General features: G+C 32.3%; 2 protein-coding genes across 3 annotated transcripts in view; one reads left to right on the top strand and one right to left on the bottom strand.

Annotated features, from left to right (window-relative positions):
* LOC105336698 (uncharacterized) overlaps positions 1–19722 on the top strand; it is a 21038-nt gene extending 1316 nt beyond the window's left edge. The window contains exons 2-4 of the mRNA XM_066084917.1: positions 9532–10143; positions 10434–10481; positions 15410–19722. Of these exons, the coding sequence (XP_065940989.1) occupies positions 9561–10143; positions 10434–10481; positions 15410–19722 (4944 nt within the window). The 5' untranslated portion in view covers positions 9532–9560. The remainder of the gene's footprint in view (positions 1–9531; positions 10144–10433; positions 10482–15409) is intronic.
* Positions 19723–37609: 17887 nt separating this feature from the next.
* Positions 37610–44657, bottom strand: LOC117688237 (uncharacterized). Of its 2 annotated transcripts, none has more exons than XM_066077137.1 (7): positions 44419–44657; positions 43862–43911; positions 42614–42679; positions 39308–39370; positions 38859–38921; positions 38016–38081; positions 37610–37884 (listed from the first exon to the last, which is right to left on the bottom strand). In XM_066077137.1, exons 1-7 carry the CDS (start codon positions 44483–44485, stop codon positions 37837–37839), a joined length of 423 nt encoding a protein of 140 aa, XP_065933209.1. In that variant the 5' UTR covers positions 44486–44657; the 3' UTR covers positions 37610–37836. The 2 variants fall into 2 exon arrangements, with proteins under 2 accessions (XP_065933209.1, XP_065933207.1); XM_066077135.1 differs by lacking the exons at positions 42614–42679; positions 43862–43911; positions 44419–44657 and adding exons at positions 39715–39780; positions 40232–40294; positions 42276–42496.
* Positions 44658–72089: the final 27432 nt, after the last annotated feature.

Raw genomic sequence — 72089 nt, 5'->3', positions numbered from 1 at the left:
AAGTATTAATGTGTGGGGAGGTTGGGAGGAACATTTTTTTTACCCCCACCGCCCATTTTTTTTCTATTTTTCCTGTCGCAAATATTTCCAAAATACTACATTCTTAAAGAACTTGACCAAAGTATTAGTGGTATAAACATTTGGAATAAATTTAATGAAAATCAGTCAAAATTTGTAGGCATGAGAGCGCTTACAAAAAAGTGTGACGGACGGACGCACGGATGCACGGACCCAGGGACACACGGACGGACTCCCGGTATTCTATGTCCCCTCTCCGCGTGGCGGCGGGGGACAAAAAACATAAACAGAATTATGTTTAATTTTTTCTAACATGTGTTAAAACGAATCGATTTTAAACATGTCTTTGATTGTTTCGAATTAAAACATCTAATCATGTATTATTTACATTATAATTTAGCTCTGACGCACAAAGACATAACCCTCACCTTATCCCCTATATCATACGTTTATACTGGGTATTTTTTTTATGAATCTTTTCAATATAATTAATAATACATTTTGTCTGCGGAACTAAATTTAAAAAGCAAAAACTTAAAAATGCATTTTTTTTTGTTTGACCTTGACTTTTGAACCTTATGTCATATTGACTGGTAAAGGTCAACATTTCAATTTAAAGTGGTTTGATGGCCCTACGAAATAAAGTTCAAAAGTTGTAGGTGTTTTCAACAAACTTAAGATACTTTCAGGTGCGATAACTGCTAGAAGGCCGCCCCATATGAGCAGAAGTATAAATCATTTTATCTGGTTAGGGTTTATGCACATAAATGCATGTTATTGTGAATCTCATGTACGGGCTATAGTGAATTTAATGTACGAGGCTTGCATACATCATTACAGGGACTGTCATGCAGTGATGAGGAAATACAGCGCGTATTCCGAATCTGAACTGTTATATACATATATCTGTTATCTGCTGGATTAACGCTTTAAAGTACTATCAGTACTTTAATTTGTGTGAGGTATATCTATGGTAAGAGGAATCTAAATTGTGAAATTCGTTGCTCTACCACTAAAAATATGCAAAAAAGGCCACATTTTCAGAAATCTTCTCTACCCCCACACATGTAAGGAAAAAACTGGTTGCATGGTCATGATGTCAATGAAGCCTTCTACTAAAATTGTTAAATTCATGGCCCCTGTGTCAGGGGTTCTAATTCGAGTGCTGGGCCAATATGGGCATATAGTAAAAATGTATTAAATCTTAGGAAATCTTCTTCTCCACTCCCAAACATATTTGTTAAAAACTAAATGCATGATTATAATGTCCATGAAGCCTTCTACCAACATTATAATATACATAGCCCCTTGGTCAAGGGTTCAGGACAAGGGGGGGGGGGGGATATGACAATATAGTGTTAATGCATATAATGTTTTGAAATCTAAAAATTTTAAATTTCATGTCCCCTAGAGTATGGGTTTTACCCTAGGGCAAGGCCAAAATGGACGTATAGGTGTTAATGTATATAATGTTTCAAAATGATCTTCTTTACTCCCACACACCTAAAAGAAAAACTGAATTCATGATTTTGTAGACCAGATCTTTAAGATTTTCGCAAAATTATAGGTTTCGTAGATTTCAGAGAGGGATGTGGTCGTCATTACAAATTTATAATTTTTCTACTCCTGAATGAAACCCAATTTAATGAATATATGAGATTCCTCGACAAGTTTGTGTATGGGTTATCACCATCACCACATAAGTGTGTATACATAGGATTAGTTTCCGTATACGATATGTGCTCTTTATTTCAGTCACGTAGTCACACAATTAATCTTCTAGCTAGCATATTTGTGTGTCCTCGCAGGATAAAACAATCAAAAGCTGATGACAAAGAATTTAATGAGGAGAAAACATAAAATATGGAAAAAATGATAGATGCATTGTTTGATTGGACGTATCCAAACCAAATGGAACTTAAACTTAAGTTCACCCTTCCAGTCTTTAAAACATACAACAAATAACATAAGGTCAAGATGAATCTTGATTTTAAGACTATCTGTCTGAACAGTTCTGTACAAAGTTTCAAAAATCAACTTTCTTACATATTGTAAATCTCCTCTCTCTCTCTCTCCACAATGTTCTCTACGCTTCTGCCATTCTCATGATACTTGGTTATGGTAACCTCCTTTACTCGCTTCCGGTATCCAGCTGTGTGGGTACTCTTGTCTGCCATACCAATTACAACAGTATCTGTCTGTGTCTCAACGGTCACGCCACCTGGAACAGGATACACTACCGTCCTGCAGATGGATTTTCTGGGAGCCTGTACAGGGCTGGGCATAGTGCGTTTCCTGTAGATACGTCCAGCAATCAGGTCATTGGTTTCAGTTTGAGGTTCCTCTTCTCTTGGAGTCTCCTCCAACCGTACCTCTGGATCTTCACCCCAGTAACTTTCACTGTCAGTATCATTCTCGGTGAACTGCTAGGATCTGGAATGTCTTTCTCAGACTCCTTGGACAGATCGTTCTCTGCATGTTTCAATCTCAATGTTTTGCCAAATATTCCTTCTTCTTAAAGGACACACGACATTTTTCACAAACGACACTTTATAACATGAGCTGTCCAGGCATTTTTCCCTTCAACTTCTTTAAAGCACACTGGACATACATGTATCTCTTTAAGCTTCTTGGGGGTCACCTTAGTATTTACCATTGTAAATCTGAAAAATATGTAAAATGAACTAACCTTATACAAATGGTCTCAAATTTTTTTGTTAATTTTTTTTATGCAACAAGTAAAAACAAAACAATAGCAGGACTACTGGTCTTATGATGGATATATATGCTCTGTGATCAAGAATTTATGACATATATAATTCTGAAATTCAGGTTCTAGTCCTGCACATAATCTTGTAACCAAGTTGGAGTACACCAACTCGTCTGTAACTTCAACATTTTTCGCGGGGGTGTTAAGGAAGCATATGGAATCTGAGTTACATGCAATTCCGTGAAATGACAAATCTTAGTTATTATGTACATATTCAAATATCTAAGCCACGAAACGTAGATCAAAAACAAATAAAAAATACTGAAGACAATTTTTTTCCAGAAATTAGTTTATATTACGTAGATTTACACATTGATGACGTCATGGCTAAAAGTTGAATGTCGGGTGAATTTGATCGGAAAACATTGTAAACATATTTAAAATATAACTAATCTAAGAAATAAAATAAAGTATTGTGGTGTGATTTATTGAGAATTGAACATAAGAATACTGGGGGAGATGTTAGTTTTATCAATCATTCGCTAAAAGGTATGTACATTTGCTTTCATTTCTCGGCCAGGCTTTCCTCTGTCGTTGTTTACGATATAAAAATCTGACAAGAACAACACTTCCCCGTATATATTGAACTTGAAAGTTTATACGTATCATTAGTTTGATCAATGCTTAAATTGAAAAGTGCTGCTAGAATCCCATGTTGTGTGTTTTTTTGATGCAATTTGCCGTTTTCCGTGCAAACTATACAAAAGTTGGGAAGGTCTTACGAGAACCGGATAAAAAACTTTTTAATAAAGAAAATCATAGGATTCTAGCAGCGGTTTTGATTAAACTGAGATGTTTTGCTCTCAATTGGTATGTTTATTTTATTTTTGAAACCGCGGGGTAGTGTTGTTCTATCTCATTTTATGTTAAGGAATATACGTAAGCTATTTATAGTTGTCACGTGATAATGCACCAATGTGGCAGTTATGTACTACCCGGTTTAATTGCACTGACATCTATTTTAAAGGATAATACTAAATTTTTTATCTTATTCAAAATACTTATTTAATTTCACGATTTTGAATATAACAGTCAAAATAAGACGCTAAATTTCCAATATGCTTCCTTAACACCCCCGCGTGTAGGATGAACCAAAGTCATCATCCTGCTCTTCCAAATTTAGTTTAACATTTGGAGAGTCACTTGACTCTGGCTCGATATCCTCGCCTCTGAGTACTTGAGCTTTACAGGCTTTCATCCTGTCGCAATGAACCATTTGTTCCTTTCCATTGCGTCCACAGTTGACCTTGTAAAGGACTTCGGATATCTTTGCCAGGACCTGGAATGGTCCTCGCTAATACGATGTTAACTTTGGTGAACAACCAGTTTTCCTTTGGGGAAAGTACACATAAACTGAGTCTCCACTTTTGAATTGTTCATAGGACATCTTCATGTCGTGATAGTGTTTTTGTCGTAGAATTGCTCCCTCTGAATGTCGCCTCACTAAGTGATGAGCCCGTTCCATCTAATCAAGCAGAACCCAGACCCAGTCATGCTTTGGTACCTGCTTCCAAGATGAGGGAATATCATACAGGATATCTAACGGGGTGGTAGACTCCCTACCCAGCATAAGCAAGTTTGGTGTGAATCCTGTTGATTGATGTTGGGACGCTCTATATGCCATCATTACAAAAGGTATGCATCCATCCCAGTCCCGATGATTATCGTCCACATAGTTACTAAGCATGGTAGCTAAGGTTTTGATGAACCTTTCTACCATACCATCAGACTGTGGATGGTATGGTGTGGTTCTTGTTTTTCGGATTTGCAAATGGTGGCTCACCTCCCTGAATAAGAGACTTTCATACTGGAGTGTATTAAGACAGGGACTCCAAACTTACAGATTACTTCTTCTACAATTACTTCTTCTACAATTACTCCTGCTACAGTTTGAGCCTCCATGTTCGGCATTGGGAAGGCCTCTGTCCATTTAGTGAAGTAATCTGACACCAGCAGTACGTAGCGATTCCCTTTATCTGTGACTGGGAACTCCCCAAGGATATCTGTTGCTACCCTCTCCATTGGGTAACCAACTTGCAAAGGCTGCATTGGACCTCTTTTTGTCTTGAGTGAAGCTTTTCTCCGTGCACATAGGTCACATCCAGCAACATATCTCCGGACATCGCTTTGCAACCCTGGCGAGTAATAAGCTTGCCTAATCTTGTTCAATGTCTCGGTCACCCCAATATGACCAGAGGTCTTGGAATCGTGCATATGCTGCAAGATAAAACTTCGCGGTGAGAGCGGCATAACAATTTGGTATGTCGTATTGTTGCTTTCTTCAACTCCCCATATACGACAAAGCAATTCATTCTTCAGGACCAATCTATTCCATTGAGCCGACAATGACCTGACCATGTAACTTTCAGCAGTGACTTCGCTGTAGTCTGGACGCTTACCGTCCTCCATCCAATCCTTCACAAGTCTTATATCCCGACTCTCATCTTGCATTTCTACAAGTGTTTTCGATTCAACAGTGCTGGTGTTTTGACCTCATGCTTTTATGTCCTGGCATAGTCCTCAGGCACATCTGCTTTCTCCCAATCATCAAAATATCCGCATTGGGTACAAGAAACTCTACTTAGCCCATCTGCATGTCCATGTAATCGCCCCGCTCGATGCTCGATTTCCATATCATATGGCGAAATCACCTCTAGCGCTCGAGCCAATTGCCCTTCCGGATCCTTAAACCTAAGCAACCACAGGAGGGAACAGTGATCCGTCACAACAAGAAATTTGCGTCCATACACGAAATGCCTGAAATGTTTTATAAACGTCACTTCTGCAAAGAGTTCCTTCCTAGCCACACGGTACCTTCTCTCCGTCTTGCCGAGATACCTTACTGGTATAAGCTACTACCCTCTCTTGTCCATTTTGGATCTGTGACAAGGCTGCACCGATCGCATTTTGGCTGGCATCGGTATAAAGGATGAAGGGTTTACTGAAATCGGGATGTGTGAGGATAGATGCTGAGGTAAGCTTTGCCTTCAATGCATCAAATGTTACCTGGCATTCATTAGTCTATTTGAAAGCAACTGATGCGTTTGTCAGTCGATGCAGAGGGCGAGCTATTTCAGCAAAGTTTGCAATGAAATTTCTATAATAGCTGCAAAGGCCAATAAAGGACCTTACTTGCGTCTTGTTAACTGGCTCTGGCCACTTTCTAACGGCTTCAACCTTTTCTGCATCCGCCTCAACCCCTTTTTCAGATATAACATGCTCCAGGTATTTGACTTGTTTCGAAAACAGCGTACATTTCCTGGCCTTTAGCTTCAAACCAGCTGCTCTTAGCTTCTCAAAGACCAGTTCTAGGTTGTGTAACATTTCTTCAAATGTTTTCCCATACACAATGGCATCATCCAAATAGATGAGGCATATTTGCCATTGTAAGCCTGACAACACCGTCTCCATCAGACGTTCGAATGTTGCCGGGGCATTGCAGAGCCCAAAGGGCATCACATTGAACTAAAACAAACCTTGCCGCGTCACGAAGGCTGTCTTAGGCTTATCATTTGGGTTCAGCTCAACTTGCCAGTACCCTGCGTTTAAATCGAGAGTACTGAACCACTTGGCACCATTCAACTGATTGAGTGACTCATCGATGCGGGGTAAGGGATAGGCGTCTTTCATCGCACGCGTCACACTATTTAACCGCCTTAGTCTACACAGAATCTTTTAGATCCGTCCTTCTTTTGTACCAAGACGATTGCTGACGACCAAGCGCTCTATGAAGGCTCAATGATATCCCTTTTTAGCATGTCAGAAACGTGTTCGTCGACTTCTTTCTGCATATGAAATAACAGACGTCTTGGTGCCTGTTTGATAGCTGGGTGGTTTCTGGTATCGATCTTGTGCTGAACCACTGAGGTTCGACCGACATCCTCATCAGTCTCAGAGAAGAAATATGAGTACCGGATAAGCAAGTCTCTGGCTTTGCCCTTATCGTGGTTTCCAAGAACTTTGGTGCTGCTATAAAACAGCTCTTTTAAATGAAGTATAAATGTACATTTTTTATGTAGATAAATATATAGGAATTCATAACCAGGAGGTTTAGCCTTCTCGTTAAGAATACTGATAAAGTTACAGAACTTGCTTAATAAGCTTACATAGCTTGAGGAAAACTGAATGTTAAATTTAACAATATTTGGTTTAAAAAGATAAAATGTTGGTATACACTTTTCTCTTTCGTTGTTCAACACGGTGTAACACAAAATACAGTGAAATTCATCTTCGATGTCTCTTTAACATAAATTACATAACCTGCTACTTCATTCTATATCATTCCATCTACCAGTTTTAATCGTAAATGTATGGTTAAATCCAGCTAAAACTTGTTTCATATAATTACTTATTATAAGCTAGCGAGTCAAGACATATGACTTGTGTGTGACAAGGCAACCAGCGAGTCCAGCGGTATACCGACATATTGTCGGTGACTATAGATCATGTTATTACTACAAGAAAAATACATAATTATCAATAATATTATTTTTACATATATGACATCTCTATATTAAATCAGTATATTTGATGATGATACATGTGATGATTTATTGAAATATTATAATAAACCAACACAAGCTATAATGTTTCTTAAAGTTGTGTAATGTATATTGATATTTATATAGTCAGCATCGTAGGATGTTTATTAGATTTTTTATATCCCCGCTCCGAAGGAGAGGGGGTATACTGTTTTACCCTTGTGTGTCTGTCAGTCTGTCCGTCTGTCTGTCTGTCTGTCCGTCTGTCTGTCTGTCCGTAACAAAATATTCTGTCGCATTTATCTCGGCAACTGTTTATCGCAGATGCTTGAAATTTTAACACAGTGTTTGTTAAGGCATGCCATATCGTGGGATATATTTTTGTACCAATCAGACGTCAATTTCCTGTTAAATGACGACTTTGTTTATTTTTAGCAAAACTTTTCAAACAAATTTCCGTCAAATAATTCTCAGCAACTATTTATTGCAGATGCTTGAAATTTTAACACACTATTTGTTTTGGCATGCCATATTGTGGGATATATTTTTGTATCAATCGGATGTCAACTTCCTGTTAAATGACGACTTTGCTTATTTTTTAACCAAAATTTTCAAACAAATTTTCGTCAAAGATTTCACAGCAACTATTTATCACAGATGCTTGAAAGTTTAACACAATATTTGTATAGGCATTCCATATCGTGGTAATGCCTATATAATACTTGAAATTTTAACACACTATTTGTTTTGGCATGCCATATTGTGGGATATATTTTTGTATCAATCGGATGTCAACTTCCTGTTAAATGACGACTTTGCTTATTTTTTAACCAAAATTTTCAAACAAATTTTCGTCAAAGATTTCACAGCAACTATTTATCACAGATGCTTGAAAGTTTAACACAATATTTGTATAGGCATTCCATATCGTGGGATATATTCGGGTGTCAACTTCCTGTTAAATGACGACTCTGTTTATTTTTAGCCAAAATTTTCCAACAAATTTTCGTCAAAGATTTCTCAGCAGCTATTTATCGCATATGCTTGATATTTTAACACACTATTTGTTTAGGCATGCCATATTGTGGGATATATTTTTGTATTAATCAGACGTCAATTTCCTGTTAAATAATGACTGTTTATTTTTTGCCAAAATTTTCAAACAAATTTTCGTCAAAGATTTCTCAGCAGCTATTTATCGGGGATGCTTGAAATTTTTACACAGAGTTTGTTAGGGCATGCCATATCGTGGGATATATTTTTGTACCAATCGGACGTCAACTTCCTGTTAAATGAGTACTTTGTTTATTTTAGCCAAAATTTTCAAACAAATTTTCGTCAAAGATTTCTCAGCAGCTATTTATTGCAGATGCTTGAAATTTTAACACACTATTTGTTTAGACATGCCATATCGTGGGATATATTTCTGTACCAATCGGATGCCAGCTTTCTGTTAAATGTCGACTTTGCTTATTTTGCATATTCACTTCAGAGCGGGGGTATCACTAGTGAGCATTGGCTCACAGATATCTTGTTTTTTTTAAAAAATCATTGTCATCTTTTTACCTTATACCAAAATAAAACAGAATAAAAACAACTTACATTGAACCGCATCTTTTGATATACTGCAAGTTTTAGAGACGAATGAGTATTACAGTCATTTCATGCATATCTTTTACAATTTTATGCTATGCTATGGTATGCGATTTTAATGATATGCTATGAGATTTGTATGGTATGCTATGAGATTTGTATGCTTTGCTATGAGAAATTGATATGAAGGGCTTAATGATATGGTATGCTATGCTATGGTATGGTATGCTATGAGATTTGAACAAAAACGCCTCCATACACAGAAGAACTCCACACATTTCGAAGTGAAATAATAAGAAGCCAAAGTTTACCACAAATATATCATATGAACATTTATTTTTTTCGAATAAAAACATTTAAAACCGAGTTAAAATAATGTTGTATGCTATGCTATGGTATGCTATGGTATGCTATGATGAATGCGATTCTATGAGATTGTATGCTATGGTATGAGATTCCAATGCTATGCTATGAGATTCCAATGCTATGCTAAGAGATCACAATGCTATGCTATGCTATGGTGTATGTTGTAAAAGATATGCTTGAACTGACTGTAGACGCCGTCTATGATTTCAAATGTAAACACATACGCTTTAAAAATAATTAAAAATTTAGGAAACATGTTAAATATCTTTGAACAAGTTTTCAAGTTTTATTATCTTCTTGCAGAAAAAGGTTATTTACTGACAACAATTAGGATGGCTCTATCAAAATACGACTCAACCCGGGAGACTACCAACCTAGCTCGTGTAGCCCGGATAATCCTTGGCCCTTGCACTGACGCACTACGCGCTGTTCTGAAAAAAGAGATGACTCCAGCCGCATTGTCACACAATGTTAAAGTTTTTATGGCCAATCTTCCAAAATACACGAAGCCTCCAATCAGTAAAACTCAATTACAACAAATTAATAGCGGAGACTACTCAAATTTTGACATCCCGCTGCTCTACGTCATATTACGCAACATTTGTTCAATCCCTGAACATAGACTAAAATGGGGAAATAAACCTAGCCGAACAGATAGGAGTGTGTCAGCAAATATTGAGAGAATTCGTTTGGTTAGAAACGAGTATTACGGACACGCGACCCACTTTGCTATCCAGGATACGGAGTTTATAAACCAATGGAAGGAGCTCTTTTTAATTGTAATTGAGTTGGAGGCGTACATTGGAAGCTCTACTGATTTCCAAGACGCTGTGACAGAGATCAAGTCGTGTCCCATGGACAGAGAAGTAGAACAGAAATTCATAGACAAATTGCTCCTTATTGAAGAACTGCAAGGTCAGTTAAATGGTTAAATGTCACGGACGTGATTACTAGTTATTAATTGTTGTTCTTAAATGTTTCATACACACTATTACTATAGTGTATTTATAAAAGAAACGCACTACATACTAAAAAAAAGAAAAAAAGATTAAACATTTTTTGTTTACTGAATTTTATTTCCTATAACTTGTACTTCTTATGTTTAATTTTCAATATGAACATTTTTAAGGTACATCTTAGTTTTAACCCATTTTAGGTATGAGAAAATAATAAGTTTTGTTTTTATTTATAATTTTTATTTTCAGACAGAATAGCAAGTCTAGAAAATACAAAGGTTCCTTTTCTTCTGAAAGGTATGGCTATTTAAACAATGAAATGTACAAAAATGTCATAACGTCATACATCTGAATAGATGTAAAGTTTGAGGGCTTTCCATTTTCATAGTCCGGTTTAAATAATTCATTATAACAACTTACTGAAAGCAGAAAATTAGAAGAAAAAAAGTAAATACTCCTTACGTGCTCCTTTTATCTGTATATGTTCTTGTGTTTTAGAAAATAACAGATACACTAGACACACTCAAAATATATGAGATATATTATTCCGGCAAATACCTTACCGTGATGTTGTGGGAATTGCATAACCTCATGTCAATGACATTGGCATATATAATCATGCTTCTAGGATATGCTCTCTCTCTCTCTCTCTCTCTCTCTCTCTCATTTTTAGCCGGGCTCTGTTGAAAGCAGAGTCCAGGCTGTAGGCAGGCAAATCGCCAAAGTTACTATAAATAGCACAGCTTTAAAAGTAAACAAAAACCCAAACAGTGTCACAGTAAAAGCTTCCGCTTTACCAAATAGATACACAAAAAGTCTCGTTTTGTCAAAATTGCTGGCATTTTGTTTTTGTTTTTTAATTTCGAGAAAATTGTGTTTTCTGATTAATAACCTGTTTTAAAAACAAGACTATGCATTTTGGACACATACAATGCGCATGAATTTACGTGAACTATTTTGCTGCGCGTCGAAGAAACGGGGATTGAATATATAACGCTTGTTGCAAAATTTAAGGCAGCAACTGTTGATCTTTTTTCTACTTGACAGACATATTTTTGTTTATAGCCGCTTATAGAATTTGGTCGCTCTTTGACGCTTTGCTGACATTAAAAGCATGAGAGAGAGAGAGGAGAAAGAGAGAGATTCATTTCATTTTTTATTACACAATATGCATAACGACACACCAAAAGAGCCCGGTTTTCAATACTTCAGTACTTTGATTATGTAAGCATATATAATTCTTTGACTATATATTCTAGTATTTAGTGTACAGCAATTCTAGCATTTAGTATGCATCAAATTGTTACAATACCCTAGGTTATAAACATTGGTAAGAAGATAGTTGTTGTAATGTGACAAATATGATAATTATCACAAATCAAGCATCTAAGAAATACAACCATCAGCTGAATAATTCATTGTATAAATAAAGCGTCTCACGGAAAAACAAAACATCATAATAACAAGTTGCTGTCCTTTAAAAAAGGAGGACAATACGTGGACCATTTGTATGTGTTTCCAACGAAAACGTGAAAGCCTTAAGATTATCAGAGATTCCACCGACTCAAGCCTTCTGCTTTTAACCATTACATGTGTATGTTGTATTACGTATACATGTATATATAGCCCTGAACTTTTATCTCAGAATTTAAAGGATTCATACTTTTAGAATAAATATGATATATCTATGAATGAAGTTTGGATGTATAGTATCAGGCATTCGGTAAATTCTAATATTTTGGCACACATTACGATTCGCACTACTTTTAAAAAATAATAATCGGGAAGTACTCTAGCCTCGCCTACTAAAAAAGTAAAGTTTAGTTACTTGTGCATTCGGAAAACAATAAAACATTGCAAATTGTTGTTTCGGAATAACATTAACTTATTTCATAATACTGATAATTCATATCACATGCCAATCATTTTTTAAAAGGAAGACTTTGTGTCTGTGCTGTTTACCGACAACTTTACAATTACAGCGCCTTTGAACCCGATCCTGATTCAGATAAACGTGTGCTAGCCTGGTTTCCTGAGCTACCCATTACGCACAGGAACCAGGCTAGCTCATGCACAGGCTGGATTTTCCCCATAACATCCGGTTTAACCTCGCTTATATATTTTCTGCGTGGACCTCAGGGTCCACGCAACAATTGTGATACTTTACTCTGGGTAGGATTTAAATAGGAAAGAAAGTCAAACACATATTTAAATAAATTAATAAAGTAGTTTAAATTAGCACATGTAGTCATGATGTTTTGAAATTAAACTCCATAGTTAAGCGTTAATACACATTTAAAGTTAGAGAAACAGTATTTACCGAAGGATGACATGATGTAGAACTCTTTTGTATTAAAAACCAATATATATATATATATATATATATATATATATATATATATATATATATATATATATATATATATATATATATATATATATATATATATATATATTGACGTCACAACATCTATTCCGGTTTGGTTTACATATACAATGTACACAGTGCTCTGAGTAAAACGCTAACGTATGCCTTTCTGTCACTCAAGTAATCGACTAGACAAAATTGATAATGTTAAGGTGAACACGTCAATCTTAAGAATAAATAGATGTATGCATTAATATAAGCATTTTTATTAAATAAATAACTATCATCCAAGTAGGAAATAACCTTGAGTTAATTTTTATTCCAAATCAAATTCTTCCCAAACAAAATAAGTATGATATAATTGTAATCAGAATGTTTAAATACTTTCTTTAAAGTCGGTGTTAACATGTTGAAATAACGACAGCAGACATTTTCTACGATCTAGGGATCTACGCAGAGATTCCTCCGTCTCCGAACTAACTTCCGCTTTAAGCATGTTTAGATTTCAACGAATATGCTCTTTTTGAGGTTTGTTTGTAATTGAGTGGAGCGTTTAAGGTAAAAGAACGATTTCAAATCGATATTGTTTTAAGTTTTCCAAAATTTGTCATTTAGACCGAATATCAAAATTTTCTAATAAACTAATGCTATGTTGATAAAACAAAACGGAAAAGATTGAATTACGCACTTTTGAATACGAAAATTAAACGACATAATAAAGGTAATTCATATCCATTCACATATTCCAGTTTTTAATATTCAATCACCGTTAATACATCACCATCCGACTTTTTTACCATAATCAGTTTACATGTGCTGCGTATCAGTCATTTGGCTGACAATTATTACTATGCTTTTAACAAGTCCATTTCTTTAAGTTCAAAAAATGTTTTGTTTTGAATAATTTACACACTTGTATGACTTTTTAAATCAAATAATTTCTGAATTACAATATTTTTAATGATTGATTACTACACATTGACAAGTATAGGTAGATTACTCCATTATGAACAAGCAACGGAAGATAACTCCATTAACTATTACAACCTCTCCCTTTCATTCCTACGCTTTCACAATATCTTAACTTTCATTTACATCCTTATTCTTTTCTAAATATATGGATTAACTTGTTCCGCTTATTGAAATTTCAAAGCAGAATAAAATAGTAAGACAAATATAATTAATGATGACAGCATATTCATTAATTTTTTTACTTATGCAGTAAGTTTGTATTTTATGTCAACATTTTATAAATATTATATACATTAACACTATATGATCAATAAGGCCACACCCTGCACCATACCCAATACACTATATGAATGTTCTGGTCCTGCCCTAGATTCGAAATGTATGAAAGTAGAGAAGAAGACTTTTTAACAATATATTCATCAGTAGGGGTTTTGGATTTTGAAAGTTGAGGTTAAAGACTTCATTGATATTATATTCATGCATGTTGATTTAAATTTATATATAATGGATTAGAGAAGATAATTTTAAGAGATTTCACACATTTTTGAGAGTTAATTCAATCAACTCTCCTATGCAGTAAATCTGGCAAACCGAAAGTGAGACAGTGTTTAGACCTAAGCACGAATAATCACCGCTGATAAGACTTAGTTATTGAAAGTAATAGAGAAATTCGATGTAATGTAGGCTGGAGCATTGTTTATGAGGAAAACTTATCTATGAACAGTTTGAAAATAATCAGATTTTAAATAATACGAACAATTAAGATATTCCTGTAGTATCATGTATTCCTACGCCAGAGTGTAATATAGTCTCTTTCAACCAGACACTTTGCTGTCTCCGTAAATCTCCGACAAGCAGAGAGGCTCTCTTGCTTGTCGGAGATTAACGGAGACAGCCGAGCGTCTGGTTGAACAAGACTAGAGCTCGATATCAATAGTGCTTGGATCCATACAATGTTTAAAATTGTCTTGATTACTAATATATAGTTTAAAATTCATCTTTAAATATTACACAACATGATTTATGTAGGGTTTTCTCGAAATTTTTGTCGCGAAAGTCTAAAAATTCATATTATAAAAAAATGCGTAACTCAAATACAAATTGGAAACTAATTGCTATGCAAGATAAACTGATTTTAAAATAAATGATAGTCAAAAAAATTAACTCCCGTCAGAGTTTCAGTACCTTGATTCTATATTGCCATTATGCCCAAACCATAGAGCCTGAATTACCGACTTAGGCAACATGAATTTCACAATTATGGTAGAGAGCTTTATGGACATCATAACCATGTATTCGTTTTTTTCCCTTACATGTGTGAGATTAAAGAAGACAATTTTTGACAATCTGGCTTGTAAAAAACATATTTGGCCATGCCTATGACTCCCTGGGAGTGGTAGAGCCATGATTTTTACAATGTAGATTCCTCTTACCATAGAAATATTTCACAAGAATTGTTATTTCCATACTTACGTCGACTCGATATATGGACATTGATGGTAACCTAAGAACAAAACTTTATGATACACTTGATGACGTCATTTTTTCTGTAGTAGACTTTCCTTACTTATGTAGCAATATACCTTCGTCACCTGTAGATGGTGTTTTTGTCTCTCAGTTAATCGATACGCAATGGCATGCTTTTCGTAGGAGCAGTTTCTAAGGCGAGGCAAGCTCATTGCAATGATATTGTGAATTAAGTTGAAGCTTTTAACGCGTTATAAACAGTAACACGTTATTTCACAAACATATTGTCCAGAGCTTTCTATATAGGTTCGGATTTTGACTAGACTTGTTAACGTTATATAAATAGTGTAATAATCGTATTCAATTAAAAGCGTCAAAAATATTTTGGTGATATAAAAAATTCTATTAAACTTTTCAGATATTTCGAAATGGAAAGAAGATGACAAAGTGTTTTTTGAAACTCACAGCTTTTCATCGATGCTTGAAAAAGTAAGAAGCCATCCATACGTGATGTTTGTTGGTGTTCCAGGCTCAGGAAAAACGGCAACAGCACGTCACATTGCCCTCGTATTGCAGGGAGAAGGGTACGACATATTGTCAATTAAAAATATAAACGACATTGAAACTTACTGTGATCCACAGAATCCGCAAGTGTTTGTTATTGATGATGTATTGGGAAAGTTTGGCTTAGACGTGACTATGTATAATATATTTAAAAAGTATGAAGATATTTTGACAACACCAAAAATGTCAAAAACCAAGGTTCTTATGACATGTCGCGAGCTTGTGTATAGAAATGAAAAATTATCAACACATTTTTTGAGTCAAGAACGGAATGTAGTCATGTTAAATAGTAAGGATAATGTGCTTAATGATAATGACAAACTTACAATATTAGCACGATATCAATTAGGATCAGATGTGTTGTCCTCAGCTGAAATCAAATCATCATCAAATATGTTTCCACTTTTATGCAAGTTGTTTTCATCAAAGCCAAACTTTAAAGATTATGGTTCAAAATTTTTCATATCACCAGTTCCATGCGTTTTGGGCGAACTAGACTACATGAGTACAGAATCCAAAAAGTTTTATGCTTCCTTAGTTTTATTAGTGGTCAATCAAAACAAGTTATCTAAAGATATTTTAGACAACATTACAAATGCCAATGGTGAAAACAACGTTAATGAGAAGAAAAATAACATTTTAAAAGCCTGTAAAGTGAGAAAAGATTTGGAAAGCTTCAACATTATCGATGCTTTGTCAGAAATGGAAAAAACGTACACAAGGAGGTTCGGTAGTGAGTTTACCTTTGTTCACGACTCGATGTTTGAAATTGTTGCGTTTCATTTTGGTCGTCGGTTTCAAAGGTTAATACTACAATACATGAGCAGTGATTATATTGCCCATTACATCAAATTGGAGACATTTGATAGTGAGAACATAGAAAGTGGAGAAAAGACATGTAAAGACAATAAGCAGATTAAAAAAAATACTGTAGAAAATAGTGTAATTGATCTGTGTATAAAGTTACAAGGATCACATCATAAACCCCTTGCTGAACGTTTGTATATAGACGTAGAGAATGGGGAGTGGTATAACGTTTTTGGTAATGAAGCTCTGAAACACCCGTCAGTGGTTCAAGCTTTTATTGAAGTGATGGCGGAAAAACCTTATCCAAAACTCAAATCCTTATTTTTTTCGGAGCTGAAACACACAACAAACTTACGTCACTATGTAAACCAAGTAGATTGCTTTCATGTAAGTGGTGGCACTGAAAGGATGATCAATGGAATGTTGATCAACGAGAGATTTAGCAGATATTATGAGACCAGTATAAGGGCCATTAGCTGGGTCATTTATCAGGGACATAATCAACTTTTACAGTATATAATAGCTAAAACTATACGCGAGCACAGCAACAGCTATGATCTTTTTCGAAATTCATACAATGAATGCAAAGAAAATTATTCAGACGTGATCAAACGTGGTACCAACAACGAGTCAGAATTTATTCCAGATAATGCCCTGCCAGACGAACAAGAAAATGATACTGCCAATGTGTCAAAAGGTTCTGGAGACAATTGCATGTCAGGCAAACAAGATAATGATACTTTGGGTATGTTAAATTGTTGTTTGCTCTGCTTTGGCTATTGTGTAACATCGGATTCACATTTTAACAACACCAGTAAGTACCCTTTCACACCATGTGCAATGGAGATCGATGAAGATTATAGAAAAACAGACGAATCAGAAAAACACCCAAACAGTATTGATGATGACATGGGAGTTGTTGACACAAACATGGAATCGGAAATTGACTCATACATTGAACCTGTCATTGTAGAACAAAATCGGCTGCTCTGCCTTGGTTGTTATAGTGGTGATATTACCACCGTAACAACACTACTAAAACACGTCAATAAACAGGCAATTGACATAACAGAAAGCTGTCACAGACGATCTTATTGGGTAATGAATCCACTATCTATTGCATGTTCTCTGGGATATTTAGAAATCACAAAAACATTGATAAATATTGAAGCTAATATCAATCATAAAACTGATATATTCACACCACTCATTGGTGCTTGTGAAAATGGGCACATTAGTGTAGTTGAAGTGTTGATAGATACAGGAGCTGATGTCAATGCTATGTGTACAAATAAAACACCACTGACAGTCGCATGTCGACAAGGATATTCAGATATAGTTTCAACACTGATTAAAGGAAATGCTAGTGTAAACCTTCCTGACGGTATGGATACACCACTTACCGCAGCTTGTTCTTATAGGCATTTGCATATTGTTAAAACACTGATTGAGGCCGGTGCTGCATTAAATCTTAATACCGGTAACTGTACACCATTAACAAAAGCATGTCTTTATAGACATCTTGATGTAGTTCAGTTATTAATTGAAGCAGGTGCTGATGTAAATCTCAATGACGGGGAGTGGACACCGCTTACAAGTGCATGTAATAACGGACTTTTAGATGTAGTTCAACATTTAATTGAAGCAGGTGCTGATGTTAACCTTAATGGAGGGGATTGGACACCACTTACAATTGCATGTAATAATGGACATTTAGATGTAGTTCAGAAATTGATTGAGGCAGGTGCTGATATGAATCTCAATGAGAGTGAGCCTACACAACTTACAAGAGCATGTTATAATGGACATTTAGATGTAGTTCAGAAATTAACTGAGGCAGGTGCTGATGTGAATCTCAATGAGAGTAAGGATACACCACATACAGTTGCATATTGTAATGGACATTTAGATGTAGTTCAGAAATTGATTGAGGCAGGTGCTGATGTGAATTTCAATGCAAGTGAGTGGACACCGCTAACAAGTGCATGTTATAACGGACATTTAGATGTAGTTCAACAATTAATTGAAGCAGGTGCTGATGTTAACCTTAATGACGGGGAGTGGACACCACTTACGAGAGCATGCCATAAAGGACATTTAGATGTAGTTCAACAATTAATTAAAGCAGGTGTTGATGTTAACCTTATTGGCGGGAAGCGTACACCACTTATATGCGCATGTTATAATGGACATTTTGATGTAGTTACGAAATTGATCGAGGAAGGTGCTGATGTTAACTTCAAAGATGGGAAGCGTACACCACTATCAGTTGCATGTTATAATGGACATGTAGATGTAGTTCAAATATTGATTATGGCTTGTGCTGATGTAAATCTCTATGACGGGGAGAGTATACCACTCATAATAGCATGTGATAATGGACATTTAGATGTAGTTCAACAATTAATTAAAGCAGGTGCTGATGTGAATCTCAAAGACGGAAAGAGTACACCACTTACAATAGCATGTCAAAATGGACATTTAGATTTAGTTCAACAATTAATTAAAGCAGGTGCTTATGTAAATCTCTATGACGGGAAGAGTACACCACTAATATTTGCATGTCATAAAGGACATTATGATGTAGTTCAAAAATTAATGAAAGCAGGTGCTGATGTTAACCTTAATGGAGGGGATTGGACACCACTTACAATTGCATGTTATAATGGACATTTAGATGTAGTTCAACAATTAAATGAATCAGGTGCTGATGTGAATCTCATTGACGGGAAGGGTACACCACTAATATCTGCATGTTGTAATGGACATTTAGATGTAGTTCAACAATTAATTGAATCAGGTGCAGATGTGAATCTCATTGACGGGAAGACTACACCACTTACAATAGCATGTCAAAATGGACATTTAGATGTAGTTCAACAATTAATTGAATCAGGTGCTGATGTGAATCTCTATGACGGGAAGAGTACACCACTAATATTTGCATGTTATGAAGGACATTATGATGTAGTTCAGTATTTAATTGAAGCAGGTGCTGATGTGAATCTCTATGACGGGAACGGTACACCACAAATATTTGCATGTAATAATGGCCATTTAGATGTAGTTCAGCATTTAATTGAAGCAGGTGCTGATGTTAACTTAAATGGCGGGGATTGGACACCACTTACAATAGCATGTTATAATGGACATTTAGATGTGGTTCAACAATTGATTAAAGCAGGTGCTGATGTAAATCTCAATGACGGGGAGTATACACCACTTACAATAGCATGTCAAAATGGACATATAGATGTAGTTCAACAATTAAATGAATCAGGTGCTGATGTGAATCTCAATTACGGGAAGGGTACACCACTAACATGTGCATGTTATAATGGACATATAGATGTAGTTTAAAAATTGATCGATGAAGGTGCTGATGTGAATCACACCACTGACAATAGCATGTCAAAATGGACATAAAGATATTGTTCAGAAATTGATTATAGCAGGTGCTGATGTTAATATGTGTGCAGAAAAACATTCGCCGTTTACAGCGGCATGCATTTTTAAATATGATGATTGTGTTTAAAAATGTTTTTAAGCAAAAGGATATGTCAACCTTGTTAAACATGAATTTAAACCATTACCTGCAGCATGTAATAAAGGGTATTTAGATAAAGTTAAAACTAATTGAAGCAGGGGCATATATTTACGTGAATGACAAGAATCATATACCAAAAATAGGATCATGCCGATATGGACATTTGGATAAAGTTTAAAAATTAATTGAAGCAAAACGAGATGAAGATGACGATATAAAGAGTTGACAAAATTTACAGTCTCCGGTTTGTGCACTTCCTCTCCTTTGTGATTGGTAGACAATGCATGATGTGAACATTTGCATTTATTTCATTCGTTGAAATACTGTTCGGCGCAAAGGAGATAATTTTCTGAAGATCGTTTCTCTCACGACTTAACATGTTTCGTAGATTTCAAATCTTAAAAAGTGAGTAAACAGAAAAACAGTACAAATTGCTATGAACGAAATTCAGCCTTTGGTTTTCAGGTCAAATTAGTTAAAAATGATATTCTATAATATGTATTGAAATGATTTGTTTTTCTTATGGTATTGTTTATTTACATATTGATATAAAAATGTAAAAAAACAAAATGATGCGGTGTGGCTTATATCGGTTATATATAAGTTATTTGCACTTTGGATAGGTAAAAACTAATATAAGTAAAAACAGATGCTAAATGCAGTGGCGTAACTTTAATCATAATAATACGATTCTACGACTATTCCTAAAATATCTTTTACCCTGCTAGAGTCGATCTTACAAGCTCGGGTACGCATTTCTCAGTTTTAGACACGTAGGCTTAAAAGATTCATATTGACATAAAATGTTCCACTCGCCAAGCTATGTAGAGGAAGGTGGCATTTATATAAAAAAACCCATTAAACTGTCTTTGATAACTAATTGCTGTTTATGGTTTGCTCTTGAGACAGTAAGTTTTTTTTAAATAGCTAAACTTGTTTTTTGATTTAAGGTTGTAAACTGTACAACGGGTTCGCCCATTCTTTCTTTTTTTGTTCCAACTTTATCTGGATCCGGCTTTGCCATATGGACAATGGACAGTTAATTTCTTTGAATTCACTCAGTCTGAAATTTGTCAACAAAACGAAAGGGGGTCATAATAGCAATGGAGCAAACGTTTCCCTGTTTGCAGCATTAATATACCTGTGGTTATGATTGTATTTGTATGGTAGTATTCATTTCTATTTTATTGGTTTTTTTCTTTAGTTAATTTTGTTCTTTGGTATTTGATTTAAATTCGCATTTTATAATTAGAATGATTTGTCTTGAATGCATTGATTTGTTTTTTTGATATATATAAACAATACTTATTGATTAATGTCTCTTGTCGTCAAGCGTTTAGAACTCGTTTTGGTAAATATACTTAAACATATTTGGTTAAGTGGATTTATTTTTACGCAGAACAAGTTGGATGTTCTTTTCAGCATTCTTTGACTACGTTGCTAACTTCTGAAATTGGATATTTGGAATTTAATGTAGGATGTATTCTTCAGCATCAACAAAATAAATATTGGTTCTAATTTCGGTTTGTTCTGTGTAATGTCGATATGGCTTTAAAATTAAATAAAATTATTTAAATGATTGAGGGTTTGTTTTTTCATTGGTTTTGTTTTATTATATCTAAAACTATAACTTTGATTTTCCTTTCAGCTTAACAAAAACAGTATTGGATATAATAACTATTATGTTACCTTTGAAATTATAGAAATAAAAAAAAATTCTTTAAATAAGCGTAGATAAATATTCCATTAGCCTTAACAATAATTAAACTAGATGCTGTCATTAGACAGTAATATCTGCACCAAGTGTTTGCCCCTAAATAACACTGTACCATTTTAATCAAAAATGAAGGCCACATGCAAGCTCCGGTAATACATTTAAAACTTATGATTTTTATAACTGAAGGATGAGATCCCTTCCCATATGATAATACACATGAGCAGCACTTTATGTGCAATTTGGGGTTGAACTGTTTGCAGTGAATTTTCAGTTAATCAATAATCTTAATACTTCATGTCACAGAAAGTATAATGGTCTATATAATGATCACAAACAAAATTGAAAATTAAATTATGCCCCCTCCCTGTGGCGGTTGCCAGTTTTAATCATCGTGTGCACAGATTTAGAGAAGGGGTGGGAATGAGGGGTCCAGACCCCCCCCCCCCCTGAAAATTCATTTTTATCAATTGTAAAATTACCAAAAATACACCTTGGACCCCAATGCTCTTAGAGACATGTAAACGCTCTAAGCCATTGCGCTTCAATGTTAGGTAACATTACTTGGGGGGTAAATATTTAATTAATATTTAATATACTTTATTGTTTATCTCAATCATAATATGCAGGTGTCCTACACCACCTTAAAGCTGTTTTTTACCTAATAAAATGGTGCAAGTGGATTTGAAGAATAGGTCATAAAAATATATGCATGTTACAAATAAGTGATCGTTGTCTGAGGTTACGTACACAACACAGGTCTGCAGGTATCATTAGCGGGTACTAGTTTTACCCAGCTCTTCGATTGTATACATACATGTCTGTGTTTTGCAGAAAAGGATTAGTAAAGATCAGCTAAAGGAATTCATTATTGTGTTTTAATTGGATTATCATTATGATGTTGACCAATATAGGTAAGCATAATACATGTAGTAGCAGTAGCACAATATAATGAGATGCCAGCATACATAAGTTCTACTTTCACTTTCTAAATGTGATCTGCCTTTGACAGCATACTGTATCATCATCTTTTAATATTGAAATAAGCTTATCATCGTTACCTATCCTATCGCATTTGTAAAGTTTCTGTCATTTTAGTTGCAAAAGTTATTTTTTTCATTTGTCAGACTTGCACTATACCTATTGAGTTGACCCCATATTGACCCTGTATAAACAACTTCTTATTAAATTGTAAGTAAGTGTAGACACTTATCATCTGTATATGAGTTATAATATGAAGGAAGGAGTATTTCTTTCTTAATGTATTATAATGCATCAAATACAATGTAGGTCATGACCTTAAGGGACTGTTTTTTTTAATTAAGCAATTTCCAAAATGTTAATGTTCATCAGGAGAGAAAAAGCAATCAACCAATGGTTTGAAATTTTCTACTGTACACATGTAAGAATGTATTATGAAGACTGAATCTTTAGAACCAGGTTTGATTGGGGGGGGGGGGGGGGGTGAATGTGGAGTATAAACATTTACAATTTGAATCATTTATATAGAACTGTTTATATTTGAGTTTGTTTGAGGTGGGGGTTCCAAGTAATATATTTGAGAATTTTTAAATGTAATTTAAAATAAGACTAAGCCATACTAAAGTCATAAACATGAATAGTATAGAACAAAACACAAACTAATACATGTATATATACAAAGAAAGTATTACAAAACAGATGATTCATCTATATCTGGGTTCTTAAATTGAATAATATATCATGTAAATATTATATTATTGTTTCTTTGTTCAAGGCATTTTAGATGGTATGTAGGTCATGATCCCAAGTGCTCTTCCTGAAATTATCAAATATCATAAAAACCATTGAGGTCCCCACCTTAATCCAAAGATATTATTCCTCCTTAGGTCATGGCGGATCAGATCATTAAGGCATGTAAGTCATGACCCTAAGGGGTCATCCTGACCCCCTTAGAATCAGAAATTGTCAATTATCTTTAAATTATTGATGTTTGATGATCCTATCTCTATTTAATCGTTATTATTAAGTCTCCCGAATGAAATTTGGAGACTTTTTGTTTTTGTACAGTTCTTAATACATGTATTAATATTCTTCGTCTTTTTTTTTCTTTCCCGCTCTAAACTTGTTTCTCAGAGATGGCTGAACAGAATACTACAAAACTCTAGGATATAATAGGCCTGCATATCTAGTTGTGCACCCTGGGTTGATTTTTCTCATTTTGGGTTAGACAACCACTTTTCGGGGGGGTCAAAGGGTGTGGGGTCTAACATTGAACCTTGTAGGAAGATTCGTAGACTCTATTGTAAATGGTAACTTGAAAACAGAGATAATAATATAGGGTTTTCATAATCATATATTGACTGTTACTGGCAATATATAGGGTTTATTAGATCTGACCCCTGGGGTCATCCCCACCCCCAAGGAATTTGAAATTACCATATATCCCAGGAACTTTTATAATCATGACCCCTAAACTCTATATATTCATGTTTCTGATGTCAGGGGCATCAAATGTTATGTAGGTCATGGGCCCTGTGGGTGGTCCTGACCCCCCTCAAACAGCAAGTCCCTTAATATCTTCAAAAGAGTTGAGATCTCCACCCTTAAACTATATATATTCTTGTTCCTTGTGTCAAGGGGCATCAAACGGTATGTAGGTCATGGGCCCCGGGAGTGGTCATGACCCCCCTCATACAGGAAGTGCACGAATATCTCAAAAACGGTTGAGATCCCCACCCCTTAACCATATATATTCTTGACCCTTAAAGGGCATCAAAAGGTATGTAGGTAATGGGCCTCAGGGTTAAATTTATTTTTTCAAAACCGTAATGCACATCTACATTGATCTATGGAACAGTTCCTATCATATCCCAAGATATGATGTGTCTATCCATTAAATCATAAAAGGAGTTCTAGGATCGTCGTTTTTTGAAGTGATAAACGTCAATTTTCTGCTGCTTTTTGACTCCCTGGATGAAATTTTAATTTTTAAAACCTAACTGCACATCTATAGAACAGTTCCTATCATTTCCCAAGATATGATGTGTCTATCCATTAAATCAGAAGAGGAGGTCTTGGATCTATGGGTTTTTTTAAGTGATAAACGTAAATTTTCTGCTACTATTTGACTCCCTGGATGAAATTTAAATTTTTAAAACCTTACTGCACATCTATAGAACAGTCCCTATCATATCCCAAGATATGATGTGTCTATCCATTAAATCATAAAAGTAGCTCTTGGATCTATGTTTTTATTTGAAGTGATAAACATTAATTTTCCGCTACTATTTGACTCCCTGGATGAAATTTAAATTTTTAAAACCTTATTGTACATCTATAGGACAGTCCCAATTATATCCCAAGAGATGACGTAGCTGCTCCAAAAGTTGTAAGAGGAGTTCTGGGAACCATACTTTTTTTTGCCAAAAAACGTCATTTTTTGTTGCCCACTGATCCCCTTAATCAATATGACACCCCCATTCATATTCTAGATGATCATTTGGCTACTGCCAAAACAAAATGACGTTTTTGAAACCATTTTTTTTGTAAAAAAAAAAAAAACAAAACACGTCATTTTTCAGCCATTAAATGACCCCCAGGACAAAATTGAAAATTCCGAAACCTTATTGCGCAACTATAGGATACCCTAAAACTTAATCCAAAAGATGATTTGTCTACTATTGAAATGTAGGAGGAGTTCGAGGAAGAAGGTTTTTTTGTGAAGAAACGTCATGTTTTGCCAATTATTTGACCCCCCCAGGACTATCAGAGAATTTTTAAACCTTTTTACAAAACAACATGATACCCCAAATCAAACTCCAAGAGTTCAGTTTGCTGGTTTATAAGATGTAAGAGCAGTTTGAGAAAGTAAAACGTGACAGACGGACGGACGGAACAGAGAAACAACAATATACCCGAACTTTCTTTAGAAAGTGCGGGTATAATAAAAAGAGAACGCGATTTAACGTTATATTTTGTAAACGTACGCCATACATTTTCGCTTACAAAATAATGCACTTTAATTAAGTTACAGTGATATGCAGAGATGTGAAAGTTCTTCACAACCGTTTAAAACACAGACAAGACATAAAAAGCAACGTCAATTGATTTTAAGATTTGTCAAACAATACATACCGGTGAAATGTTAATGAAAGATGCGAAGATTATAAAATATTTATCAGATTCGTACGTTCAATCTGCATGGAATTCAACACGTATCAGTTTTATACTTCTTTGCCCCCAAAATGCCGTTATCTTTCGTATTCCAGGTAGGTTCTAATGTTAACCTTCAAGTAATTTAATCAAATTTTTTTCAGTTCTTAAAAGAACTTCTATTTATTTCCAAATGTGAAACGTATATGTATAAAATGCAACTACACAATACAAAAAATAAGATTCAAAATGCTTTGTAAAGACAAAACACACCAAATAAATTAAGTTTTATTCCCAATGATTTCTTTCAAAATCAATCATGTTTGTAAATACAGACCCTGAAACGTACTAGTACACAACACACTAGTACACAACACACTAGCTACACGCTTGGTTAACGGTTCACACAAAACGTTAAACGGTTCATACGAATTCTAAATGGTTTGCACGAAAAACAGAATGGTGCACAAGAAACGGTTCTCGAACGAAACGATCAGTCTGCTTTTCACATAATTTGAACGCGATTTTAACTTGATCTATTATTGTTTTAATCGGGTCCTCTCAATTTTAGCTCACCTGAGCTGAAAGCTTAAGTGAACTTTTCTGATCATTTGTTGTCCGGCGTCCGTCTGTCTGTCTGTCTGTTAACTTTTTACATTGTTGATTTCTTCTCCTGAACCACTTGACCAATTTCAACCAAACTTGGCACAAAGCATCATTTGGTAAAGGAGACTCAAGTTTGTTAAAATTAAGGGACACGCCCTATTAAGGGGAAATAATTAGGATTTATTGAAAATATGGTGATATTTAAAAAAAAAAATTCTTCTCAAAAACCATGAGGCCAGAAAAGCTGAAACTTTTGTGGAAGCATCCTCAGATAATGTAGATTTAAGTTTGTTCAAGTCATGGTCCCTGGGGGTAAAGTGGGGCCACATTGGGGGGTCAGAGTCAAGGACTCCTGTTTAACAATATATTCATATAGGACAGTGAACAGTTCACTTTTTAAAATTTATTGATAATTAATCTGTACTACTTTCGAATAGAATACGTTTCCCTCATAATGTTCAGACTGAAGATACCAAGTGCGCATTATACTTATTATATATTTTTTTCATATCATTAAACTTTACGTCTGTCACAATTTGTGTTAAAAGGCCTGAAAATTCCCTCGTTTATGAACTGAACTTTGAAAAGATAAAGAGGCAGAACCGTGAAAATAACTTTATTTACAGTGTAAAGAAAACATATAAAGCTAATGCATACAACCCTCTCTAAACACACACACACTCATACACTCAATTCACACACGCAAATAGCTGAAAATTCACACAACGCATTCGCACAAACAATATTAACAAAAAAAACTAACCCCCTAAATACCCCCCAACATATATAAACAGAATAAATAACCCGACTTTGGCTGATGTCACTTATGAATACTAAGTCCGGACAATGCTTTTGAGAAGTTGTATTTTAATAAATAGTTTCACCCGCAGCAGGTACGTGCATAGTTGAGACCACAATTCATGTTCATCATTGGTGATAAGGATACATCACACGTTCATGTATATCGCATATACTGGTACACGTGCGTAGACACACTGTCATGTAAACCAAATCCTTCGTCACGGATGTTACTGGACCGTATCACCAGCTCATATAGTGCCCGTGCGTCCGCGTGTGTCACATGTCCCACGTTGACTATGGGTCCACTGTGGTTAGCTTGTCGTTGTCCTGCACCCACGGATGATACTGTCATGTATATAACCAACCACACCCACTCAGCTAGTCACCTAAAATTCAATTCATTGTCGGGTCCTCAGTGAAAATTACACTACACTGTTCAAAACACACATTAGATTCAACCGTCGGGCTACCATATTTTAAATTCTTATACAAACAAACAAAAATGTCATAAAACACCTAGCAAAGGACAATATATATATATAAAGACAATATAGATACTTAAGTATGCGCATTCTAAATTGAAATGATAATGAAAAATACTTCTCACTTACTGCTGTTCTCTCTCAACACGGTTTAACGTACTTTCAGCACACAGGAATTCTATTCAAACACTCCACACAGGATTAGACATAGGGCACACAGGTCCTAAGACATATTTTCAAACTCCACGAAGGTTCATACAGAAGGACACACCTTCTCTCATCAACGACCTGGCCGGAACTAACTCATGCACGAAAACCGGTCTAACAAACAATGACTAGCTGACCGTGGCCCTTTATGGAGCGCCGTTACTCACAAAAATTAATAGACTAATAAAACTTTAATTGAACATATATACAAAATTGTGACAACGTCACGTAAATGAAAAAATAATTAAAAGCATGATTGTAAATATATTACTAATCACCTTTTATAAAGCCAGGATTAAATTTTATATGATGAACAAATCGATTATCGGTGAAAATAAAAAACATCGTGAAAGGTACTATCATAGGGAATCATGACATTTTAGACCCATGGAATTGAAAACGTCTCCAGTATAGAGATGCGAGGTTAATATTTATCATTATTTGGTATTATTAGTTACATAGCCATGTAGTAACCGGGTACGGGATGTTACCTGGTTAGTAAAGTTCATATTTGGTCAGGTGAAGCCGAGCCGGGTATGAAATTTGAACCAGGCATCATCACGTACCCGGTCACTACATGACTTTATAATGATCATATATTACTGACTGCCTTTGCGTAAATGACATACATAAAGATAATAAAAATGAAGCATTTTATAACAAAATAAAGATAATAAAAATGAAGCATTTTATAACAAAGTTATAAATTTCAGTTACTGGAAAAAACCTGGCGTAAAAATAATGTAAGAATTATGTCATAATGCTCAAAGGGGGTAATGTTTTGTACTGACTGTGTATAGAATATACATGAACATGGTCTTCATGTGACAGCTGTTAGTCAATAATTTCCATACAAATGAGCAGGGGGTAATAATATATATTTTTGGACTGGTCGATAGTTTGTTAAATAATATATATTGTAAACACATACAGGTAGCTCAGAAAAAAAGATCATGTTTTGATGGAAGGTCTTGCCAAATGTCAGTTCACCAAGCAACAGAAATATTCTGCTATTTGCAGGAATCACTTTATTCATAGGAAAACTCAGATGGAAAAAGAACAATATTGTAGGTTTGATAATGTATCATTGAGTGTAGAATAAATGACAGTTCATTTCTGTGTATTTATCTCAGCATCGGAGAAATACTGTTTACCGGGTTATTTTCACCCCGTCAAATTTTCGCCCGTCTACACTTGCAAAATTTTTCGCCACGTCTTAAATTCGCTCTGACAAGTTATTTTTAAATAGATAAAGTTTGAGACATTCAAATTCGCCTAGTCTTTAATTCACCCGCTGACATCTAGGGCGAAAAAGGGCAAAACAAAGCGGAGCGTTATTTCCCGTTACATAGTATACATCAGATACAACAGACGGACTATTAAAACATAATATGTGGACCAAACAGGACGACGGACACTTCTTAGTCGATGACAATGGGTTTACTAAATAGGCTTAAGGAAATTTAGTATTATAATACATTCCCGTAGTGGAAAACTACAAGCATTTTGATAGTTTTCAAAATGTGTAGCATTTGAACTGAAATTGTATGAATTGAACACACAAAAAGACAAAGTTTTCTATTATCAAATAATATGATTTAATGAATAAGAATAAAGCTGTACTGATTATCATTGCACAATATGCCATTGTAATCAAGTAAATCAAAAAAAAATTAAAACGTCTCAAAAATATTTGACGGACCATATATGTTAAAATAATTTTAATACTTGAAATCTTGACTTTTTAAGATATATGTTTCATTAAGTAGAGTTTACAATGAAAGATGCCCATTTACCATTAGGTTTCTCTCCCAAACATATGATATTACATGTACCCGCTATTCCTATCAAACAATAAGTTTAAATTTTTTTCACTTTCAAACTTTATTGTACATTTGGTGAACATTTATTTTTGTCATCGGTTAGATTAATTACCGACTGGCCGATCGAAAACATTGACCAAGATAATACATTTACCTCGTCTAATTTATTTAGTTTCTTAGTACCTAAGGATGATTCTCCGGCGTATCCTCTCTTTACCTGTTGAATAATACATAATATTATAATATAATTCTGGATACACTTAAATTTACATTTCAATAACAGTTTAAATAAAATGAAGTAGAAACTAAAGCGATAGATATGTAGCTGATATTTTGATTGTAATGATAGCGGTGGTGAAAGGGAACTATCATTGACAATGTCGACTGCGAATTTGAAGAGGACATTATTCAGGTTTCTAGTTCCCAATGGTGATTCCCCCGCCTGGCCCCTCTCTACCTGTGTAATAAAACCGATATGCTTCATACTTCAACTACACTTTATAACTCTCATGTTTGTAGACAATTCATATACTGTGGTTTGATTAATATTAAAGGGCATCAGTTTTCAACGATAAAGTGAACATCACAGTTTCAAGGATACGAAAATACGTGGCCAATGATCCTATCAATTCAAAATGTTAAAAGAATTTGCACTTCAATGAACATTTAATTTCGTGGATCAAAACTTAAAAACAAAATCAACAAAAATTGGTATTCAACGAATATTGATGAATCCACAGTATATCGCTTCCGTTTTTAAAACGTCTGATGAATCATATCTTTATCTGTCAAAGAACCAAATGTACAATTATACATTATTTATACCTCAACATCTCATATTCAATCTTAGACAAAGTACTATTTTGGCTGAATAATAATTGAATGAAAAACAACATTAAGAACCTGACATAAAAAGGATATTAATTAGGATAAAAGGTGATATATTTACCTCATTTAATTTATCAAGATAGATGGTGTTCTGTGGTGAGGGTCCAGCAACTCTTCTCTTAACCTGTTTCTCATTAAAATTTACATTTAAGTATCCACTCAAAGGAGGCCCTATTAATTGCATCATTTCATATGGATACATGTTGTATCAATACATCAACAAAGCATTTGCATTGGGGTTCTTTTAATTTGAGAAGATATATTCCAAGTGAAATTGTAAATTTCATTTTCTCTCACGAAGAATAAAAGTAGATTGTTTACCATTTGATACGATTCGCATCTCTTAAAACTTTGGTGTGTTGTAGGTTCATACACATCTCATAGATTTTAAAATCCTGTGAAGTAAATTCTGTGTTTGCAGTTTTTTTCCCTGTGATATGAATTGAAACTTTGAGAAAATACCATTCTAAATGTAAACTATTTAATTTTGTTACAAACTTTTGCACATTTGCAACTCTTTGAGGACGACTATTTTATTTTCGTATTCTTACATTTTGTTTTGTGTACGTTTTTTGTTTGTAAATAATGTGTTAACATGTTTATTTCAAGTTAAAAAATGTAGTATGTTTCTGCCTTCAAAGTTGTAAAACTGTGCGTAATGCTTAGACATTTTATCGCCACCGAGTAACATGTCCATGTAGATGTAGGTACATGTGAAATCTCTACAGCGATAACTTTGAACTGTTAATAGGTCGACGGAGTATAGGATAGAATTTGTAAGGAAAGCGGCGATTAAAGGGAAATATGGCCTATTTACGAAAAGCTGAAGCTGCAGTTAATCAATATCGTGTGAGGTGAACTGTTGTATAATTAAGACGTATGTTCAAAAGGAGTGAAATGCAGTAAAATGTCCAAAGCGAGTAAGATACGGCAACTCTCGGCGATCAATTAAGTAAAAATTTCTTTGAGCAATTTTACGTCACAACAAGCAGCATGACGTCGTATTTTACTGAAGAAATTTGTCATTGCTCTTGTCCAAATTATAAAAACCGCTGGCCTATAATGTCAAATAAAAGCTCTTTTAAATGCATGTATATACATTTTTTCTATATTTATTGATGACGTCACAAGTAAGTTTAATAGATGAATTCAATGCAAGGGTAAACTTATTTTAAAAGCAGTGTAAACAATGCCGAAATAAGACTTATTTATACAGATATCCCAGATTTAAGTAAATATCAGCTAGAATTTTATCAGGATTAATCAGGCATGTGTATTTCGTTTTATTAGCAAATGTTATATTTATGTAAGCAGATATAACAACATAACTGAGAAAAGGAATATGAAAATACATTTTTTTTTTTTATATGTTTAGGTGATAGATCCAAAATAAATAGCACATAATCCGTCATCCGTCTCGATATTTCATCATATTTTCAACAACAATGGCATTGTATTTTAGGTTATTAAACTTCATGTATAAAATATCGTGAAATGATAGATAAAGCAATTCAAATGAAGTAGTACCACATAACTATTTTGACCTCAAATCAGTTTGGCTACAATAGTTTTCAAACGCTTGACTTTTGATTAAAATGTAACATTTGAACTCAACATATTTGAATAAACTAAACCCTGTCCTAAGTTTCTGCTGTCCCCACTTGTTGTTTTAGCGTTTGACAAACATATATACCTTAGTGCCAAAGACTTCGTTTATCTACCAGACTGAAAAAGTCCAGACAATTCGTTTTGAACCACGCCCATCCACTCCTACCGCTTCATGCTTCGATACACAGCCAAAGACGAAAAGTATACGGGGGTTTCGCATTGCAGCTGAATTTACTGTTCATGTTAATTTTTGCGGGTAAAAATAGATGAAGTGTTAATATATAAATTACCCCCTTTTTCTTATATTACATATGGTATAACAAACATTGTTCGAACCAAGAAAAACCGCAAACAAAAGCAACGCGAACACGAACCTTTTCCAAAAGAAAAAAAAAACAGAGGCAGGATCAGGTGCCATGAAAGAGAGAGCACCCTACGCCAACCAGTCACACCTGCCGTGTTCATGTTGTCGTAATCTGAAAAACGGAACACACATCCAGGCCATTAGTAACAATTATTATGAAAAACGTCATTCAGTATGAGATCGACTTAACTGTATTTGTTGACAGGTACATGTATGTGTATTGTAGCTAAAATTCATCAACAAGTATTGGATTTTTGGGGGCATATTTTAAATATCAATAAGGATGAAGCACGTACGGGATAAGAACAAAACAAAAGGGAAAAAAATACAAACAGATTTTAGTGAGTTCTGCACTTGTCCCGTTTATACTTGAAGTCTTCATGATATGTAATATTTTGATAATTAACAAACATATGATCAAATTAATTCAATCAATTGTCCCATTTTAACACGTTCGTACCGCATCGTTTTTGTTGGTCTGTGTGCTTTCATACCAAACTGATATTAATTTACAATGGCCATTTGCATTGAAAAGCTGATTGATTATGATAGTGTAAATAGTTCTTTTTTTAAGATACGTAGTTTTTTTTAAGGGATATTATTTTTATTTAAGGTGGTTTGAAACATCTGGCGACATTAATGTATGTGGATTTAAGTGCATTACAATTTAAATACTTTTATTGGAAAGTTGAACATCCGTTGAACTTAGTCATTTTTGGCTCATTATTGCATTTAGGGTTATATTGTACAGATAACTCCTCCTGCAGTTTATTTTCAAGATATAAAATTGTTCGTCGTTCTTTGGACGTATATTAGAGGTATGCATATTGCTAAGATTTCGATTACTGATGGTTTATTTTTAAAATACCAGCTGAAGAAGTATTGCATATAGAGTAGCCCATTTCTCGTGATAGGTAGTGGTCATCAATTGAAGAGTTAACAAATTGATTAAAGATACTGTAAACACAAACGAAACCCCGGTTTGCTGTCACATTGACGACGTTTCTCTTGTTCAAACGTAAATATAGCAATAAACAGCAATGTAAAACAGTTCACGGGGATATGAAGTCGGTTGGTACGTTATCAAATCTACTGATAAGCCCTTCTGGTTTTACGGAGTTTGTTGATCATGTAACCAACCAAGTTAATATCTAGGTGAATATTTTAAATTGCTGTTTATTTCGTCAATGAAGTTTGACAATATGTGCAATGACAAGAATGTAATCGCTGAAAATCTGTCATCTGTTAAGGTCAAGATAGAGTAAATGATTCTAGAGTGTCTTGTTGGTGCTAGATCCATTATGACGTCATATTTGATTTGATGAATCTGTTCTCGTATTTTACGACTTTAAGGGAATTATGCAGAAAATCAAACAATATTTTGACATTCTAAATTTAATCAAGGGAAAAGTAATCCCGGTACCAATGTTCAATTTGACATCATTTTTAAAAAAATGAGCCCCGATACACCCTATAAAACAGAGATATTGTTTCGAAGCATCATAAAAGGAATTTATATCTTGATTTTCATAAACCTGTAGGCACCTTACATTTACTAGATCTTGGCCTTAAGAAGAAACCCTAATGAAAATGATATTATATAAATAGTGCCTGTTTGGGAGGGTATCAGTTGAAATTGACACCCCGAGAAAACCATTGTCAACCGACGCGAAGCGGGGGTTGACAATGGTTTTCTAGGGGTGTCAATTTCAACTGTTATCCTCCCAAACAGGCACTATTTATTTTGTTATACTGAATGTCTTTTTTTAAATTTTTAAGAAAATTTTACTGCTTTTATATAGGAATAACATGAATTCTACAGCGAACCGTACGCGCATAATTTTCGCGCATGTAACATTTTTTAATGTTACCCGTTGCCAAGTGCGTTGCTAACGCTGAGGGTAATAGTAAATATTATTAACTGCGTCTTAACCAATCAGATTTCAGTATTTAACATGAAAGTATAACAATATTCAATAACACACTTAATAACACAAGTTATTAACAATATCAATGGTATATCGAACAAACATCAAACTTTAGACCATTCAAAGAATAGCAAAACAATTCGTCAGTGATTAGTGCTATTTACGACACTAATCGCTCGATTAATTTAATTTTTTTTTTAATGGCGACGCATTGAAGCTGCATTATCCTAATTGGAGAATATTTTTAAGGTGGTATGGGACAACTCCATATTGTAACGTTTTATTTTTCTAAATAAACAATAAATCAAGTGTAAATTTATATAATGCCCCAAAAACTGTCACTAAACAGCGTTGCGAAGTGATGTAGAGGTTTTACTACTAATATGTACGTCATTTGTTCAAATCCCGTTGGGGATTTAAAACAAAAATAACTTTTAAAATATTGTCAATTATTTAATTAAAAATTGTAAAATCTAAAAATTCTGAAAGGATAAAAATATTTTAATTATTGTGTACTTAAATAACCATTTATACCGACAGTTATCCCATACAATCTTAAATATAAAATAATTTTCCATGAAAAAACTACGTATCTTAAAAAGTATTGCACGTTCACCTATTCACACTATCATAACTGATCGCCTTTCAATGATTTAAATTTTTAATGTAAAAAAAATCGATTAAGCATAAGAACACACAAACCACCAAAAATTTGTTACGAGCGTGTAAAAAAGGACCACCGTTTGGAATGTCTACAGTTATGATGTTTCATTCATAATCTGCATTTTATTTGCAGCAATCATAAACACAATACAGTCCAGGAATACGAAAAACAAATATGTAGTCATGCCTCTCTTTCATTAGCTAACACAATTTATAAAGCCATTAACTTAATTTTTTGGTGATTTTCTTATTAGAATAATTTATATATTAGAAGTAGAGTATTTATAAGTTGATAGTGCAATTCCAGAATAAGGTTAGAGTTGATTTTATGGACTGCGAATTTAAACTTCTATTTAAGGTGGCAAACTAGTCCTGGAACAAATTACCAGAAAACTACTTGATTGTGTTCGATAGCAGGATGTATAAGATGCATGAAAAAAATGACAATAACAAACCGTCAACCATCTCAAAAACCCATAAAACGAAATACGAATTCAAAGCAGAGCAACACGGACCTCCAAAAAGATAGAGGTAGGATCAGGTGCCTAGGAGGAGTGAGCATTCTCAGTTAGATAATTAATTATGTAAAAAAAATTGTATTTGTTGACAAGGCCGTTTTATCGACCCTAGAACTTATGAAAAGATTACTTCAAACAAGACTTTTGATATTTCAATTTTATCGACTTGTTTGTCAGTAGCTTGCTTTCCCTAAAAAACTGTTCATACGAAGAACAAGTCTCTGTGTATCGAATTAACTGAGAAACAGAAACACAATATGCATGTGATGAAAGCATATTGCTACGTTAGTAAGGAAAGTTAACTATCAACATTGAAGTCATCGCATTTATCGTATGACTTAGCATAAATGTTAATGTAGTAAGGTACCTCAAATTCATTTATTATCAACATTCAAATTGTGAGATTGTTCTTAAATGTGTATATAAAAAAATAACAATCAAGCATGTTTTGTAATTGATAATATAATTATTTAAACAGCGGTAAAGTAATTTTCAAAATAAACAATACCCATAATATAAAGTTAAACTTGTGGTGAGGGTCATGACAAGTAGTAATGTTACTGTATTTGTGACAAGCGACCTAACCATCAATAATGATTCAATTTCAAAGTTATATCTAAATGGTCAATATGCACATCCAATAATAGTCGTCCACAAGCTCGTACATGTAAAACAAGAACATCGCGGGTGTGTTAAGGAAGCTAATGGGCAGTTAAGCGTCTTATTTTAACAGTTCTCTTCAAAATTGTGAGATTGAATAACTGAGGTGAATCAGATCAAATAGCATTATCCTTTGAAATAGATGTAAACACAATAAAATCGGGTAGTACATCACTGCCACATCGGTGCATTCTCACGTGACAGCTATTAATAGCTTATGTATATTCCTTAACATAAAATGTGATGGAACAACACTACCCTGTTGTTACCACAATATGATAAACATATCAACGTTTATCAAAACACCTCTCCAATTTGTATTGAGTTTGCACGTAAAATGGTGTGTTGCATCAAATTAACACAAAGCACGAGATCTTATTAGCACTTTTCAAGTTAAGCTCTGATTACACTGCTTTCCGATTAAATTTACACGATATTCAACTTTTAGTCATTACGTCATTTTTATTTTGGCCTAAGGTTCGTTGCTTTTATATTTGAATATGCACAAAATAACTATTTCATGCAACTGAAGTTCCATATGCTTCATTTACATCCCCGCGATCGTTTACCCTCATGATATGCAGGTAAGACTTCAACAAGTAATAATACAGTTGTACATGTATATATAGAAAAGTGCTGTTCTGAAATCATGCTCGCTAGTTTATTGAAATATGGTCAATCAAGATTCTACGTTTTGAACTAAATAACTATACCAAAGACATCAGTAGTTTATATAACCGGCGTTTTTAGATAAAATATAATAAAAACCATTTACACATTTTATAATAGTCTTGCACTGACTGTCATCTCTAATAATAGAAAACCTGGCACGTGCGAATGATTTGTGAAATATAATAATAATTATAACAAAAGAATCTTGTTTATTTATATCATGAACTTTAATGTAAACAACATAATATTGTTTATCTTTCTGTATTTGAAACCTGAATTATATGTAACATAACGCCGCCAAAAAATTGGAATTAAGTTGAATGATAGTAATGATTAGAAATTGGATATACGTTGTATTAGTGAGGCATAATTACATTATATTGAATAGGACTGGGTGGTAAAAAAATATCGGTCTGATGGAAGAAAAAACGACCTTGATTTAAGAACACCTCTGATATATGCCCAATTGATCTGTAAAAGAACAATTTCATATCTTAAAAACTGTAGGAGGAGTTATAGGTACAATAAGGGTACTCTTTTTGCAGCCATCCGCCCGCCCGTTTTACCATTTCAATAATTTTTCCTTGAAAAACTTTTTTAAACAGACAAATCGACCAGAACTGTTAAAATTACCGAAAAGTTATGTTTATAATAATCCAAGCGATAAGCACTGGCTATGATCATTGTGACGTCGCGAACAGTTCATACATAATTCAACGTTTTCGCTATTCCCTATGTTCATATAAGAAAACATATTAGCAAATGTAAATATTTCAATTTCAACTTTATTGTTTATTTGTTGTACAGTAATATCTCTGTCAGTGGATGAATTCATCTTCCCCATGGCCAACTAAAACCGTCAATGGTTATCTGCCTTTTCAACAACGGGTAACTTTCCGGTTTTACCCTGTCAACAACAATTTGTAGTTATTTTATGTTACAATTGGAACTTCTTGATGGTTATACTATAATTATTTTGAATTTAACAAAACTGGAAAAAATTGTAACACTATCATTTGCAACAAATAAAGATTTTACCTCGTTTGGTTCATCCAAGATTCTCCTAAAAGGAAGGGGCGGGTTTCCAATTACACTTCTTTTCATCTGTTATACATTTTTTTGTTAAGATGTCAATTCCATGGTAAATATTTAGTTCAGGAGGAAAATATATCAACATCAAATCAACAACTATAATCATTTAAAACGTAAATTTGTAAATATCATATATGAATCATCTTTGAATAGAGTAAAAAAAAATAACTCACGTCACTATGATATCATATAGTGAAGCAGCATATATGTGTTAACATGTAAAATTGATGTAATTTTCCCTTTTGTTATACCCTTTTATATGAACACGCAGTGTAACCAGTGATTACTTTTAATCATTAAATTGAATATAACAATTGTCAAATTGATACCTACAATTACATTCCAATTCAATTGTTAGAAACAAGTTAGAAAGCAGAACGATGATATGACACTCATAATATTATATACCGTTTAATAATGGTGATGATTTTTTTGTTATATGATATGTTTATGTTTTTGCTATGTCTTTCCTTTTAAAATAAATTTATCTTTACAGTATTTTTATTGAATTTTTTATTTACATTTTTTTTTTAAATTATCTATCTTTTTTTATTCTAATTAATTTTTATCTTCATTATTTAAGTAGAAAAGATCAAGCACCATCTTATTTATATTGACACGATAACTTTTAAAAATGCTACGTTCCATACAATTTTTTTGTATAATACGCCATATCAACATCGGTCATGTATAAATATAATAGCAAAGGCATTGTATCAATGCCATTTAAATGCAACCAAAACATCTACAACACTACCACATGAAATAAAGAATAAGCAAAATTTATACCTCGTCTAATCCATCCAAGTTTCTTTCAGCAAGAGGTGCATTTCCAAAATAAACTTGTTTTCCCTGTTTTACAAAATGTTTGTATTTTTAGTACAAATATGAAAAAAGAGGGATATTAAAACAATAGAAAAATCAACAACAAAAAAATACAAAGGATTATATTAAAAAAAATTTTTTTTATATATATTTCTTTAATTTGTTTAACGTACAGCATCCCCTTTAACTGTTTAACGTGATTCTTTTTAGCATGTCTACTACATGTAAATTATTATTTTTATTTTTAATATATATTTATGTTTTCAGTATTTCTTTTTCGTATCTATGTTTTCTCTAATTTTTTGGGATCTTATCTATTTATATTTTTGTTAATAATAATTGATTAAAAAACAACAATAAGAAAAAATCCAGATAAAAGGTAAAATAATATGGAAAAACTGTGATATATTTACCTCATTGAATTCATTTAGATAATTTGTATTCTGTGGTGACGGTCCAGCAACTCCTCTTTTTACCTGTTTCACAAAAAAAAATTATTATATTCAAGTACATTTATGTTTTCTTATTTCTTTTATTGTTGTATCTTATTTATTTATATTTCTGTTACAATATAGATGATCACACATGGTCTTTTTGGACAAAATAACTTTTGAAAATGTTACGCTTCTTACAATATATTTCAGATTTGGTCAAATCTGAAATATGAAAAACGATTTAGGTCGTTCTAATTCAACATGAAAAAAACATACATAGGTGTCATGCAATTCTAACTTCAAGATGGCTTAACTGTTAATTATTTGAATTAATCAAATGCGAAAAGAATCGTAATACTATTATATGCATTAAATAAAGATTTTACCTCGTTTGGTATATCCAAGATTCTCCTAAAAGAAAGGGGTGGGTTTCCAATTACACTCCTTGTCATCTGTTATAAGTTTTTTTTTTGTTAAAATGTCAATTCCATGGAAAAAAATAAGTACAAGAGGAAAATATATCAAAAACAAATCAACAACTGTTAACACATATTATACATAATCATATGATATCGTACATTTGTAAATATCATGTATATGAATCATCTTTGAATAGAGGGAAAAAATAACTCATATCACTTTAATATCGTGTGCATATATGTGTTAAAATGCAAAATTGATATCATTTTCCGTTTTGTTATACCCTTTTATATGAACAAATTTAAGTAGAGAAGATCAAGCGCCATCTTGTTTCTATTACCACGATAACTTTTGAAAATGATTAGATCATCATCGATCATGTATAGATATTATAGCAAAGGTATTGTAACCATGTCATTCAAATGCAACCAAAACAACTACACCGCTACCACATCAAAAAAAATAATTAGCGATAGTTTGTACCTCGTCTAATCCATCCAAGTGTCTTTCAGTAAAAGGTGGATTTCCAGCAAATCCTCGTTTTCCCTGTTTTACAAAATGTTTGTATTTCTTTTAGTACAAATATGAGAAAAAGGAGGAACATTAAAACAATAGAAAAATCAACAACAAAAAAATACAAAGGATTTTATCAATTATTTTTATATATATATATATTTCTTTAAATTGTTAAACGTGCAACATTCCCTTTATTTGTTAAACGTGATTATTTTTAGCATGTGTACTACATGTGTATTAATTTTTTTTTCCTAATATCTATTTGTGTTTTCAGTATTTTTTTTCGTATATATGTTTACTTATTTTTTTTTTTGCATCTTATTATTTTTATATTTCTGTTACAATATATATATTTACCTCATTTAATTCAAAAGAGGGACAATTAAAGGGGAAGGAAACTAAAAATATGTTGTACAATTAATCAATTAATTATCATCTACTATAATTGTAAATCGTATTTATTTTCATTAAAAACCCCGGAACAATGAATAAATCAAGAAAATCGATCGCTTAATTTAAATTTCCCGCCGCCATGAAGACTGCCATTGAACTTTAATCTATGACGTCACACCATCTATTCCGGTTTGTCTTATCAACATAACATCATGATATTCGCTCTAAATGACAAGTTCTGGAAAATTTGAAACGATATTGATTTGAGACCGTTCTTTTACCTTTGCAAACTACAAATTAACGTCAAATGGAGCATGTTCGTTGAAATCTAAAAGCGGAGGTTAGTGTCGAGAAATCTTCGCGTAAATGTGGAAATTGTCAACATATGCCAAGTGTCATAGAAAATGTCTGCCGTCGTTATTTCGACATGGTAATTCCGACTTTAAAGAATGAATTTTAAACATCCCGATTAAAATTATAACACTTATTCAGTAAGCGAAGAACTGGACTTGGAATAAAAATATTAATCGAGGTAGTTTTCAACTTTGAATGATAGCAGATTCACAGCTGCCATTTACTTATGAAAATGCATATATTTATGCATACAATGAAACATGTACTTATTCTTTAGATTGACGTGTGAACTCAAACATTATCAATTTTGTTTAGTCGATTATTTGAGTAACAGAAAGGCATAAACCAGCGTTAATTATATTCAGAGCACTGTGTACATTCATTTGTATATGTAAACCAAACCGGAATAGATGGTGTGACGTCAAAATAATTAATTTTTTTGGTTTTTAATACAAAAGAGTTCTACATCATGTCAGCCTCCAGTAAATATGATTTCTCCAACTTCAAACGTTCATTAAAGCTTAATTACGTATTTTATATAAAACAGCATGACCACATGTGATAATTTACACCACTTTATTAAAATAAATAAATTATGTTTTTGACTGTCCATCCCCTTTAAACAGTACAACAATTAAAAAAGCCAAAAGATTATATTAATCATTTGAAAGTTTGATATAGTTCGTAAACTTGTTTAACGTAAAACATCCCCTTAAGCTGTTAAACAACGTGCTTCTTCTTTAGGATGTAAACTACATTTATTAAAGTGTTATTTGTTATTATATCGATTTGTGTTTCCAGTTTTTTTTTCTCTTTATCGTATTTATTTATTTTGTGCTTTTTTTTTTGTCTTATCTATTTATATTTTCATTTCAATATAGGTTGTAATAAGTGATATAGCTGTCGATAACTTGACATGGAACAAAATATATCAAATTGATCAGTTGAAATATATACATCAGACAAAGCTAGTGTCTTACGCTATCAACCTATTGTAACACCATTTACCCGTGTACATGTATAACAAGATTTAAAAGGCTTACTCGTATTATGAAAACAAATCATCAATACAGAATAAGTGTGTATCTATTTTTGGTTTGAAAAATGAATAACGATTTAGGTCGTTCTTATTCAACATGAAAAAAAATCATATATATAGGTATCATTCAATTCTAACTTCAAGGTGGCTTAACTGTTATTATTTGAATTAAACAAATGCGGAAAGAATCGTAATACTATTATATGCATTAAATAAAGATTTTACCTCGTTTGGTCCATCCAAGATTCTCCTAAAAGGAAGGGGTGGGTTTCCAATTACACTCCTTTTCATCTGTTATACATTTTTGTTTGTTAAAATGTCAATTCCATGGGAAATGTTTAGTACAGGAAGAAAATATATCAACAACAAATCAACAACTGTTAACACATATTATACATAATCATATGACGTTTGAAAATATTACGCTCCTTACAATATATTTCAGATTTGGTCAAATCAGTACATATCAAGTAGGAATAATACACCACATAATATACCACACTATCGTATCCATGTCAATAAATTCATTTAAAGCAACATAACACATAAGTGATAGTTGATACCTCGTCTAATCCATTCAAGTTTCTTTCAGACAGAAGTGGTGGGTTTCCAATTACTCCTCGTTTTTCCTGTTTCAATATTTTTATACATATTTAAGTCCAATTTGAAGGTCAGAGGGACGCTAACACAACAAACAATTAAGAAAATAAAGCCAAATAATTATTCAAATCACTGGCAATTCATATCATGTTTTTAAAACTAAGCCAAATGTTTAACGTAAATATATATAATATAATAAAAAGATAGGCGATAGTTTCTACCTCGTCTAATTCATCCAAGGTTCTACCAGTAAAAGGTGGATTTCCAGCAAACGATCGTGTCCCCTGTTTCACAAAATGATTGTATTTTCCAGTACACATATAATAAAGGAGGGAAAATTAAACAGTACAAAAATAAAATAAAAAAAGCCAAAAGATTATATTAATCATTTGAAATTTTGATAAAACAAAATGAAACAATAGAAAAAAATAACAAAAATCTACCTGCGAATACTTAAGGGACTAGACGAAATTACAGATGATAAAATTAAGATTATTATTTTTTGTTTACCAATTTTGTTTTTGATTTCTATGTCAACTAAATACTTTTAATTTCCTCTGTTTTTTTTTATCTCTGAATATTTACATCTACGAAGTATTATTCTCTGTATTTCTTACGATAACTTATAGTTAATTCATAGCTTTCTAGAAACAGCCAGACTGAAATCTACACGCCCAGTTGATCGATTGCTCCAAATCTACAGCGGCTGAAACTGACAAGAAAATGACAGGACTGAAATTGACACGCCCTTCTCATCACTATAGTTAAACTTACAGTGACCAAAGAAAAATCATTGACTGCACGAAACAATCATGACGATGTCAGACTGAAAGTCTCAGAGGAGACGATTTGACTGTTTCTTTTAGCTAATGTACTTACGTACATTAATAGTAATTTCGTGAGTTTTACTTACTTTTCATAATCAATTTATTAATAAGTTAAAAGAAAGATGTTAATATAAAAAATAAAAATTCTTTCTTTGATGATTCATGAATCATCAAAGAAAGAATTTCAATGTTTAATTAAAGCATACCATCTCGTTTATAATAGTTTTGAAATAGATTAATGCTTTAAAGGTTTCATAGAATAGTACAAACCGGAAGGGGTCGTATATTGCTTATGCAATAATCTAAAATGCTTATTTTTTTTTCGTAGATTTTGATGCAAATTATCTTCGTGTTATAAAACACATTGCTTTTTTGTCTTTTTACCTTTTGAAGTCCGTTTAAGTTTCTCTCCGCTAGGTCTGGATTTATTATTCCTGGAATGTTAGTTAGATAAGTAGTTGTATACAGAAGGATTGATTCAAACATGCATCTATTTAAGGCAAAATTGTCTTTAAATGTCGTCAGGCGCCATGTTTACATTTAGAACAATGTGTTGCTTTATTAGTATACTTCTGCGAAATGACCAATTGATCACACCAATTTTAAAAATGATTGTTACTGGATTTGCTTCTGCAACAACAAATAATTGAAATTAGCTTATCTTTATCAAAGTAAGAGCCGATTCAACTATTATCAATACTTACAAACAATATACATATACGTGCCATGCTTTTAAACGTTTTAACGGCATTTCCCCGTAAATATCATTAATATGCTGTCATTTTGGAGTAAAATGAAATCATTTTTTTTTCAACAACAGTTCCTTTTTTGGCTTTGGGTTTACGAAGTTAATGGAAAATATGGGAACTGCAATATGTTTTTATTAAATGTTACTACGCCATACATGATTAAACGTTTATATTCTACAACACATATCTTACCCTGAGCAGGAATCAAGTTCACCAACACAGCGACATAGACAACAGCCAGTTTGAGCACGAGCGCCATCTTACCGGTATGTACGGCAGGACTGCTACCTTATTCTTTATATACGGTTTTCATCCATACCCCATCATCATAAAGCCTAGTTTAGCGTTACGAACATGTCTTCTTGAGAGCAATATAACTTTTCGACAGTTTAAAAATCAAACATGCATTGAAATCATAACACTTTGATATATAAAGCTTTTACATTATATATATAAAAATTCAGCTCATGTGCTACAGACATGTCTTCTTGAGGATGATACAAATTTACCATCCTTTTATAAACCAGTCATTCGATAAAATCATGATGCATTAAATATTTACATTAAATATAGATGAATCAATGATGCGGTGATAAGTATGGCCGTTATTTGGAAACCGGTTCAATTATCACGAGTGATTTTCTTGTGTAATTTGTCTACATATTCTAATGTTATTAAAAATATTAACCCGTTTTCAAAGTGTATACATGTATAACAATTGTATAAAAGAAAACGGACTAAGCTTGGAGAGTTGCTTTTTTAATAACATTTCTTATTTGACATAAACATGTATCTGCGCTGACAATTTGGCAAAATAGATCGTATATCCTGAAGAGAGGTATATTATTGATTAATAGTAACATTATCTGTAACATTAATTCTGATCAGCAGTTATTGAAATTTAAAATCTTTTATATTAGATGAAAAAATTTTCCGGTCATTCTGTTTTCCTTTGATACGTCTATCAATAAAAAACATTATTTTTCTTATCATTCAACAAAACATTTTCAAATCATAAAATGTGAAGTGTTATTGATAAAAAATGTTAATAATGTAAATGAAGTAGCGTGTGTGAATGCAAAACAATAACAGCAGCGATATTCAAAATGAATGAGCCTTCAGATGATATTCGGCTTAATTTAATGGATTAGAAATAAATAGAAAGTTAAAATCTGAATCGGCTGAACAAAAAACGAACGGAAAGTACATGTAGTGGCTTGTGATACTATTCTCTTTGTAGCAATTATCTTTAAAACTGTTACATAGCTGGAATATGAAACTTTAGGGGCATAACCATGCACCGATCGGGGATAGTGGACAAAAAATAGTTATGCCGACATATAATAGTATGTATGTGCGACTTTTGTAAAAATTGTGGTAACTAGATCGCCAGTGAGGTACTTAAATGATATTGCTATTTGTACACTAGATTTCTTTGCTTCACGATTCTCACCCTGATGACCAAACATCTACGTGTGTTAACTTAAAACTTATCGTTACTAAATTTAAACAGCAGTGATACAGTAAATGTGTATAGGCCTATATGTCTGTTATAATTATTCCTAAAATTGGAACAGCCTGCATTGCTGTAAATATTAATCGTTGATCGAAAACAGACACAACTATGTGAAGACGCTAAATTTTCTAAATAGTGAATGAAATGATGCGTATTATTTATTTTTCAAGGTTAAACTTTTTATTTTTTTTATATAAAGTGGTATTTTGTTTTTCTACAATCAAACAGACACAAATCTCATTTTGTTGATAGTGTTTATTTTGGAAGTTCCTGTTTTATCAAAACCCAGATAACACGACTTTCCTGACCAACATTGGCTGTGGGGTATAAGGTTTGCGTTGGCTGAAGAACGTTGGGCCAACATCGGGCTCATTTACATTTGACTCATCTAACTTGAGAATCAATGTTATTGGGAACACAGCGTTGGGCCAACATTGGGTCAATGTTGTAAAGGACTATATGCGGTATTATGCATTGTTCGCCCCCAAAATGAAAGTTTTATAGAACGCTTTCAAAATAAGGTGGAAGATTGTTGAAATCATATAGAAAATAAGTATGTTAAAGGTTATCTCCACAGTGACGTAATAATGTAGAAATGATGAAGATTGTCTTATTTTGATAAATTGATGATCTGTTTTTGACTTGGAAACATCGAGCGCAAGCTTGCTCAAGTACCATTTTCTAGTATGATGTATACTTATATGAACAAAAACGTATGTTAACAACGTACTTGTGCAGGCCTGCGCTCTATATTTCCAAATGAAAAAAAAAATAATATTTTTATTGGTTTGCAAAACTGCGGGAATTGGGTCATTTAGGTGACGTCATAGATCAACAGCAAATGAGCGAAAATGATGAAAATCAAGATATAAATGACGGGCATCCTCTGTACAATGATTTATGAGGATTTGATTCTCATACGGTACTATTTAAAAATTGGGGCAGATATTTGACCATACTGCACATAGTCCTTTACCTTCAAAGTAAGATGATACCGTGATATCGGCCCAACAATGACCCTACGTCTCTTAATTACATTTTTCATTTACTAAAAAGTATGTCGGTCAATTACAATATATTATCAATTAAAACACACATACCTTTTTAACAAAGATTATATGTTTAAGTGGTTTTTTTTATTATATTATTATTAGCTTTACCGTCTTTAGAAATAGAAACATTACTAGAAGCTAAATATATTGTAAATATTTACATGTATACTATTTATGAAAGGAAATTTGAAAAAAAAAATATGCAAGTTCAATTTTCATTCTTTTAAAGATATATTATGATAATATTAAAGATTATAAACCACCATATCTTAACCATTTAATGTATTCAAACAATGATTTTATAGATGGTATAATGTACCGACATCTGTTAATATAAAACAAATTTTTGGCTAACAATATCAATAGATTAAGTGCTCTGTATAACACAGGATTATCATAGTTACATCCAAAGATTACTGTTTGTTCATTAAAACATACACACAAATTCTTTATTTTTTTCTGTATTGTAATCCAAATGTTTCCTACATGCAGACAACCATAAAATAGATTATGTATTGACTCATTAGTTTCATGGCCAAATGAACACGTTTCAGTATCTAATATTTTAAATATAAATATATGAGAGTTTGTGCAAAGAATTCTATGTAAAATTTGGAATTGGAAATTCATAAATTTTGTGTTTATTGTCATATTATGTCGAATCATAAAATATTGTTCCCATTCGTTGTTTACAATATCTATGGACATTCTCTCTTCCCATTTGTGTTTTACGTTTACAGGGGTTTCGGCGACAGATAATGAAAATATAGGCTGAACCAGTTTTGACACCTTTTGGGCCTTTTTTTTTAATATTTCAATATTGCCATCAAATATTTCCTCTCTCAGACATTTTTTATCAATTATTTTCCAATGTTTTGGGATGGCTGATATTAACCCTTTGTAGGTTAAACAATTTGTATGAAAATGAATTTGTCTTCAAGTTTTCGAATGAAAGAAAATTACCATCGTCATTGATAAGATCATTGATAAAGAATATCCCCTTATTGATACAATAAGACTTACAATCACGTTGTTCATTAATGAATATTTCATTTTTGTGCCATAGTGGCTTGCGTATAATTGTTGATGGTGTTGTGATATGATGCTGCATAATTTTGCTCCAAGCGTGCATTACGTTTTACCAAAAAAAAATTTTAAATCTTGCATGGCAGTCGACAAGCCTTCTTTACGAAGTTGCCATATATTTGAGTACCCCACTTTTCTAGTGTATCTGCTATGAAATCTTTATCCGTCACGTGTTTACAAAGTCTATATGACGTCACAAAAATGCATCAAATATAATGTTTAACGTTGTCAATAAATGTAACACAGATTTTAACAAGAAATCACATTGACGCAAGCGTCAAATGGGCCGCAAAAAATATATTGGTGGAATGAATCATTGGTTGTTTACAGAAAAACACACCACAAAGAAGAAAATAAGAGTTGGTTATACTAATTTTTATGGTAAATTCTAATATACTTTAAGCAACTTGTTTTGAAGTTTAACATTTTACTATTATCATAAAGAATCGATTTCGTTACTGTAAGCATTTCTAACGGCAAGTGTATGATCATTGCCATAGTATGAAGTAATGGAGAACACATTGATTTGTACATTACTCTAATACAAAGTTCAACTCATCATTTGAAATTTCTCTTGGAAATTATATATTTCAAACCATTTTGGTTTTGTTTTTTTTGCATTGTATTGAATGAAAACTTAATGCATTAGTTTAATATATGATTTCAAGGGACCTCCTAATAAAATGAAAATGGATTAGTTCAAATTTTCCAGTCAATTCAAATTTTCATTTCTGTCATATTCTTGCGTAAATAATTGATATAATGATATTTTCTACCACATTTTACATGGAAATATAATAAATACACATGCAAAGTCATTTCATTTGACACGGCACATAGAAATTCAAATATATCATTTATATAAAATTGAATGACTTTCAGGTCTTTAGTATTTCAGGTCTTTAGTATGTACCGTATACCATTTTGAAAAGAATGAAGAACTCCGAAATTTTCCGAATAGATTATAGTCTCGATAAAAAGGCGCCAAATACGTCAATCTACTAAGTATGACCTACTTTTCTTTTACGAGTAAAACAAAAAATATGTGATATTTTCTAATAGGCATAAAACATATTTCTACATGCAAATTTACTTTTAATTCATAAAAATAAGCATAGTATTAATTCTACTAAAAAAGAACTATCCCGCAGAAACGCAGTAACAATATTTAAATGTGTATCAAATAACGGACCGCCTTCCGGCGGCCCGTAATAAATACTCCCGGTCAAAGTTTTTTTTTGAGATGATTCAAATAATATTGTTTTCGAACCATATTTTTGCACCGGGACGCTGCGCAGGGGAAACATGGAGTTAAAACTCACCTGAGCTGAAAGCTCAAGTTAGATTTTTCTGTTGTCCTTCTGACCGTCTGTTCGTCTATTTGTAAACTTTTCACATTTTTGACATCTTCTCCAAAACCACTTGGTTAGTTTCAACCAAACTTGGCACAATTCACACTCACCCAAAACGGATTCAGAGTTGTGAAAATTAAGGACCACACTGTTTTACAAAGGGGTATAATAAGACATTATTGAAAATGTTCGTGAAATTCTCAAAAATGATAAATTGTCATAATAAAAAGGTTTGTCATACAATACATTGACAAAATGTCATAATATAGAGGGTTGTCATATAATACATTGATAAAATGTCATAATTATAGAGGTTTGTCATACATACATTGACGACATTTCATAACATAGAGGGTTTTCATACGATACATTAACAAGATGCCATACTATAGAGGGTTGTTGTACAATACATTGACAACATTTCATAATATACTTGGTTGTGAGACAATACATAAACAAGAGGTTAAAATATAGAGGATTGTTATACAACATATTGAAAAAATATCATAATATAGAGGGCTGTCATACAATAAATCGACAAAATGTCTTAATATAGAGGGCTGTCATTCAATTCATTGTCAAGATGTTATAATATAGAAGGTTGTCATAAAATACATTGACAAGATGTCATAACGTAGAGGTTTGTCAGAAAATACACTGACCAGTCACCTCTGTTCAGCAATGTCCTGGTTTAATGTTAATGTTATCAATAGCAATATCTGCGCGGAATCCAGTATTTTCTTTGCTGCCATAAAACATTATATGTAATATACATAAAATATTTATTACATTGTTGTAATTATGGCTTCCACCATGCATTGAATAGATACCAGTGCAACATAAAACCTCTGCAACACAGTTATTCAGTTTAATAAAAAAAAGACTGAATTAAACTAAAATAATTCAAAGAAAAGTCAATAACGTAGCTTTGACACAAATAATGCTGGGGATATTTAGAAAAGGAAACCGTTTAGTTTCGTCTCCCGAATGATTAGGTTTATTAAACCCAGATATAATGCATCAATTGTAAACAAAACAAACTTCAGAAATAATAGTAAACAACATGTATACAGTTTTATTTTTAATTCGCCAGAACACTACAAAAATATTGTGTTTAATAAAAGCGATTTCAAATATCAATACAGGCAACATTACCACGATATCGGTGGCGAATTTTAATATGAGGTGAAATAAGCCTATACCGTTTTTATGTCTTTGTTTTGTTAAAAAAATCGTCATATTTTCATTGAAGTACTGCTCAATTGATCTGAAAATTACTATAATGTCTATCATCATACACATACTAACCACTACCATCGTTTGAAAGCGTACAACAATTTTAATATTACATCGGACCAAGCAGATTTTTTATCAAAACCCTAAACAGTATATATGTTATTTGCGCCCGAGTTTTTTTTTGTTCTCAAAAACTTGCAAACTGTTTTGTTATGCCTTGAAATTGCTACAGTTTTGGAATAGACTCCTTTTTAATCAACACAGTTAATCATTTGATATTTTAAATTTACTTCGTTTTAAATTCATTGAGGGCGATAGGGCGAAAATAAAACAGGAGAAAATAATTCCTTTTTGCAGTATATGCAAGATGGAAAGTAAAGAATAAATACGTTTAAATGAAATACGTATATCATTCCAACATATGACTTGTTATAGTCGGTGTTTATCAAATAATTACTGTTCACAGGAAAATATTCCCCCTCATTTTTTTTTCAGCAGGCGAATTTAGGACTGGTCAAATACCAATGTCCCATATTATCTCTCTTTCAAAACAAGTGTGTCTGGGCGAATTGAAGACGGAGCGAATCCGTTAGCAAGTGAAAAAGAGTGAAAATTACACAAGGCGAAAATAACCCTGTATACAGTAAACTTGTATACATGCACTCACATAGGTGCTGCTGTACATATAGGCTGTATATACACTCTCCAACGAGTTGTGGCCCAGGCTTGGACAGTTCGTATCTGTAGCTCCAGTCGGGGGAATCAAAGAAATAACCAACATCCGCCCCGATAATTGAGTAAAAGAAAAACAAGCAATGGTCACCTTCTACAAATTAACACAACATTATAATATTTCATAATTTACTATAAATCTGTATTTTCCTAATGTAAATGTTCATAGAATTAGCCGAAAATTTCATTTAGACACCGTATTTGTATGAAATAGTTTCCATGGTGAAACAAAATCGGAACAATTCGCTGGAACCATGTGTTTTCTTTTGCGATTGATTTCCAATTATCTGTTAGTGTTATCAAAGTCGTAACGTTGAATACAAAGAATGACAACTCTAACTTTTTTTAACAACAGACATAGTGAAGCTTATTTGGTGTAATAAAAAAAAATACTGATTATAAGGGCAGTAGCAAGTGTACTCCTAAAGTAAATCAAAGTAATGAAGTACTGACGGGAGTTAATTTTATCGATTATTATTCATTTTAAAATCAACGATATGTTATTTTTCATGAGCGGTGGTGATTTTTGCTTAGGTCCAAACACTGTATTATTTCTTGTTTGCCCGAGTAACTGCAAAGGAGAGTTGATTAAAATCAACTCATTTACAGATGCTCTGTCAGGGATGGTGTTGGCAATCAATCTGCTTTTGGCAATTAACATCACAGCCAGCGAGTGAAAATTCACATATGTATGATTTTTAAAAATGGAGGACAACTAAAATGACGGTTTAACAGAAATGTGTACTTCATGATAGCCCAAAAAATATTAGCAAAGTCACTTGCATTTATTGTGATTTTTTTTATTGTCTATTTTAGTTTATTTTAGTGCTTATTTGTTCATTTAAAAAAAATATAAAATAAATCGTTCATTAACAACACAAAATAGGTTAATAAATAAACAAACCTGTTTTATTCGTGTTATCTCTTATAACATGTGAAATGGGGTAAGCGTTGTCCCCAACACCTGACCCCTCTATATAGAGGTAGTTCTTGCCTTCCTGTGCCCCCATTGGGCCGGTATTCAGACTAGAGGTCGAGCCATGGTAATCAATGAAAAAGAAAACAAAACAATGTCTATCACGAAATTAAAGTATACAAATAAGAAACATCTTAATTTTAAAGAAGATCTCTACGAGGTCAGAATATAAAGAGGTGGCAAGTATGTGTTTGCTTCAGATGAGAGAGAGAAAGGAAGAGAACGAGAGAGAGAGGGAAAGAGAGAAAGAGAGAAAGAAAGAAAGAGAGAGAGAAAGAGAGAGTAAATTAAATGTCTATTGCTAATGGATGGAACTACTAGTAAAATGCATTGATCCATTACTATAACCAGAATGATTTAAATGATTATTGGGGTGAATTGGTGTTCCTTATTTTTTTTTTCAAGGATCAATGAGTATAACTACACTAGGTCAACACAAAACTAAGGTAAATTGATGTCATGAGACTTGTGAAGATATAATACATTGCAATAAACAGGGAAATATGAAAGATAGAAGACCGGTTAAACTAGCGATCAATTTTTGTTTGACCGGTCAAACTTGCAATCGGTGTTTGTATTAGACCGGTTAAACAAGAATCAGTTTGTTTGACTTTTATTTAGTAAAAGCAATGCAAACAAATTAAGTTATATTGTATACCCATTTTTTTTTCTTTTACGACCGGTTATATACTAGTATCCCTCAACTTTTTTTCTTCAACCCCTTGTATGCATTACAAATATGCATGTACTAGTTTTACTAGTAATAACAAACACACACCTTCTTTTTCGAATTCTTAATATATGTCTACTATGACTTCTTAGCTTCTGACATGCGTTTTTATATATTGCTATGAGTTTACGTAAATGCAAAAATCCTTAAAGATATGACATCCTTTTAACTTTTTTAAAGAACCGATGAAACAACTAGAATTTAATCAGATACTATATCACAAACAAAATATGTGTGTCTATGTTTTATGTTCACTTTTAGTAAAACGTTTCCGTTGAAAGTCATAAAAATTAAACAAAAATCTCTCTCTCTCTCTCTCTCTCTCTCTCTCTCTCTTCATCTCTCTCTCTCTCTCTGTTTTGTTTCTATAGGAACTTAATAAGAGAGAATGAGAGAGAGAGAGAGAATGAGAGAGAGATTGAGCGAAAGAGAGAAGAAGAAGGGGTTAAAAAAGACGTTATTAAAAAAAATTCAGACATTTTAATCTGATGATTAAAGTACACGTGAATTACCTTATTTGACGTGTAATGGATTAAAATGACACAGAACATATTTATGTGGTGAAAGCAATTTAATATTATAATCGTGTGATGCGTATTTTTTATTGATTGTTCAGTTTTGATAAACTGTATAAGTTAATGTTAATTTCGTGATGGATTTGATTCGGTAATGTGATTTTATTCACGTTTAAAACCTAAAAAAAAAAACCACGTTAGAATGTTAAAACAGGATATGTTTTAAAACTTAAAAATTATCTGTTCATAATATTTTAAACAATTGTTAAAGTGGCCAATTGAAATACGTCTACCCTAAACAAATTGAAAATCGATGAATTTTCAAAACTGTTGGTTGCTTTTAATAAATATGTTCCAAAACCTTGAACTATTTTGCAGACATGGGGTCCAATGGTACTTATAGATGTATCATACGGTTGGCCTGCGTGCATGTACTTTGCAATCATTAATTTAAACTTCTTTAAATATAATTACTGGTTTTACTATTGCTGGATTTTTATTTTTGCGCATATCTTACAGTAGCTTTATTCTTTTTAAAATGTTATTTATCATTCAAAACATAAACAACACATAGAATGATCTAATGCGTTTTTATCAAATATAATATGAACGAGTTGTGTGAAATACGTGTACTTTTCGGTAGGAGAATGGTAAATTACGTTTGATAATAACATTTTTTATATTAAAAAAATGTCTCACTATATTTGTGGTTAATGATATAGATATTAAAGATTGATTTATTTTTTTATACTTTATCAAACTACATTTACATTCAATTAACTTAGCTGCTTTATTATTTTTCAACAGCTACTTTTTTAGAGGGTGATATCATCTATTTTACACTGAGGATTGATTTTATCAACTGTTGGAAGTTCAAAATCACTAACATACTGAAATCGTTTTGTTTGTTTTTCCCAGCGCGTTTTTGAGCATTTATTTCCACTATGGTTGGCAATGACCCTGGGGCTATAAAACGTAGATGAAGTCACTTCTGATCTAAGTCTTATTTTTACAAGAGGACCATATAGTGGAAAAATAATGACTGAGATAAAAAAGTGAGCTCATCTTAGTTTTATGACCCCGGGGCCAGATGTTGTTCAGTCCCCTTTAACTAAGCTAACTTGAACTATGGATTCCAATCTAAGAGACCGGTCCACAGATGCATACATATGTACATGTACGTTTGATTTAATTATTAAACATATGGTTTATTTTTTTTTCATTTTTTTTTGTTATAATATTTCGATATCCTTTTATCCTCAAATATATTTTCAGATCTTATTTTATAGAGATAAAACGAAATATGGATTTTTTTGGGGATATCGCAAGTGGCTTCATTTAGACATTGGAAATGCTGATCATAAAGATATAACACAAATCACCACTCTTACATATAGTGGTCACATTATCATATGTGTCATCTAGTTGTTTCTCTTGTATGTACATCAGAGGTACCGTCTGCGGTATCAATTGCAATTATTATTTTTTCATGCTAAATACTGAAATCTGATTGGTTTAGACACAGTTGATAATCCGTTTTATTACCCTCAGCTTTAGCAACACTTAGCAACGGGTAACACAACGATTTGTGACAGTGACAGTACCAACAGATGTCTCAACTATCCAGAGTTTATCGAACTAGTGTACTTTTCCGATCTGTTGTGTTTCATCGAAACAAAAACAGACGACCTGGACATTTTGGAACTGAACAACTACATGTACGTATTGTTTGTTTTTGTGTAACAGTTTAGTCGATTTTAACCCAGTAGTAAAACTTCAGCTAGAAATAACAAAAAGAAACAATGGCTGAATGCTGGTTGTTTAATAGCAAGAACATTTGTTTTAGGAAAATGAGACGCAAATTCAGGAACCAGCGTGTTCAAATCCGAACTGCAAGAAGCACAAAGAAAAAATATAAACGTGGATTCAATAAATCTTACAAAGTTTGTTGAAATAACCTACATGTACAACGCACCATTAAAACGTTAAGAAGTTCAAATGCAAGAGAATATTGGTAATTCGTAAATGATAAAAGAAGTAACGAATATAATGATTCTATTTTAGTAGATTTATCTAACGCGGGTTAAGTATTTTTTTTCTGCAACGTCGCAACCTTCATATCCAGCATAAATCACCAAAGAAAACATTTTGTTGTTCAATTTAATTTAATAGATTTTTCATGTTTTTCTTTAACTTTCAACTGTTTAGATAGCGGACCACACTATTCTTTCCTCAGTAATCGTTATGAAAATAAATCATATATCAATGACACTGTTACTTTTGATGGAATTCTCCAGGTTGTAAAAATTATTAAAAATAACAAAAACCCCGGACCAGATATCGTCGATAACGAATATTTTAAGTCATCTACCAGTATTACATGTATACTCTTCTATGTAAAACTTTCAATTTAGTATTTATTACTGATATTACTCCCTGGGTGGTCGGTAATATAAACCACAAATATTAAAAAACAGCAGTCGTGGTTACCCACAAAATTATCGTTCAATTACTCAGTTGAGCTGTCTTGTAAATGTTTATACTGCTGCACTGTCTAGAAGATTGAATGCAGATGATGATAGTGTTGATATCAGAGTGGCTTTAGGGGAAAATACTATTGACGATATGTTTGTTCTTTTCTCAATGATTTAACTGTCTATTTTGTGCCTTCAGAGATTTTAAAGCTTTATTAGGCAAAGTGTGGAGAGTAAGGTTATGAAAAAAAAGTAATAGTTAAATATCAAATTAAAGGGAAACTGTTAAAGGATGTTGTTAATATGTGTAATGGTTGTGGATTAAGAATTTTTTGCAATAATTATTTTTCCGAATAGTGTCAGAATGATGTCCGTTAGCGAGCAAAAATATCTTCGTTTCTGTTTGCATTTATATCTTTACGATCTCGAAGATTTTCTTATTACATGCCCGAAAAGCTTTTTGTTCATTTAAAGCATAAATAAACAGTTTCCAATATTAACACATTCGTTGTAGGTCTAAAACTCGAAATTTTACTTCAACTTTCAAAATGCAAACTTTTACATAGCATTGTAAAATACATAACAATCATAGGCTCTGTAAGTTGCTTAAAGCTCAAGGAAAAATTGCATCAAACATATTGTTTACTCGTATTTAATTCTATGATTTATGGTGAACTTGCTCGATATTGACTGTGACTGAAAATGAGAATGTTGTTTTTGGATAAGGTTGTTGAAAGGTAGAGAAATTGCCATATACATTGTCTATAACTTTTTACGTAGCCTAAACAAAACAGCAATTATAACTTCTAATGGGTTTGATGTATACAAAATATTTTACATGAAAGTAGACTATGTTTGCTGTGTGTAAGCTATGTTTGGTTGACGCATAATATATTAAATGAAAAATGGATTGTAAATGTTGTTAAACAAACATTGATTGATAATTTTTAACAATAATTGGTCTCTGATTGTAACGCATCTAGAAAAGGATTGAGCTATAATTTGTTCACCAATAATACTTTTGTACCGAGCAATTACATAAAATCTAGTGTTTCTGGGAATAAATTCACTACATAACTTAGATTTAAAACAAGCAATCACCAACTGCTGATTCACACAGACAGATAAAACAATATACATAGAAATGAACGATTTTATAATTTATATTAAAATAACATTGACGATAATAACATGGTATGAGCTTTGTTAACATAACAAAAAAAAAATATGAGCTTTGAGTCTCGTTAAGAACACGACGACTGATACTCAAATATTGAATTACTATTAGAAATACCTAACTGAAGCATTGTAATTAATAAAACGGGAAACCATCGACAGAAATCATGACGATGTCCTTTTTAACCTTATTCAATGTTGTGTGCATGCTGGGCATTAAGTGTGTTTTAAATATCATTTGTTTTCATGTTGCCTCGCTAAAAAAACAAGTTTTGGTGTTCTTATTTACTTTGTGCCAGGTGAAAATCTTTTTTTTTCTTCTCCCAATTGAGTTTTAAAATATTCAACGATTATCAACATAAAATATCTATAAATATAAAACATATTTATTTACATTTAATGGCACAAGTTAGAGAGTCGTGACTGAAACTTTCAACAGACTGGTTTTAGGACAAATTGTGAACTAGTTGATGTAAACAAATTTCACAAGGATAAAACAAAAATATTACAGGCCAACCAGAAAGTGGAATTTATGGATATTTAGGGCACTTTTCTAAATAGGTAAATATTAGAGCGAGATGTATTTATTTTAAGCTTGAAGGAGTCGAAATTCAAAGAAGCAAACATCAGATTATAGAAGGTAGTTATATATCCATACTTTTAATTTAGTGAAATTAAAAAAAAATATGACTTCAGCTCCAATCATATGTCATATGTTAATTAACTAGGTTTAAATCTGATCTCCCCTCTATAAGAGGTAATTTTAGTATATGCGTTGGTGGTTTTGCCTTTTTGACTACATATATAAACACTTGGTTAAAAGGTTAACAGCTTAATTTAAGAAACAAAGAAATGGTCAAAATTTACGATAATTTTAGAATACGTTGACTTTAAGATGTTATAATAATAAAGTTAATAAATTTGATTTGATTTTTCTAATGATGAATTAAAGATATACAACGTATATCAATATTGATATTAGCAAGGTAGTTAAAACGAAGGAGGGGGGGGGGGTTAATTATTGGAAAGAACCAACAAAGGTTGGTCTGAAAGATTTACTCGAAATCAGTCAATAGTACTTGTTTCCTTAGAAATTAATGTGGCTAAAATTGCTTGCTTTCTACTTCGTCATGAACTTTTACTCTACACAAGTTTAACTAGCATGTAGAATTGTAAAATTTATGTAAAAAAAGACAACAAAGGCAGATATAATGAAATTGAAATAATGATTTCCACAATTATTGGTATTTATTTAAAAATGAGAAATATATCAATGAAACAAACTTTATGTGTACATTGTATATTTTTTGCTAAGATATGTTAACGATATAACAAATACACATAAACCATTTGAATTTTCTTCTTAATTTTGCTCTTTTAGTTTTGTAACTTTTATAAAAAAAAAAAATTGGTTTAAAATATATAATTGAATGTTCAAACCTTAATTTTCATTAAATATCTTAATGATATATAGACTACCTACAAAAAGCATGGTAACATATCATTTTTCATGTTTTTTTAATAATGTGTATGCAGAATACGTTTCAACAAGCGAATAAATTTAAATCTAAACAAAAGGCAGTTTGCTTTGAATCTTAATTTTGTTTAGGTTCTCTGTATCCTAAATTTTACTACATCCATCTATTAATCATCTTGTAATGGCTTCTGTTCGTCTGATGACGGATATCCCAATGGTAGAGTCTGCAATATCAGACTGGATAAGGAACGTGAAAAATGTTCTATTCAGAACAAAAGTATTCTATTCATTTAACTTTCCAGCTTCCGATCACGTCCTTGTAATAGTAATGTATTATCTTAAAGACATTCCGGCACCTGAATGACTCTTGTGTGTCCCTTAAACAATATATTATTACTTATGAGGTTAGTTACTGACTCACTACGGAAATATATTGGGTTGATCAATCTCATAGATGACGAGGCGAAGCCGAGCCGACTATGATATTGATTAACCCAATATATTAACGTAGTGAGTCAGTAACTAACCTATTAAGTGTTTTGTTTTCCCGAGGACTATCAAGAGACGTATTTATTAACAAATAGCGATGATCTACGCAAAGCCATGTACAAGATGCCTAACACCTCGTCCAATTTAATTCATTTAAACTCTTCAAATTTTTCAATCTCACCTTTCAAATACTCTTTAAAAATCTTTGCTTCACCTATGTTCGCTTACAATGTTTTGTTGCTATTCAATTTAAAAAATAATTCTCCATTTCCTCAGCTCTGCAGAGATTTGAGTAAATTTCGACGCTGCCATTTTGTTCTGCTCCAGACAAAACAATGTGACGTCAATGTTCTAAGGGCAACTACTCTAATTTTAAAGAATTCAAAGGGCAACTACTCCAAATACTTTAAGAACTTACAGCATGCGGTTTATGTATTAAATACTTTGAAATGTCGAAATGAGTAAGGGAAGCGCCGGCTAATGACGGCCATATTGCCTCATATTATTTCTCACCGAACAAATATAGAGATATATGAGGCAATCACATGCTATGTCTAAACCAATGAAAGTGTGACATTTCAGTCCAAGGGAAAACAATATTACTTATTAGGTTAGGCACTGATTCACTATGGAAATATTTTTGGTTGATCAATCTCATAGATGGCGAGGTGAATCGGTAGTAAACAATATATAAAGTCTTGGTGTATTATTGGTTGGTATGCTTACACGGTAAGCGAGAGGACTTGAATTTGAATATCGTTTGAGACTCTGACTTTTACACACCTGATGTAAACATTCAACTGAACACTTATCACCAAAGAAAACAAACTCCATCCCCACCCCCCACCCCCCAAAAAAAAAATCTAAAAAAAAAAAAAATTGGCACGATCATTATGAAATCTGACCTTTTGATAGTTTGTAAAATTTAAAAAAAAATTGATTATAGATTTTTCTGTTTTAAAAAAATATGTTTTATCATAGCTCTTTTTTTCACTGACATGTTTAATATCTTTATTTTTCTCCACTTACATCTGTTTCATTAATTACAATTCTTTTCATTGACACTCTTTTTTTTCTTGAAACAGCCAAACTTTCTTTATAATATGTCCATTTTTATCATTTCACATCTCAAATAATTTTTTTTTACATTGTCTTGTTTGTTGATTTATCGCATTTATGGCAAATTCAGTACAATTCAAATCATTTTTTTTTGGTCAAATTTTAGTCTGTTGGCTGAATAACTGATTTTGACCCTGTGTTTCTTTATTTTACTGTATCGGTTTTTAGACATCATTGCCAAGAGAGGTTTATAGTGGAGACACCGCGCTAGATAAAGAAAATTGAGTTATACTCCGCACTGAAAAACGGTGCGGAAGTTTGTGGTTTTTTTTAGGTGGATGGACCCGACTTAAACACTGCATTTTTGGTTTTATTTTGTAATTGATGTTTACCCGTACTTTCTCTGTATTTTTAGCATTGCAATGATAAAAGCGAATTCATAACATGAAAGTAAGATTTTGTAAGTAAAAAACTAAAAAAGATAAGTTTTGTTTTGTGTTTTATTTGTTTTTATTTGTGCCTAAGTTTACTAACATGTACATATAATGTGCTGATATAGCTCCTTAAGACTTATTTGTTTGCAAATAACGTAGAGAAAATTCGAATCCTCGATAGCAATCAGACTAAAATCGTCTTAAAAATTGTTTACAACGTTGAAAAAAAAAGAATTGTTATACGTGAAATTGATGCACTACAGATTGGAAACTTTCAAAAAGTTTATCTATTCTCATAAGTGCTTAGAAGATGACAGTTACCCACTCCCTCTTCAAGGTTAAAAAAAATTTGCATTTTAAATTAAAGGGTACTTCTGCTTTTCGGACTGAAACGATTCATGCCACTCTCAATATTTTTTTTTTATTATTATGGGCGTTCTTTTCAAGTGCAAACTTAATTATAGATATCCATGTAGTTCGCAGAGTTTATTACCCGGGAAAAAGTAAGTTTTGAAATGTTAAAAGTTTCTATCTTTGGTGGATAGTTAAGGGTATTGACTCCCTTGTTTAAAAATAGTAATTTCAAATGTTTTAAGGAGGCCGACTTTTCTTTTCATTGGGCATGTTTTTGCGCATTCTAGTTTAATACAGTGGATTATATTCTTATGAAATTTTTCCGATGTCATTTATAAAATTCAACACAATCAACAAAATACAGATAATATATTTAAAATAAAAAAAAAATTGAACGATTTTTTCGCTGAGAGGTAGGGGGGAGCAAAATGAATATAGGATGTGCGTCTTTAGAAATCTTCTCAAGAACCACTGCACCAGAAATACAAATGATAAAAAGCAAGTTTATATAGTGAAGATTCTAAATTGTAAAAACCATGACCCCTGGATTAAAACTGGGGCCCCAGGCGGGGATCAAAATTGAACATAAAAATACGTAGGAAAACTGTTTAAAATCTTCTTCTCAAGAGCCACTGCACCATAAATGCCAATATTTAAAAAAAAAATGTATATAGAGTGAAAATTTGAAATTGTAAAAATCGTAGCCTTTCGACCAAAACTGGGATCCCAAGGAATTCAAAGTCGAACATAGAATCACGTAGAACAATTGTTTAAGGATGACGTTTACTCAGAATGAAAAATAAATTCCACTGATGATAATGGAAAACCAACTATTGTGTGTTATAGACCTTACATGGTAGTGTTATTATTTACTTTTCAAAAAAGTAGGTCAAAGACCTACCCTTTGAGCTAATGGCATAAAATAATTTTTTGAAAATTTAAGATAAATCCATTAATTTTTTACACTATCATTGAGATTTTCTTAATTGTGAAAATAATACAAATTGCTTAACTCTTTAACAAATGCAATACAGTTTAGGAATAGTAGTGATATTAAATGGATACAATGCATTAAGTTTTCATTCCCAATTTTTATAGATATTCTAGTCCGAATTTCCTCTATCAGTTTTCAAATTACTACCCATTTTTGATTCAATATAACAAAAAAATTGGATGATGATAATGTTAAATCATTTATAGTATTAAACTAAGTAAATTTACTTTTCTCTGCTGGCATAAAATTTATACGAGGTCAATGATTAAAATTTGGAGATATGGTGTCTTTTATCAGTTTTTAGCATTTTTCAATATTTTTGTACTGTGTGCCATACGATTATCTAAACTAAAAAAGCAAGATAAAACCAACAGAAAATATGCAAAATTATGTTGACTAACAAATGAAATCTAAACATTCAATATTATGGTACTACCAAAAATATTTCATTGGAAATAAAATCTGAAAAATTTAGTCAGAATCTCCTCATTTTTGCTAAAAGTCAAACTTTCTCAGAGCCTTATTCCATTATTTAGTAAACATATCGATTGTTTTGTATATAATAATTCATTTCATAAATACTTTTTGTATCTAAAACAAATTTTACTAATTAAATTGAACATTTTTCGATCCGGATTTGAGAACTCAAACCCTGAGTAAACAACGTCTTTAAAAATCTTCGCAAGAACCACTGCACCAGAAATGCGAATATTTACACAGGGCGGGGTTCAAAGTTGACATTTGAAATACGTAGGAGAAATGTTTAAAAACCTACTTTCCAAGAACCACTCCACCAGGAATGCCAATATTTACAAAAAATCTAAATTGTAAAACTCGTGACCCCTTGATCAAAACTTAGGCCCAAGCTGGGGTTCAAATTTGAACGAAGAAATACGTTGGAAAATTGTTTGAAAAGCTTCTTCTCAAGAACCACTGCACCAGAAATGCCAAAATTTTCATAAAAAGTTTGTTTATAAAGTGAAGCTTCTAAATTATAAAAATTGTGACCCCTCGATTAAAACTTTGGCTCAGGCAGGGTTCAGAGTTGAACATTGAAATACGTAGGAGAGTTGTTTGAAAATCTTCTTCTCTAGTCCCACTGCACAAAAAATGCCACAATTTACACAAAAGCTTGTAAATATAGTGAAGATTCTAAATCGTAAGAATCGTGAATCCTGGACCAAACCTGGGGCCCCAGGTGGGGTTGAAAGTTCAACATAGACGTATATAGGGATCTTTGTGTAAAACTACAAGGTAACAGTTTATGATATTACTATGCAAGGGTCTTTAAATAGTGTAGATTTTAAATTTTAAAATCCGTGACCCCCGAACCAACACTGGGGCCCCTTAAGGGGTTTAAAGTTTAACATAGAAGTATATAGGGAAAGTGTAAGAACTACAATGCTACAGTTTGTGATATTATTATTTACATGTAGGCATCCTCAAATTGTTAAGATTCTAAATTGTGGAAGCCTTGACCCCCATACTAATACTGGGGCCCTATGAGGGGTTTAAAGTTTAACATAGAAGCAAATAGGACTAATGTTTAAGAATCTTCTTCTCGAGAACAACAATGCTATAGGTTGTAAGATTACTATGCATGCGACCTTGAATAATGTAGATTCAATCTTTTTTAAAATAGTTACACCTGGAATAATACTGGGGTATAAGCGAGTGTTTCTGAACCAAAGTTAGATTTGAAAGATGTAATCAAAATCAATCATTTTTACCTGTTTCCATTGTTTATAATGTTCTGATGGGTCCACTTCGATCTTTCCACTTTTGCCTTTAGGGCGAAGTTGCGAGAGTGCTAAGTTGCGAAGGCGAAAGTGCAAAGATGCAAAGGCAAAAGTGCGAAGCTGCGAAGGCGAAGGAGCGATACTACTATCGGTCCTTTGCCTTCTCAACTTCACAATCGCCTTCCACGTTCGCACTTTTGCCTTCGACTTTTTATGTATGTTGGAGGTTGCTATCGTTTAAAAATAATTTTAGCTCTATTAAATGACATTTGGAGCAGATGGCCAACTTTGGTGATTTTTTTTCACAGCTTGCGCAAATTCATAATATTTTTTAGTGAAGGTAGTCCAAAATATAATTGTATTTGCTTTGGGGGATAGGGCTGAGGCATATCTTTGGTAATTTTAATACATGAAATTAAAATATGACAAAAATATTAAATTGTCTAGGGGGAGGGGGTTCGTGCGCCCTTACCTCTTTACTGGGGGGGGGGGGAGCCCGGACCCCCTCTCCGTCTCTAGATCCATGCATGATATTGGAATATTGGTGTTTGAACCACGGTAAACAGGCAGCTGCATGTAATAGGAGTCTAAAAGTGCATGTGTAGAATTGTTGGCGGACATAATATTTTTTTTGATTAGGCATAACCAGCACTGGTTCATAGTAAGCTCGTTGACCTAATGGCTGCTTAGCAGTCGTATAATAAAGTGAGCTATTAATTAACATTTATAGTAAACACGATGGCCTAGCGTATTTTTTATATCTTAAATTAATCGGCAAACCTTGGGCAAGTACGATGCCTGCATCACATTCTGTGTAATCGACCGAGATTTGCAGAATGCAATCGAAAAGGCGAAGGCAAAAGTGCGAAGCTTCGCCGTCGCATCTTCGCACTTTTGCCTTTGCAACTTCGCAATCTCGCATCTTCAACCTAAAAATGAAAGTGCGAGAGTCAAAGTGGAACAGTCGAAACACCATATTTTTTCCTATTATTTCCTTTTATTATTTTTATTTTTCCTATAGAGTTGTACAAACGATGTAAATGCCTGCAGTTGCTTGATTTTTTACGTTTGTCATAGACTTTTACCTACTCAAACTGAAAAAAAATATGTAGATTCGTAACATTTATGCAAACAAAAAATAAGAAGAAAACAAGGAAAAAATTTTCAAAACCAAAATTAAGAAGTAATTTTGGATAAGAGCCAACAACTTACTTAAATCAAACATATTGTATTTATCTTTTCTACTAGTGTGGGCTTTTATTACCCATTTGTAAAGAAGCTAACAATCGAAACATGAGTGCAAAATCCCATTTCAATCATAGGTGAGGATGTATAAGGTTAAGCATTTTGTAACACCTCATAATATACAGAGAGACACACACAAAAACTGTTTAAAACGCTACTTATAAGTGATTACAGAAATGGCCAGTACAAATCTGTTGATCTTAGTTGGGCTCATGGTAAGTTGAGTTTTATTTGTTTTAAAATTCATAATGAATTATGAATTCACGTTTTTTTTAATTTATTTTTATTTAGTAAATTAATACATAGAATTTTAATTTATATGTTATTTGTATGCAGAATGAATTTTAGTGTTGAAGTTAATTAAATGTTGTCATCAAAAGTCATTAAATTATTTAGGGAAAATTAATCATGTTTTATGAAAGTCTTGCAAGGGGCGTTAGTATTAATTGGTTTGGGTGAACCCAGCTTTGTCTTCTACATGCAACATTTGTTCGCCAAAAAAAAAAAAAAAAAAAAAAAACATTATCTGAAGAAAACGGGTTTTTCCCATAGGTTTCAGTTTGTTAATATAACACTGAAGAACACAGACAATTTATCTATATTTGGATTATAAAAATATTGGCTTTTGTTGCAGTTTACTGTTATTTTCCCTTGTGAAGCTTTGAAGTGTTTGTTAGTCTTCTTCATTTTAACGATGATATTTATAATGAAATGTATTTCAAATAAAACAATCTATTTATCAGTTAAATTCACTTGATCTGTGTTTACTATGTATTTTTGTTGTGATATTTCAAAATCAAAACACATATATCGCAAAACTCTTAAGTATTTTTGTTGGCTAATGTACAAAAGTTTTGTTTTGAATATCGGTAAAATAGATTTATGTTATTTTTATTACCTTTTTATCAACTTTTAAATACTCTTAAGATAAAATACTAACATATGAAGGAATGATGTCTCTTTTTGAAACAAAAGATTATTTTCGTTTTGTTTTAGTATATATATATATATATATAGTTATATATTTTATATATATATATATATATATATATATATATATATATATATATATATATATATATATATATATATATATATATATATATATATTAAATTAGGCATATACTGTAGTTTAAAATATATGTCCATAAAAGAGCCAATCATATGTGTTCTTTTAAGTTAAAACTTGATTTCAATTTTACTTAGATTACCTGTATCGTCCACTTCACCACTTCGACGCCGCCAGCATTCTGTGATGGCGCATGTACGTCTAATGACGATTGCCAAAATGGTAGAGTCTGTAATATGGGACTGGACGGCACAGCTGGGACATGTTGTCTAAATCAGAAAAGAGGTATGTATCCTTTCCCCTTCAATATTTCATTATTCTTACGTTCAAGTCACCTCAAAATTATTTCTATATCTACAATATATTCAAAGCTTACTGCTGTGGAATGGTTAACTTGTGTGTTTAATCGATGATACATTTTGACTCAGTTTATTCGTGGTGAGAAAGAAGACACTGTACTATAGAAACCTAGAATTGTAATCCCGGTTATAACTTGACTGAAATATGTCGGAAGTTGTTTAATTATACACCTTATTTAATGTTTTATATTATTATACGCCTTTCAGTTCACTGCTAAATTTGATTGATATGCTATTTTTTAATCATCAATTTGTTATTATTGCCATTTTGACAATCAAATTGATATAGTATGTGCTTTTTCATCAATCGTTTTCTTCTATTTTCTTCATTGTTATTTTTGTTATTTTAGTTAAAATTGCTAAGAGGAGAAGATGGTGGAGTTTTCGATTTTAAAATAAGCTGCATCAAAGTCCACTGCAACTTAGAAGAATTACTTTTTCAACGCACACATTACATAATATGATGAAGAAAAAATCCTGATAAACCTCGTGCATAATCATCATCTTAAATGCAATTTTTTTCTTTCTCTCTCTTTTTTCTGGGTTTTAGTTTGTATAATTTTTTTTTTACTTGTACGGATTTTGTTTTGAAATATCAAAACTGTTATTATTATTCTTTTTTTTTTTTGCATTCACATTGTAGTTTGTATAATTTGATGTTTATGGTATCATTCCAACGTACATTCTTTTTATAAAATCACACACACACACAAAACCCCCCCAAAAAACCAAAAAAAAAAAAAAACAAACACAGAAATCTATATTCCTATCATATATTTGTTATCTTAATATATTTGATACATGGGTTTTGTTTCCTTGAATTTTTATCTTTGCCTTTATATGAGAGTATTACAAAGATGTTTTATTTATCTCTACTTTCTTAAAAATGAAAAAAAAGCGTGAAATAATTGACAAATTGACAGATATATTAGAAATAACATGTGAACAATAAATATAAAATAAAAAAAAAACTTATGTCACTATTACTTATATAAGCTACATTGACGTAATATAAACGTGATTTATTTAAACAAAATCATCATGAATAAAAATGAAAATAAACTTAAAAACAAATCATTTCTACGAACTTTTTTCCTAAAAGTGGATGCATAAATTATATCCATAATTAAACTTTGGTATAACTTAACAATTAAATTAAATATCAAAAAGATGTTTGTTGAAAGTATAGGATTTAGTTTCGAAATGTAACACAATAGGAGTTAGCAATATTTAAAACTTTGATAACAAATTAATTGACGTATTTTGGGTAGGATCTTACAAACATTTTAAACTATTGCGTATTATTCAAAAACTGTATTTAATGATATGAATAAAAAATGATTCTTTTCATTCCCAAAGTAAAAGGTGTTTTTAAAGTTGAATTGTATATTTGCTTATTTCCTACATGCAAGATGGTAAAAAAAAAAAATAACGGTGCGAATTTATTAAATTGTATTTTTCAATACGTAGATAAAAGCTTTGAATAAAAACCAAGTATATAATATTTAGATTGAGTGAATGTTAACATTCGTTTGGGCAATGATGCCACTATTTTTCCCTCCACTGTAGTATTATAAAACCAAGTAAGAAAGTAACAATCATTACAAAATGTGAAATATCTAAACATTCCGGTGTTTTGTTTATCTAAAGAATCTGATGCATTTTCAAAGCTATGAAAATATAGGTTTACATACATATTATCTTTTATATAATTTTAGAACATGTATACGCCATATTTTGTAAGCAATACTCAAAATACCTTTTCATTTGAGGAAGAAATGCTTTTCGATATTCATACGAACAGAAAGCCTATTGCCCTTATTATTCACACAAATAACAGGTCTTGTTATCTTATTATTGTCATTCTTTAAAATATAAAACAGTTTTAAAGAATGTATAACGGAGTGCAGATAAGACAATATATCGCTTTAATGTGCATATGAAGTGATAATTGATATGACGTCAAAATTATGCCCCGCCTCCGCATTACATATACATGACAATATACTGAAAAGAACAGTTATAGCAAGAACTACGCTTGATTTAATACTTATTACTTAATGGCAAAACCTATAACCACAATTCTCTCAAACGTGTTTCTTTTAATTGACAACAAAGAAACTATACAAAGATTTTCTCTTTTCGAGAAAAATAAGGAATTAACTAAGAAGTCATACAATAAACACATTGACATTAAATTATATATTAAAAAGCTGAAATTGTTGAGTATGCATGCATACAAGTAAAGTTTGAATGTTGTTAAGGACAATTTCATCAACATTAATCTTTCAGAATGTCCTTAATCCTCTTGAAGTAGCAACAAATAAACCAAGTATAATTGTTTTTATATTAATAATTTTGTTTAAGAATTGAAGGAGGAGGGTCATTTCGGTAAAAAAAAAGTATGACATAATTTATTTTTTGATAAATAGATATGCACCCCCTTAAAGACACAATCTCTAAAAAATCTAATCTTATAAACTCACATTGTAAAATGGCTTGGCCCCTGACCCCCTGCTAAGAAATTTTTTTTTTTGCCCCCATCTCAAACACCCCTGAAAACTATTTCTATAAATTGGCACAGTATTTTAGAATATGTCGTGATTCCAGTCATACGGCACATATAATGCACCTGAAAACAAATATTCTTACATCAAAATATAAATTCGACTTTATATTTTTTTTTAGTGACATAGGGGTTATTCTTTAATATTATGAGAAAAATTAATAACATCAGTTGCCTGTGTGAAGAGGGGCTTCATTCATCCCAACCAACCCCTCAAATAAGGTTGTACAATTAGCTCTTATATATTTTTCTTTTTTCCCCAAACAAATAAGAAATAACTAACTCCACGCATGCAGTAACATGCGATTCAACGTAACCACCGTGTCTGCTAAAAAAGTTAAACAGAAACTCTTTGAATAAATAACCATTTGCATAATATACTTATGGAACCAAAAATTTCGATTATTTGGAAGAGTTATCGATTAAAGAGGTTTATCCCATTTTGAAATCACTTGTGCGTTTGAAATGTGTATTGATTTGAGAGACCTTCTTTATTACATGTATGTATGATTTTCTTGTTCCCGAAAACTGATGCTCATGTGTTGAGAGATGAAGGATTAATTTGTAATTTCAATCTAAATGTACAAGCGTGCGCTATTTTTGTAACCAGTAGCCACTTTTTTAAAGAACATTGCATTATAAACGAACTTTACAACAGAATTTGCATTGATTTTTATGGTGTATAGATAATTAATTACCAATATTTCCCTACGTTTGCCTTAAAATGGAATGTGAAAAAAGTTTGTAAAATAAGTACAAATATAAAGTGTAAATCATTTACGGATTTAATATTTTTAACGTTCTATAATGACATTCATTATACCAGTGATTATAAGTATACTCTAGTCCTCAAAGATTAAAAAAAAGAAAATAAATGAACTCGCTCCGGGACACCATTGTAGATGCGCATCAATATTGTTTTATAACCCCCTGAAAACCTTTTTAAAAATCAAGAATCGTCAATTTATCCAAAAGGGGTGTACCTTTTAGACAGGAGATGGTATTATTTCAATCTGTGAAGAAGAAATTTATATACAGCCAACTTGTTTTAAAAACGTGAACACGCCCTATCGTTTAGCATCGTATCATTATAATCAGAAGTTCAAGAATTAACTGATGCATTATTTAAAGTTCTGACAGCGTTGACCTAATAAACCATAAAACCCTTTAAATTTATATTTAAATGGAATTCCATCATGAACGTATGCCTTTATGCGTTCCACATCCCAAACACAAAAAAAATAATTTATGTAGATGGCTTAACCGAAGCAAGTAATTCATTTTTACGTTATGGTTGCAGTGATTAAGTTCTTTTGTCGGGTTTTACTTAAAGCAAAGAATGATATGAACTTGAGTAATAAAAGAGCAGAGTTTTTATTAATAAAGTCGACAAAATGGAACAACGCCCGGTACATTGAACTTACAAATAACGATATCTAGTCATCAAGTACCAGTATGAGAAAAAAAAAACTAAGGAAAAGGCTAAACAGTTATTATCATTCAAATTTTAGATCACGTGGTTTTATTTGACCTTTTCAGTTTCACAGTAAAAATCGTACCTCGTGTATATAGTCTATTTCACAGTATCTAGGTTCTTGTAGTCAAATATAAAATCTAGAGATTTATTGATTTTAAACTTTATCTTCATTAATCGGTGAATAAAATGTGTTCTAAAAATAAATGAGACTATACAAAAATCAGTTTTTGTCTGCTGTTGCAACAACTAACATGCTTAAAAGAGATCCCTCCTGAGAATTAATTTTCGATCCGCCTCTGACCTAGTAATAACATCAATAGTGAAACAGACTTTACCATTTTATGCAGATTGTTCCTTGAAAATGGCTTGATATACTAAGTTTTAATGCAAATCAGACACCAATTATTTTTTTTTAAAACATGGTATTGTACACCACCAGCATCAAACATGGCTAATATTTTTTTAAGCAACCCGATGTTTATATTTTCAACCACTCTACACGTGGTTGAACTCGAGCGATAACTCTGTTCTGAATATTATCGTTTAATATAAACAACTGCTAGATGGTGAAATAAGACATACATCTTAAAAGCTTTTCCCGTTTTAACATAAGTCAAAGTAGGATATGATATGAAAAACGACCAATACTTACGTATTTTGAGAATATTATCCGAACACTTATACTTCCGCTCGAAATTTCACAGGAACTGAACAAATCTCGGTGAAGTCTCGTAAACTTTCATTCGAGCACCTCTGGATTTATTACGTACTTAGCAACGATAAAAAAAATATTCCGAACACATTTGCAGGGGTGATATGGAGCTGAATTGTGTACAAGCGTCACAAGTAAAAGAATAAGCTAAGGCATTTGCTGACGGGTATTTAGATAGAATACTTTTCAATTCATTTTAAATCAAATGTATTTATTACATAATCAAAAGGTCTTTAAATGCTTTAGTGTAAGATAAAATAAATGTAAGAGTAGCATTATTTGATTCGAAAAGGACGCACAGTTTCAAATTAATCAACGAGTACGAGATTATCGCCGACTAAAGTCCCCGATTGATCGATATAACCAATCGAGTAAAGATGACATCCTTAGTATCAATACTGCGGATCTGAACACTGAATATAATAATGGCGTTTAATCCAACCACATTTTCATCTAAATAGATTTGTTAGAGTGACCTATCATCGATATTTTATTTTTTTTTTTTTCATTTCAGGAGTGATCTTGATTTTATAGGAAAAATACTTTGGCTTTCATCTAGATATTTGTATAAAGCTCCAAAGGAATAATTATTACCAGTTGACAGAAACGCTGAAATTTCGTAGATAATTCATCAAAATAAATTATACATTTCACACCTTGAAAAAATTGCTTTGATGATATCAATTTTTTTCCATAATTTTTTTTTTCAGATCAAATGTGTATACCTTTACAGAATGAATCTAAATTTAATGATAATGAACGAATCTATGATATTTGTACGGTTATCTTAATCTCCACAACAGCCATGTCTCCGTGACTTATTTACACAGCAAGAAGGTGTAGAGTCAGTCAATAAAATCCAAATCACAGATTACGAATCCGAATTGTAGGACATGATGGCCTACTGAAATTGATGTTTGGACATGGTATTTTTCAATTTGTTGATGTTTACGACGTCGACAGTTTCATTTTTCTTGTGTGACAGCAATCGTGACTGGGTCAGTAATTTTAAAAAAAGTTACCATGTTCAATAAATCCAAAACA

Source organism: Magallana gigas, chromosome 1, assembly GCF_963853765.1.
Source record: "Magallana gigas chromosome 1, xbMagGiga1.1, whole genome shotgun sequence".
Taxonomy (NCBI): domain Eukaryota; kingdom Metazoa; phylum Mollusca; class Bivalvia; order Ostreida; family Ostreidae; genus Magallana; species Magallana gigas.
The sequence above is the reverse complement of the archived record's forward strand: the minus strand, read 5'-3'. Positions and strand labels throughout refer to the sequence as shown.

Coding starts and splice junctions, on each gene's coding strand:
- LOC117688237 (XM_066077135.1), bottom strand. CDS start 42,341: ATGAAAAGGAGTGTAATTGGAAACCCACCCCTTCCTTTTAGGAGAATC. Junction 40,295..42,275: donor TCTTGGATGGACCAAACGAG/GTAAAATCTTTA, acceptor TTTGTAAAACAG/GGAAAACGAGGATTTGCTGG. Junction 39,371..39,714: donor TCTTGGATATACCAAACGAG/GTAAAATCTTTA, acceptor TTTGTGAAACAG/GTAAAAAGAGGAGTTGCTGG.